General features: G+C 42.2%; 1 protein-coding gene across 1 annotated transcript; it reads left to right on the top strand.

Moving 5' to 3' along the window:
* Nucleotides 1–32163: 32163 nt before the first annotated feature.
* On the top strand, nucleotides 32164–64932 carry LOC117547181 (NLR family CARD domain-containing protein 3-like). The gene is given in 12 exon segments (XM_034217737.1): nucleotides 32164–32405; nucleotides 32866–32973; nucleotides 38415–38516; nucleotides 40385–40486; nucleotides 43439–43445; nucleotides 44559–44645; nucleotides 44790–45015; nucleotides 58534–60325; nucleotides 60433–60606; nucleotides 61578–61754; nucleotides 61864–61910; nucleotides 62533–64932. Coding segments are annotated over 12 exon segments (3585 nt in total). The 5' UTR covers nucleotides 32164–32178; the 3' UTR covers nucleotides 63069–64932.
* Nucleotides 64933–72089: the final 7157 nt, after the last annotated feature.

Genomic DNA, 72089 nt, shown 5'->3' with positions numbered 1-72089 from the left:
CAGTGGAATTGAAGTCCATGACGGCGGATTATGTGACCAAGGGGAAGCAGGTAAAGGATGAAGAGGAGGGGGCCGAGAACTGAACCTTGAGGACACCTTGGGGGGAGAGGAGCGGTGGGGGATTTGCAGTGTTATTGATGTAGATGAACTGGTTTCTGTCAGAGAGGTATGAAGTGAACCAAGAGAGGGCAGTGCCGGTGATGTTGAAGGTGGTTTCAAGACGGGTGAGGAGGATGGAGTGATTGATGGTGTCGAAGGCAGCGCTGAGGTCAAGGAGGATGAGGATGTTGAGGTTACCAGCATCGGAGGAGAGGAGAAGGTCATTTGTAATTTTGAGGAGTGCGTTTCGGTACTGTGGTTTGAGCGGAATCCGGATTGAAAAGTTTCATAGAGGTTATTAGCAGAAAGATGATGCTTGTTGTGACGCTACAGCGCGTTCCAGAACTTTTGACAGAAAGGGTAGGTTCGAGATTGGTCTGAAGTTATTAGGGTTGTCAGGGTTTAGTCCGGGTTTTTTCAGAATAGGGGTGATAGCAGCTATTTTGAGACGGTGCCAGAAGAGTTGATTGCTGTAGTGATGAGTGAAGAGAGTAGGAAGGCAGGCCTTAACAAAGCTGGAGGGAATGGGGTCCAGGGTGCAGGTGGCAGTTTTCATTCCTGTGAGGAGATCAGAGAGGTCAGTAGGGGAGACAGGGGAGAACTGGGACAGGGGTTGGCAGGATAAGGGGGGGCAGGTGGCTTGAGGGAGAGCTGGTGTGGTAGTGGTTAAGCTGCTGTAAATGTTGTCTATTTTGCTTTGAAAAAATGTGAGAAAAGAGCTGCATTTGTCTACTGTGAATGACTGAGTGGTCGTGTCCAGGGGGCTGAGGAGTTTGTTTATTGTGGAGAAGAGTGTTTTGGGGTTGCCGGAGCCAGAGTGGATTAACTGAGAGTAGTAGGTGGTGCGGGCATGGGAGAGGGCATCTTTATATTGCTGTAGGTGGTCTTTGTAGGTTTGAGAATGAATTGTGAGACCTGTTTTATTGCGGAGTCTTTCAAGTTGCCGGGCTCGGGTTTTCATCAGACGGAGTTTAGGGGTGAACCAGGGAGCAGAGTGGGTGAAGGAAACTGTTTTGGTTTTTATGGGTGCAAGTTGGTCAAGGCAGGAGGACAGAATGTTGTTGTAGTAGTCAGTGAGATCAGAGGGGCTATGGAGGTCCACAAAGGGAGTGGTGGATATTTTTTCAGAGAGGGAGGATGAGAGCGAGGTAGCTGAAACACAGCTTAATTTACGGAAGTTGATTTTGCGTTTTTGCTTTGGTGGTGGGGTGGGAATGTTGATGGTCATGGTGATGGCTAAGTGGTCGGAGAGGAAGAGGTCTGAGCCAGACAGATGGTGAAGGTTTAGTCCAGTCGAGCAAACAAGATCCAGAATGTGGCCACGGTTATGGGTCGGAAAGTTGACATGTTGAATGAGGTTGAAGCAGTTAAGCATGTCCGTGAAGTCTGTAGTTATTGTAGAGTCAGTGGAGTCCATGTGGATGTTGAAATCACCAAGTAGGAGGACTGAGGTGGAGAAAGTACAGAGCTGGGTCAGAAATTCAGAGAAATCAGAGAGGAATGATGGGTTTTGTTTTGGAGGGCGGTAGACAACTGCCAGGACTGACTGTGTGTGACCAGAGAGTTTAAAAGCCAGGTGTTCAAATGAAGGAGCAGATGAGATGGGGATGAAGCTGGTGTTAATGTCCTGTCGGTGTATTACGGCAATTCCACCACCTCGGCCCTCCGAGCGTGGCTTATTTATGTATGAGTATCCATTGGGTGTAGTGAGGTTGAGTGAGAGATAATCCAGAGGTTGTTGCCAGGTTTCTGTCAGACAGAGAAAGTCCAGTTTATTGTCCAGAATGAATTCGTTGAGAATGTGGCTTTTATTGTTGAGGGACCGGGTATTGAACAGAGTGAGCTTCATATTGCTTTGTGTGGTGAGGATTGACTCAGGTGTCATTGCCAGGGCTTGCAGACAGGGGGCGCGCCGTCTGTATTGTTGTGATGACTAGTCGAAAGGTGGGTGTGCGCTCAGCTGACCAGAGTACGGGGATGGAGTGACCTGTGTGAAAGTAAACAAACTTGCGACCGGAGCCTCTATGGATGTATCTGGTTCGTTTTAGAAGTCCGTGGTTTTTGATGACAGAGATGCATAACGGTGTGGAATGGTTGTTGAGTTGTAGAAGTCTCGCAGCGGAGTACCTCAATGCCATGCCAGGCAGGAGAGACGGAGCGTTGAGTGGACAGGTGAGCCGGGCAGCCGCTAGCATTAGCAGCTAGCGGGTATCCTGCAGCTTGATGACTGCAGAGATGCAGGCAGCTAGCTCCAGGTAGTCCACGGAAGAGGGGTCCAGCCAGCCAAAGGCAGGACACGTTTTGAAAGTCCGGGAATGGGGTGGAGGCAGCGTTGGAGGAGCTAGGCAGGTGAAGCCGGGAGGATCAGAAGGAGAGCAGAAGGAGAGCAGTGGGGCGGCGAAATGGAGCCGGTGTTGCAGTATAACGTGTGTCATGACAACTGGCGACATTCTATTATTTTCGTCATAGGAATCCGGGGCGTGTACATTGAGGACCCATTGTTGAATTACCATGTCGATCGCCTCGTTTGTCGTTTACGTTCATCTTTTGCTATATATGCCTTCCTAAGATCACTTTGATGCACTTCAGTACTCGTATGTGAGGTTGTGGGTGAGAGGTGTGACGCTTACAGGGAGGTATCGAACATTACAAAGTAGGTGACTGTGTGGATGCCCAACCCAGTCTCACGGCATTTCTTGTTCACCAACACGATTTTTAATCTATTGATTCGTGTTCACCAACACGATTTGCCACTTTTTTTTGTGTTGCACAGCACGAATTTAAAAGCAATGTATTTCTACTGCTGCCTGCAGCACGTCTTTTTTCTCCGGTCGGGTCGTGGGAGACCGGAAGCTGTGTGGTTCATAAAAACATGTTCTTACTCAATATCAAGCCACAGTTATTGCTTTTTATTTTAAATCGTATAATTTCGGACTTTTGTTGCCGTCTGTGAGGAAAATAATGGGGCTCAGAGCCTCAGGATACTGAAATCTGTATTTTTAAATCTTTTTTTTCCTTCTAATTTGTTATTCTTTTCAAAAGTAACACACTGTTATTTACTCACCAATAACCAGTGTTGGGACTAACGCGCTACAAGTAACGCGTTACTGTAACGCCGTTTTTTTGGCAGTAACTAGTACTCTAACGCACTACTTTTTTAATTCAGTAACTCAGTTACCGTTACTACATGGTGCGTTACTCCGTTAGTTTTTTTTATATAGTCAACAGCCAGAAGAACAGAGATGAGAACTGTACTTAAGTACTTGAGTAAATGTACTTAGATACTTCCTGTGTCACATGCGGAGACGGGCTGTGGGCGTGTTTGTGTTGTTTACTAACAAGACTATCATGGCGGCGGCGGAGCTCAAGTCTAGTTTCTCCACCTGGAGATATTCTCCCTATTTCACTTTTGTCGAGCACAAAGAAAAGAACGTTTTAGTTAAATGTAAGTTGTGTCCTGGCGGGTCAAAGATCCTATCTACTGCCCAAACCAGTAATTCAAATCTCTTAGAACATCTGCAAAAACAACATGCTGGGACGAAGCTAGTAGCTAAGACCACAGAGACTCAGCCGACGCCACTCCACCTCCACCTAAGCAACAGCGGCTGGATTTTAACCAAGGGACTGCTGGCCAGGGAAAAGTGGATAAAGCCATTGCACGGTATGTTGTAGAACACATGCAGGCTATTGCTACAGTGGAGTCACCCGCTTTCAGGGAGCTAGTTAGCATGATAGCATGTCCGGGCGGCACACGGCATATGGGACGGAAATCTTTTTCCAACTACCTGGAGAAAGAATATACAAAAATGGAAAGCCAGCTAATATCGATGCAATCCAGATTGCATATAATGCATGTCAAGTTGATCAACAGATTGTATTATTCTCCAATGCAATAACAGTACTGAAATGAAGGCTATAAGGGCATTAATGGGAGCCCTTTTTTCAAGTAACAAAAACGTTACTTTTCACAGTAACGCATTACTTTTGGGTTTAAGTAACTAGTAAAGTAACTGAGTTACTTTTGAAATGAAGTAACTAGTAATGGTAACTAGTTACTGGTTTTCAGTAACTAGCACAACACTGCCAATAACACACAATTATCCTTGCTTTTATTTATTGGTTTAATTCCATAATCTCGGCTTTTTTGGTGTCCGTCAGGAACTGAATTTCAAAATAAAAATAACCGGAAACAGACGTAGGCATTTCGAGCGATTACCCAAGATCCTAAACTATGGTTTTAAGCTCGTTTATTGGATGTTTTAGCCGTATTGCATGCTGGGATTTGGTGTTTATATGATATGAAATCCGGAAAACATTTTAAAAGAATAAAATAATACTTAATTCCGAGCGCTCTTGCTTTTCTCTTTGAAAGTCATCACATAACGGCATTGTAATACACGGTTCGGCTGCATTGTATATTACAGATCTGCCGTAGTTCTTTATTTATAGAGCCCAGACCTTTGGAAAAACTGAGAAAATGCCGCCGAAACTGAATACTTGACGTGGATCATAAATATATTCAACAATTAAACAACATCTTCAATTTATCTTCACACAATACGTCTCCTTGCAGTATCAACACTAATTCGGCTGACTTTTACATTTGATCTAATTCACAGAGGTTATATTTACACCATAACGGTGCACAGCTGATATAAAAGGACTGTAGTTTTTAAAGATATTACTGATTTTCTTTGAATGTAAGAATGTAAATACTGAGTCTGAAATAGTATAGCAATATGCTGTCAAATTATGTGAAAGCATGCATAAAACTACACCTCTTCAGTGTGTACATTTTTAATACAAAGTTATTATGGCTGTGTGTACCTTGTGTGCACCTCCTAGTGGTTAAAGCACGTTATTGAATTATTTTTATATTTGATTAAAAAAATATTAAGAGTACATACTTTTATAGGGGGAAAGTATAAATATAGAATGTAAAAAATCAAGAAGATACTCTAAGTGATCTCTACAATAAAACAGTTTAGTGCCGGATGTATAAAGATATTAATAGGAGGAGGTGCAAACAGAAAACGAATTAACCTTTATTTAAACATTACATAATACTTTAGATTAAGGTCTTCTTTTAAATAAGAAAAAAACGTTGGGGGTATCTATCTACAGATAAATATTAAGCCTAACAAAGTACTTAACGTCTAATATATTGCTTTCCTGCAATGTTAACTATGTTGAAGCACTTATTTTAACTGATATTATACATATGAATTATACTCTTATGTATGTAGATAGAATAAGAAATGTGCAGAATATGACAGTTTGATGGTGGAGGTACACACTATTGATAGATGTCTTGTTGAGGAACCTGTGACCCAAGTGTTTTCATTCATTGCATACACTACACCGTAGTTGTGTATATGATATATCAATACACCTTTGGATATCTTGAAAGGGATGTGCAAATAGCCATAATATACAGTCTTTAATTAACTATTAGTAGAGAATAACGAGTAATGAATATACTTTATTACTCGTTTCCATTCATGTCAATTGCAGATAAATGTTTAGTCTTCTCAAGCACCAACTAGCAAATATCTCTCCTGATTGTTGGCACTTGACAATCACCTTCCCTGAATTTTACACAGGTGTAACTAAAGTCTGATTTAAGGGTTGTTTATATTTCACATCATTAATCAGAATCTGCAAAGTAACTCAAATAAATGCAGTGGAGTAAAAATACCAGGTTAACCTCTGAATTGTAGTGGAGTAGAATTACAAAGTAACAATGAGCTGTCATGTGGGTATTAATGCTGCGCATTATGGACACAAGCAATTTTCACCCATTTATTAATGATATGTTTTACATTTGATAACACCAATGTGTTTAATACTGGCAACTTCTAATTGTGGGAAAAACGAAAACGTTCAGTAGAGACGTCCCATAGAACATTTTGCGAAACACAATAGCCAGCATGTGTAGTTCTGGGGGGGCGTTCGATTCCAGTTTTGGATAGTCTGGCGTGGTTTCGTTCCATTTCACACAGCTGTTTGACGCTCTGCGTAACCTTACGGGGACTGTAGTCCTAAACGATAGCTGGGGATTATGGGTAGTGTAGTGTCTTCGGCCATCCTAAACTCAGAAATGTTGACAATCGCAATGATGCTCGAAATGTCCCTTATAGGCCTACGTCTGTTTCCGGTTATTTTTATTTTGAAATTCAGTTCCTGACGGATGCCAAAAAGCCCGAGATTATGGAATTAAACCAATAAATAAAAGCAAGGATAATTGTGTGTTATTGGTGAGTAAATAACAGTGTGTTATTTTGAAAAGAATATCGAATTAGAAGGAAAAAAATATTTAAAAATACAGATTTCAGTATCCTGAGGCTCTGAGCCATTTATTTTCCTCACAGACGGAAACAAAAGTCCGAAATTATACGATTTAAAATAAAAGCAATAATTGTGGCTTGATATTGAGTAAGAACATGTTTTTATGAACCACACAGCTTCCGGTCTCCCTCGACCCGACCGGAGAAAAAGACGTGCTGCAGGCAGTAGAAATACATTGCTTTTAAAATCGTGCTGTGCAACACAAAAAAAAGGGGCAAATCGTGTTGGTGAACACGAATCAATAGATTAAAAATTGTGTTGGTGAACACGAAATGCCGTGAGACTGGGTTGGGATGCCTGTTCAAAATATTGCAAACTTGAATAAATCATTTAAATTATATATTTGTGTCCGACTTTCATTTGTACATCGTTCTTAATGTGATGTATAGTAGCTCTGATAGCTGTCCATACCTTCAGACAGCCTAAAAGTAAAACACAAGTTGTTTAGTCACAGCCTGAACGCTCGTCGAGATGACTGGATCACTCATGACAAGTTGTGATCAGCTCCGATTAAATTGTGATATAAATGCTGTACCTATTTTCCAGGGAGCACGTTTTTTTAATGAAATACCTGTATCCCTCTCATCACAACAAGACTCTACACTGTGCAGGAAAAACAATTACATACATGAAAATAACCTTGATGCATAGGAATGAAACACACAAACTATCTTCCGTGGCTATACTGATATGTCACAGTATATGTCACGTTGAATACATATAATACAGTAGTTCTATTATGCCTTTAAGCCTATACGTTTAACCCATAAGAACCCGGACCCATTTCTACTTTTGGGGAAATTAAGGGAAACGTAATTTAGACTAAATAGACCACCTTGAACACATTTCTGACAAGTAACCCCCCCTAGTGTCAAATATCTGAAATGTGACATATGTGTCACATTGGGCTTTAATGGTAAAGTAACTCTTATTTATAACTTCATGAATGAGGATGATTTTTTGGTTTACATTTGTTTTACATACTTTAGATTGAATAATAAAGAATATGTTCTAAATATAATTGAATCAGCTAAATTAACTGAGAAGATCATAATCATATTTGTAATTGTGCATAATGTCCCTCCGGTTCTGTGAATGTTTAGGGTTAATGTCCCGATGTGACATCAGTGTTACAGCAATATTTATGGCATTTGTTTCATATCAATTCCATCAATAAATGTTTCTACAGCAGTTATATGTAATCAGAATCAGAAAAGAGCCGAAGACAGCTTAATGTTTAACAAATGACATGTCATGTAAGCATTTTATTCTTAAATGGCTTGAATGTTATCTTTAGCACCAAAAAACCTTTCCAAATGTAGCTAGTTCTGTCACATGTGTTAGCCTGGCACATGGACATCTTGGACATGTTGTTATGGGAACACAAAAGCAAATGACAAGGACCATAACCCACCAGGCTGTTCAGTGTGTGTCACTTAGGGACTTCATGAGATAAAAAAGGCTAAAGCTGTATAAGGAACTTTCCAGAACATTTAAAGTTCATGTGACACCTGTGTCTAAGCACACTGTCTGCCTTCCGTGTTGCACCATTAGGACCCACTGATATAAAATGTTTAACTGTCTAAGTTGCAACCATGCACTTTTTGGAGGGCTAAGCGCCAGCTTGACATATTTTTGGCTTCATTTATAGAAGGAAAGACAACAGTGATAGTTATGTTTCACAATAACATTTATTGGAAATTGTTAGAACAATCTCACTGGTCACCGGCTTGAGCTTCAATCTCAGGATCCATGTATTTGTGATCAAAAGTAGGCTAATATAAAAGTAGTGTAGATCATTAAATTTCAGAGACAAAATATTGTAATGTAACGTAACCTATTACTTAAAAAAGACAGTAATAAGTAATGTACTGTATTACATTTTGGAAGTAACTTGCCCAACACTGCAGATGATCCAGTCATCTCGATGCTGCTTTCGGCTGTGAATAAACAACTTGTGTTTTACTTTTAGGCTGTCTGAAGGTATGGACAGCTATCAAAGCTACTATACATCACATTAAGAACGATGTACACATGTTTTATATGTATTCAACTTGTGCCCCGCTGGACTTACGTTTCTGTGGTTGACCGTTACTGTGACATCAGTATAGCCACGGAAGATAGTTTGTGTGTTTCATTCCCATGCATCAAGGTTATTTTCATGTAGCCTATGTAATTGTTTTTCCTGCACAATGTAGAGTCTTGTTGTGATGAGAGGGATACAGGCATTTCATAAAAAAAACGTGCTCCCTGGAGAATAGCTACAGCATTTATATCACAATTTAATCGGAGCTGATCACAACTTGTCATGAGTGATCCAGTCATGTCGATGAGCGTTCGGGCTCTGAATAAACAACTTGTGTTTTACTTTTAGGCTGTCTGAAGGTATGGACAGCTATCAGAGCTACTATACATCCCATTAAGAACGATGTACAAATGAAAGTCGGACACAAATATATAATTTAAATGATTTATTCAAGTTTGCAATATTTTGAACAGGCATCCACACAGTCACCTACTTTGTAATGTTCGATACCTCCCTGTAAGCGTCACGATATCCACCTCTCACCCACAACCTCACATACGAGTACTGAATGTGCATCAAAGTGATCTTAGGAAGGCAGATATAGCAAAAGATGAACGTAAATGACAAACGAGGCGATCGACATGGTAAGTCAACAATGGGTCCTCAATGTACACGCCCCGGATTCCTATGACGAAAATAATAGAATGTCGCCAGTTGTCATGACTCACGTTATACTGCAACACCGGTGTTTGCAGGTGGGAAAACACGGACACTTTCACACATCTCAGTGATCCAGGCAGCGGTAGATTGACATAGAGCTTAACCGGACTGGTCGGCCAAAAAGCTGCTATGAAATGTTGAGGAAAGAGTAGAAAAGAGTAGAAAAATCCAGACAGAGAAGCGGCGAGCAAACGACGCCAGCGTCCTCTCACATCCGGTAAAGTTGTGTCAAGTCCAGTCATTGATTTGTTCAATGCACTTACTCAGTGTCTGAATTGGAGCAGTCTCCTGGTGAAATGGTTACGTAAATGTGTGTGTCATCTGCATAGCTATGGTAAGTTATTTTGTTGTTCTTCATTATCTGAGCCAGTGGTAGCATGTAGATGTTAAAGAGAAGAGGCCCCAAGATGGAGCCTTGAGGAACCCCACATGTCATATTTGTCAACTCAGATGTGTATTTACCTATAGAAACAAAGTTGTTTCTGTCCTTTAAGTAGGATTCAAACCAATTTAGAACTGTTTCCGAAAGTCCCACCCAGTTTTCCAGTCGGTCTAGTAATATGCTGTGGTCAACAGTGTCAAACGCAGCACTGAGATCTAATAATACTAACACTGAAGTTCTGCCACTGTCTGTGTTTAAGTGGATGTCATTGAAGACCTTTACAAGAGCAGTCTCAGTGCTGTGGTTTGGACGGAAGCCTGACTGGAACACATCGAAACAGTTATTTAAATGCAAGAAATTACTCAACTGTTGAAAAACTACTTTTTCAATGATCTTACCTAGAAATGGGAGGTTTGATATGGGCCTGTAATTGTTCATTACTGAAGCATCTAGATTATTATTTTTTAAGAGCGGTTTAATGACTGCAGTTTTCAGGGCCTGTGGAAAAATACCTGAGTGAAGAGATTTGTTTACTATATGAAGTAGATCTGAGGCCATGCAACAAAAAACAATCTTTGAAAAAATCCTGTTGGAAATAATATCAAGGCAGCAAGAGGAGGATTTCAGAAGTTGTATAATGTCCTAAAGATACAACAGTAAGAGATGGGCCCCTTGCCTCGTTTATTACAAGTTTTGAAAGTCAATGGATGGAGGATAAAACTGTACACCTTTATGATGCAGATGATAATGTTTTTTCCGTCTGTTAATGTTTGACTTGAGATGCTCCAGGTTGTTGGTTCCAGAGTCCAGATGAGCGCTGTGATCGTATTTCAGCTGAAGATGAATTCACTAGAGGTAGACTGTATGTGAATCAGTAGAGCTGTGAAACCTCCTGCCTGGATTTAAACATGTGTTCTGTCTCTGCTTGGTTTCTGTTGGAGCTGCTGATTCATCTCAACCTTCACCTACTCTGCTTGATGTAGATTATCTTTATCATCAGAAGGTAACGTAAGAATAGTTTTCATCATGTGTGTCGGCTGCTGTTGAATAGAACATAGATATGCTGCTGTACTGATGTTTGTGTTCACTGCATTGGTGGAATCAACAAAACTCACTAAGTGTGAGGCAGATAATAGATACAGCTTGATGAGATTAATACAACAGAGCTGCGGGAAATGTTGACACTAGTTCTGATGACTTTAGGGTTACAGTTTTAGGTAGATTATGATGACTTTTAGGTATAGGGGTTTAGCTAGTTCTGATGACTTTAGCAGTTTTCACCACCTCATTCTGTGGTTCATTTTGTGCTGCTGTTGTTGTTATCTGTCTAATATTTTGTCTCCATTATCTACATTTGCTATGGAGGAGCAGATATATTAGAAACAGCTGCACAATACATGTAATCCTGTACTTCACCACCATGAAACACAAGAGCACAGATTGTAGAACTCTCCTGACAAACACAGTTTTCACACAGGTTGGATTTACTGCAGGACTGTTGGTATTTTTCTGTCTCTCTATACGTTGTCAGTCGAAGCCAAACTTATTGTTGTTTCCAGGAATTGTGTGTCATTAGTTTTATTGTTAGAGGTTGTGTTGCAGTACCAAGGGACAAGCCCACTTAGTCTCTTTGAAACAGACCAACTGTGGCGTTTGGATACTACTTGGACCCCAAAGCAGAGACGGGACACAAAATTAAGTTCAATGTGTTTAATGAAGAAAACAAGTCCAAGGCAGGTACCGAAGACAGGGAGCTGGCTGGCTGCAGTAGGGTCCAAAACTAAGCAGAGGGAAAAACGTCTCCGACAAAAACTCAAGAGTTCCTCAAAAACTGCAAAGAAACAAAACTAGACTCCAGGCTGCAGAAAAGGCAGCATTTACGAACAGCAGTTAATTCTCTGGCAGAGAAGTGAGGTGAGGGCCAGGCTCTTAAAGAGCAGGTTGATTATGTGAATAGGAACAGGGTGTGCCTCATCTGCAGCCAGGAGATACCAGCCACGCCCCCCTGTCACACCAGCCCTGCAGAGAAGGAGAGACAGAGTAGTGAGGGGTAAAAGGAGCAAGCAACAAGAAAACACAATAACAAAAACCCCATGCATAAACATAACACCAACATTTGTACAGCCAGTGTCTCTCAGATAATGAGGGGAGTTCAGAGTCTGAAGCTGTTTACAGGCGGTCTGGTTACTGATTAACAGCTAATAACAACTGCTTCAATATCATAAAGTATGACATCTCAGAAAAACATTTTTAATTCATGACATTCCTTTATTGTAGAATAGTAAATAAGCATAATTATATCAGCGGAGACCATGTTAACTGCAGACGGTATTTGGATATTTATCTTCATCGGTCTGCATGTTGTGTCTATTCAGATTTTACTCTACACTCCTCTCAGTTATTATTGTTGATGAATATATCATTTTATTAATTTGCAGGCTCTACTAATTTATCCCTAAACTCACTCAAAGCTCTCTACCAACATCTTTAATACCCAACCCTGGTTAGAGGGCAACATTCAGGTGGAGGTTATCAAGATAACATCAAATACGCCACGACTGCAACTATAAAAGAAGAATAAACACATGAGGCATATATATTATCCAAGACTCATATTCCTAGCTAAATGTTATGGTCATGTGTAATAAATCGTTGTCCTCAGTGCCCTCTGCCTTAGACAAGGAACAAACACCCTCAGACAATAAACAGTACATGCAATATCCCTTCTGCAGCTGGTGTGGCTCCAGAGCAGGTTAGCCGTTCAGCATCAGTTACCATGGAGATCTAGCCCGCTAAGAAGTGAACCAGCGTCGTAGGACCGGAAATCCAGAGTTTTCCCTGAAGTTAGCCGGCTAAGCGAAAATCCTGCTTCGTAGTACAGACCTCTGGTCCTGAGCAGGTTTAGTTGCAGGCAAGTCAGTGAAAGCATCGCCTGCTGACCAATCAGAGCTCAGTGTGCGGAGTTTAAAGCGATCAAGTCATATTACAGGAGAAAGGAAATACAGAAAAGCTGCCGTCGCAGGAAAGACGGCCGGCAACAATCACCGACTGTGTGAACGTGAACATGAATAGAATATCAGCTCCATCTTCAGAGCAATCTGACTATTAGAACATTAGCGTTAAGAAAGCTTACTTAAATATCTGCCACAACATCAGTAACCGGATCAGAGTCACATTAAGTACAGTCCATATCACTTCATAATGTATCATCTCCTGATCTGAGTCAGCTGAGCCGTATCTGGCCGTGCAACACTCACAGCGTCACAGACTGGATGCAGAAGGATTATTTGAAGCAACACATTAAGTTGAGGAAACACTCGAGTCAAATGTAATGAAGGTCAGATCCACTCGTGTCTTAGACGGGGCAGTGATATCATAAAAATGTTAATGTATGCATTCAAACACTTGTACTTTGTGTGATATCATAAACAGGGCTGCATAACTGGTGCGCAGGTGCGCATGCCAAAAAAAGAGCACCGGATCATTTGAAAAAAAGTGCATTTGCGCACCAACATTGAGAGAGAGAGAATCAGAATACCTTTATTAGTCCCACAGAGGGGACATTTGCATCGTTACAGCTGGAAAGAGCCACAGACAGCTTAATGTTACATATGTTAACAAAAAAAGTTATGATATAATAAAAAAATATAATAATAAAAATAAAAGTAAAAGTAAAAAAAAATACAAAATACAAATCCTGTAACAGTTCTTAAGATTTAGCAGCCAGGTATATATTACACAGTTATTAATTGCATATGTTTATAATGTTTATAATGTATATATTGCACATATAGCACATATAGCACATCGTTTGATGGTATTTAACAGCAGCAAGTTACACAATTTACAAAATACAAAAAAACACACCTTGTAACGGTTCTAAGGATTTAGCAGCCAGGTATAAATTACACAGTTATTAACGGCATATATTGCACATAGTTGATTGGTATTTAGCAGCAAGGGGTGATATAGTCTGTGTGTAGGGGAGGGGGGTCTTCTAGGGGCTGTGCTGGTTGTACAGTCTGACCGCTGCAGGAAGGAAGGACCTGCGGTATCTCTCCGTGAGACAGCGGGGGTGCAGCAGCCTGTCGCTGAAGGAGCTGCACAGTGAGGACAGGGTGTCCTGGAGGGGGTGGGACACATTGTCCAGCAGGGAGGACAGCTTGGCTGCCATTCTCCTGTCTCCCACCTCCTCCACAGTGTCCAGAGGACTCCTGTCTCCCACCTCCTCCACAGTGTCCAGAGGACTCCTGTCTCCCACCTCCTCCACAGTGTCCAGAGGACTCCCCAGGACAGAGCTTCCTTACCAGTCTGTTCAGTCTCTTCCTGTCAGCAGCCGAGATGCTGCTGCCCCAGCAGGACACACCATACAAAATGGCTGATGCCACAACAGAGTCGTAAAAAGTCTGAAGGAGTGCCCCCTGCACCCCGAAAGACCTCAGTCTCCTCAGCAGAAAGAGTCTGCTCTGTCCCTTCTTGTACAGAGCAGCAGAATTATCAGTCCCAGTCCAGTTTATTGTTCAGATGAACGCCAGGTATTTGTAGGATTTCACGATCTCAATGTCCGCTCCCTGGATGTTCACTGGTGTCGGGGGGGAGTGTTGGCGCCGTCTGAAACCCACCACCAGCTCCTTGGTCTTCGCTGCGTTGAGCTGGAGGAGGTTCCTCTGGAGGTGGTTCCTCTGGCACCAGAGAGTGAAGTCCTGCGTCAGCTCCCTGTACTCCCTGTCGTCCTCGTTGGAGATGAGGCCAATGATGGCGGAGTCGTTAGAGAACTTCTGCAGGTGACAGGTTGCAGTGTTGTGGGTGAAGTCTGCAGGGAGGGTGAAGAGAAACGGTGCCAGCACCGTCCCCTGGGGGGTCCCCGTACTGCTGATGATGGTGTCTGATTGACACTCCCGGGTTCTCAAGTACTGTGGACTGTTGGTGAGGTAGTCCAGGATCCAGGAGGTGAGGTGGTGATCCACCCCCCGAGAGCTGCAGCTTGTCCCCCAGGAGCGGGGGCTGGATGGTGTTGAAGGCACTGGAGAAATCAAAGAACATGATCCTCACAGTGCCCCCAGCCTTCTCCAGGTGGGAGAGGGACCTCTGCAGCAGGTAGATGACGGCGTCATCCACCCCGATGGCAAGCTGGTAGGCGAACTGCAGCGGGTCCATTGATGGTCTCACAAGGGGCCGGAGGTGTCCAAGGACCAGCCTCTCAAGGGTCTTCATCAGCTGTGATGTCAGCACCACTAGCCGGTAGCTGTTGAATTCCTTGGGGTGAGTGGTCTTTGGCACAGGTACCACACAGGACGTCTTCCACAGTTGTGGTACCCTCCCTTGCTTCAGGCTCAGGTTGAACAGAAGCTCCACAATCCCACACAGCTGATCCGCACAGGATTTGAGGAGCCTCGAGCTGATGCCATCTGGACACGCCGCTTTCCTCGCCTTACACTTCTGCAGCTCCCTCCTCATCTGGTTGGTTGTGAAGGACAAGGTGTCGTCAGCGGTGGAGAAGAACCAGGGGCTGATGTGAGAGGTGTCTGTGAGCTGATGACCGGGGGCTGAGTAGAGGTGGGGGGGGGGGGGGGGGGGGGCGCATGACTGATCAAATCTATTGAAGATGTTATTCAAGTAATTTGCCCACTGGTGGTTCCCCCGGACCTGGGAGTCTGGCTCTTTGTAGCCAGAGATGGTTTTCAGGCCTCTCCAGACCCCGCTGACGTTCCTCTGCAGCAGCTGTTCCTCCATCCTCTCCCTGTAGCTGTTTTTCCCCTCAGCTCCCTCTGTACAGTCTTCAGCTCCTCTCTGTTGACAGATCTGAAGGCTCTCTTTTGTCCTTCAGGAGGGCCGTTATTTCAGGGGTAATCCAGGCTTTGTTGTTGGGAAAACACCGTACAGTGCTGGTGGGTACAACGTTTTCCTCACAGAAGTTCATATAATCTGTGATGCAGTCTGTAAGGCCGTTGATGTCCTCCTCGTGAGAGTCAGTGAACACATCCCACGCAGTAGTGTAAAAACAGTCTTTCAGGGCCCCCTCAGACTCCACAGACCACTTCTTGTTTGTATTTATTTATAGAAGGACCATGCATACAAAAACATTAATCTCAGCAAAGAGAAGAGATGCAATATGCCAGATTATAGCTAATAACTAATTTCCACTCTGGTCCTCTTCACGGTGCGTGTGGGCACCGGCTGTATATGGACCAGAGGTTGGTGCACAGGCTCGAGGTGAACCAGGTTGTGATCAGAATTGCTGTATGCATTCTTGGTGTTGGCATACAGTAAATCCAGTGCTTTATTGCCTCTGGTGGTGCAGGTAACATATTGTTTGAAAGTGGGCAGAGTTTTTGAGAGAGATTCCTGATTGAAGTCTCCAGAGATCAGGAGAAGAGCATTTGGGTGCTGTTAGGATTTTGTTTTAAACAGGACCCAGGCGCAGGCAATGACTTAAGATGTTCAAATTATTTATTATTCGGAGACTCAGGGAGGTTTGGAGACTATGGAGGTCCGGAGTGGAGGTATGCAATTCAGGCTGGACTGAGAACAAGGCAGGCAGGTATGGTGAAGGGAGAAGCAGGCAGGTTGGCTGGAAGCTCTGGTGGTCGATGGCTGAGGGATCGCACTGGAAGCACAAGGAGAAACTAATTACAAAAAGTACAGAAAAACACTCAGACAAGATATCTGAACTGAGCAGCCAGGAGGATGTAATACCACTGGTGTAGAAAACAATCTGGCGGTGAGTTGCTGGGAGACTGTAGATATGCTTGTGTCATGATTGGATTGACGAGGGACAGCTGACTCGGTCGGCCAGGTGAGTGCAAGGTGAGTGACTCCAGGCAAACCACCAGGCTTGTCTGGGTGGTCTCTGTGAAAGTCCCGAATGAGAGAGGGACCTAGAATGAGCTTGCGGGACACCCAGCTCCTCTCCTCAGGACCATAACTCTCCCAATCGACCAGATACTGGTACCCACGGCCCCGGCGGCGAATGTCCAACAGCCGTCCGACCGTGTGGGCAGGGTGGTCATCAATAACAAGGGTGGGTGGAGGGGAGATGGCTGGAGGGCACAAAGGGCTGGAAAACACTGGTTTCAACTGGGACACATGAAAGGTGGGGTGAATTCTCATGAAGGAAGGCAGCTTGAGTCTAACAGCAGATGGATTGATTATGCGCTCGATCACATAGGGACCAATGAAGCGTGGTTTCAACTTCTTAGACTCAGCTTGTAAAGAAATATCTTTAGAAGAAAGCTAAACTTTCTGACCTGGTTGGAACTGGGGAGCTGCAGTCCGGTAGCGGTTTGGGATATGCCGATTGCATTCAGCGGAGCGGGGAAGGGCAGAGCGGGCATCCTTCCAGATCATCCGACAACGACGGAGATGGGCTTGGACAGAAGAGTAGACTTCTTGGAAGTTCTGTTAGTACATTCAAGCGCACAGCACGACATTTTAATTGTCTGGTATTTGTAACAATATTCCCTAAAAGGCACAATCACCACGAACACGGCTAAAGGGTCAAGTACAGTAACTACAACTAACTAACGATGTAGCCTAGCAGAGTGGACAAGTTGCTGTTAGCTGACAATGAGGCACGTACCTGTCAATCAAAGTGACCACGCCCTAATTTATGCAAAAACGTTAAGACCTAATATAAATAAAAGGGTCGCGTTAGAAAACAATTCACTCACAGATTCATAATCATGAAGGTCGAATCTAACTATATCCATAATAATATTTATTGCAGCCAGGGGTAGAAACATGTTTTTTTCTGCTGTAAAGTTGGGCATGTTGGGGTCTATGGAAATTGCTCCTTCCTGCAGCCATCGCCTTTCGGCCAATAGATGATCCGTATCCGTACTTCCGTATTGGTGTCCCGGCTCTTCCCCAGAGTTTGCTGCTTGGTTGGGACATGATGCGCTGTCGGGTGCTGACCATTCACGAAGCGTCATTTCTTGACTGGCAGCAAAAACAACCAATCAAAGGAATACCCTTTCCGTCCAATGTGAAATGCTGTAGTGTTTTCTGAAATGCTGTGGTGTTTTCTGAAATGCTGTAGTGTTTTCTGAAATGCTGTGGTGTCTTGCACTTCAGGGCCACCGTAATAGGTATAAGTGGGTGTTCCCAAAATAAATTAGTGTAATCTTAATCTCGATGTAGTGCTAAATGCTGTCGGAGTGCATCGGAACGAACAAAACTATCATAATATCTTCTGAAAACAAATGCCAGTGTCACACACACACACGCGCACACACACACACACACACACACACACACACGCACACACACACACACACACACACACACACACACACACACACACACACACACACACACACACACACACACACACACACACAGGCGACCGGACATCTCCTTCATAATGCGCCTTCTCCTCGTTTTCCCAGCATTCACTGGATTATCCGTAAATCATACAAACAAAACCAAAACGTTGATTTACTGAATAACGTCGTTTTTTTGGTTTTCCGTTTTTCCGAAAAACAAAAAAACCACCGGCTCTTTTTTTTTTAAACGTTGTTAATATGTTTTGGATGCATATTGTTATAATATTTGTTCAGGATGTTACATACAATTAGCCTCGGTTGCTACCTGCAGGTGAGTAAATATTAAAATCAGTTCAAATTGACAAACGGTCCGCGATTTTTTTTTAATGTATCTGCCGGTCCTTGGCACAATAAAGGTTGGGATCCCCTGAGGTAAAGGACTCTGATGGTTTAGATCAGGGGTGCCCAACCAGTCGATCGCGATCGACCGGTCGATCGCGGGGAGATTCCCAGTCGATCGCGATATGTGTCTAAAAATAGAACAACAATATTCTGTTTTATCGTTAATGTCCTATAACATAATCTTCCTGTGCCAGAATAATGCACTTGAACGCATCAAAGCTTTGTGATTGGCCGGCGTGACCCCATGTGTCGGGGCGTGGCTGGTGGGCAGTGGGCACTATTTCGCTGACATTGTCCGTGTCAACAAGAGTGTCAGTCCGCAGTCCGCACACACACACAAGACCGCAATTATGGCAGAAGCAAAAAAGCCCAACATATATAATTTTCACTCCGAGTGAGAGGATGATTATTTTTGTATCTATTCCAATTCAAAGTCCATTTGTCTCATCTGCAATGCGAGCGTGGCTTTATCGAAGAAGAGTAATTTAGGAGCGGCATTTCAAAACAGTGCACAAACGCTACGAGACGGAACTCCCTCCTAATTCTGCCCTACGCTCCAAAAGGGGAGGGGCCTGAAAGGACAGCTAAATGCACAGCAGTCCATTTTCACCAGGCCCAACAACAAGAGCAAGGCTGCTACCATAGCATCTTATCGTGTCAGTCACGTTCTTGCGAAACACATGAAGTCTTTCCAGGCTGAAATGACTGAGGGGGCTGTTCAAAAATCCTAGGGGGCGACTTTTTTTTCACAACAACGAAAAATACTGGCAATGTAATGAATTGACACACCAAGTTTTTTTCATTCTCACTGCTCTACAATCTCTTTGCTTCTTTATTTGTATTCCGGATTGACCCCTCTCATTCTGTTCTTTTCCTCTGATCTTTAATAATAGATAGTACATTATTAGATGCCTGCACTTTGTTAGTCACGTTAACAGACTAACATTGATTTCCTCAATTTATAAATGGACAGGCTCTGTAATTATACCATAACCTTTTCTCCTCTATCCCTTAACTCGTCTTCCTATACAGATTTATTTACTTACTATCTACTCTAGTCATGTCAGGATTAAAGACAAATTAATCTGGTTGATTTTTTATTTTCAGGATTGAATGTTCAAACCAAGACCTAAAACCTGGCATTCCATAAGAAAGTGACTAATATATAAACCAAATGTAATATTGGATCAAATACTGCACCAAATGGACAGACACAGATTAAAAATCCGTCACTAGATGTCGCTCATTGTACCAATACGGTTTATATAATAATAACATATTATTATTATAGTAAAAGGGCTCGCTTTGGCAAAAACCTGATCCATACAGGCAGCCCTAAATAATAACAGGTAAGCATCATGTGTGGTGCTATCTGTAGTTGTCTTATTTTTTGTCGATTTCATCTCGTTTTCACAGAGCTGTGGAAATGAATTTCTCCCTGGGGGCAATAAATCTAATTTAATATTCAATCCCACACTTGGCGATTGAGAACATACATTCGTAATTTACCTCGTTTAAATCACTTTTGTTCTAATACTATGGATTTAGTTGACACTACTAGCCGACTTTCTTTTGTCCAATATTTTGCGGGAAGGTACATTGAATTAGAAGCTTCTTATTATACATCCATGGGTAGAAGAAGAAGAAGTAGAGGTAGAAGAAGAAGAAGAAGTAGAGGTAGAAGAAGAAGAAGTAGAGGTAGAAGAAGAAGAAGTAGAGGTAGAAGAAGAAGAAGTAGAGGTAGAAGAAGAAGAAGTAGAGGTAGAAGAAGAAGAAGTAGAAGAAGTATTAGAAAAAGAAATACACTAACGCTACAAACAGGCACAACACTGTTACTCTGTTTTTACTGACATGTAACATTTTATTTCACCTTGCTCTATGTTTTTTAACGCACATTCCGAAAATGGGGACTTTGCCCGGAAAACAGGGACGTTTTGGTCCCCCATCCGACTGTGTTTACAGCTAAGCACACATGCTAACATTAATTAAGACTACAAGCTCACTTGGGGTTGAGGCTTGTTTACACGTTGCTTGACTGCCTGCCCACGTATCTGATCTAAACATAGTAACGTGTGTTGGGGAAAATAATTATTTAAAGTTATTTAATAATTGTGACATTTATTTAACTTTTCGATGGCTGAATGATGCTCAAAGTGAGGGGGCAAATAAAACAACTTCGGGGCAATGCCCCCTTTTGCCCCCTCGTGGCGCCAGGCCCGAGTCTTTCAAAGACGGCGAAGTTGTGAAAGAAGCTTTCCTGGAGGCTGCCGACGCGCTTTTTGGGGACAGTAAAAATAACAGTAGCATTTCAACAGGTTTTTGATATAATAAAAACTCAAGTTAGATACCGTTATTAATCAGCTGTAAGTTTTTGTTTGTTTGAACTTATTCATTATAATTATTGTACAAAATGGTATAAGATAAAGATAAAGGTTATAGTCTATTATCAATTCAGGTTAAGTTAAGAAACTAGTGTTGCTTGCATCCTATTTTAAAAGGCATTTATTTTTATACTCTACTAAATGCAACAAAAAAAGGGTTTGATTCTATTAATTTTGTCTTTTTTATTGCACTTTGGCAGCAGATTCCTGTAGCTTCAGATCTGAGTTGTCTTATTAGTAAGCCTAATTTATACTTTTGTAGCAACACTACTCAGTTTTACACAAGTAGAAGTGTGTATTTACCTGGTAGTAGGCTGTCAGTAATGGCTACGCCTGGACGCTTGGACTGGTAGATCTCGGCAGACTGGCAACTTTAAAAGTAGCTCTCGGTTCAAAAAAGGTTGGGCACCCCTGGTTTAGATAGTTCACTTTAGTCTAAATTATCCCAGTGGGTTATGTAAACAAATATTTCCAAGGCACTCCTTTGTAATTATTGGGATAAATAAAAAAACAGTTTTGAAATCATTTCAATGTATATGTAGCCGGCGCTACTGTTTTCTGAGGATTAGCTGTCAGATCATTTCTTCACCTGGCTGGGCCGCCACTGGCCCTTTAAGACACACCCCCCCTTCTTTAGTCAGCTGGCCCTTCCATATAAGGAAAACGCGCAGCTGTACGTAGTTCAGCATCTCCCGCTACACTTTAAATGCCCACTCACTCCTCACCCAAATCAGCTGTGACTATTACGAGTGTTCTTCTTCCAGTTATCGTTGTCTGGCTGATAGGCGTGTATTCCCCCTATACGAGGCTTCTTGACAGCCCCAGCAGAGACTGTGCAGAAAATCACCGTTGCGGAGGTGATCATTGAGTGAATGCGTTTGCATCAGAGGATTATTTTGCTATCGTTTTGCCTACCTTCTATGTTTTGCTTATTGACTAGTTTGTTGTATTGTGTACAAACTAGTGATTTAAATCTTTAAAGCGACAGCACCCTCATTGTAACGACCCACTCTGTCCCACAAGGTCTAATACTGTCTCTGTGCTTATACTTCTTCAGTGACGATCCTGGCCATACTGTGGAGTGGAGCATGTGGTTTGCTGGGCACTTTTTGCATGCAGATATGGTTGATTTGTAGTGAGTGTTTGATTGAATACAGCTACACGTGGTGATATTGTGGTTTTGGGGAAACCCTCAGCAGTTGGCCAGAAGAATCACTTTTTAACTATCATTATGTGTGATATTGTAATTATTATAGTTATTCTCTCCTTGTCATAGCCAGCCTTCAATCGTGGGACTTAGGTGTGTCGACTGGGAAAGCTGAATAAGTTTTCATCTGCATTTTGTACTACTGAACTTTTACTTGATTATTTATATAATAAACGTTTGCAAACATTTGAACTTGAGGCCGCGTCCCTGCCCATCCTTTTATTCTTATCTGCGTGACTTGTCCTAAGGGCTCGTATTGGGGAACCCAGGTTAGCGTTAAGTATCCTAACCCCCTTTTATTATCGCAGCCCCCCCCCCTCCCCGGTGTGGCAGGTCACATACTATAGGACAGTAAACCAAAAATATTGTTTAAAACTGGAGATATTAAAAAAAAATGCATAAATAAATAAATGTTGACTAAGATATGAATGAACAACAAAAAGAAAAACAAGTTACATGTATTTTTTATTGGCTGTGGGTTATTGGTTATGTTCCCATACTTATTTGATTATTAAAATGTAAACCGATCTTCTTCATATGGATGTTTAGAGTTAGACATAGTCTCTTGTAATTCTGCTCAAAGTGCACCAGATTGAAGCATTTTACTTTAAAACATTTCTTCCCGGGGGGTCATAGATTATTTCAATCTGAACCTTGATTTGTTGTTATTGTTGTTTAAACATAACCAAATACTTCAGAGGGGGTGCTGAGCTCTTCTCCCCCTTTATTTGCAGCGAAGCTCTGCAAATATAGCGATTTCTGATTATAAAAAAGTATTGGTATCATAGAGAAAAAACATTTATAACACAGATCAGAGAAAGTGTATTTTAAAGGTGACCTATAATGCAAAATGCACTTTTTGATGTATTTTATACATATGTATATGTCCCCGGTGTGTCAGGGAACTCACACAGCATCAGAAAATAAAACCCTCTCTCTTTTCCTCCGTACCCAAATCTCTAAAAACGGGGAACAACGAGCTGATCCAGATTTGCCGCCGATATTACGTCAAATCGGCGGCGGACCCACAACACTATCAGAAACGTTGCAATCAGAAACAATGCACAACTGTTTTGGACGTAATATGGTTGGTGTTCACATTAGCATCGCTAACACTCAGAGCTAACCTGTACTGGAGAGCATGTGTGTGAAGAAGCAGGAAGTAAAAAGGAACTCACCTTGTGGTATAACCGGCAAGAGAGAAAGCCTTTGAGCTCCAAACTGTTTCAGAGATAATCCTTGATCTAATAATCCTTGTGTTTCATCACCGCAGCATTTTAGACAGTATCTGCCTGGTCCCGCATAAGCCGTGATAAGCTCCGCCCCCTCTTACTTATTTTATTTTCAGTTTAAACAAAAAAAGCTTTATTGTTATTATTTTTATTTAGCCTTTATTTATACAGGTGAACATCTCATTGAGCAACACATCCTCACTCCCAGGTCGGCCTATGTTGACGTTATGTCAAGTCCCCTGTCGGCTTTTTCCAACGCAAGGGGGGGGGCCTTAGCGTCCATTTTCAACGCAAGGGGGGGGCCCTTAGCGTCCAATTTCAGCTTTCCGGGATGTCCATATGCTTCTATGGACGCTCATGGAAGCACGGCATTCGTTTGTGTCGGCTGCCCTTAAAGGCAATGTGAGCGTCCATTCTCATTGGATAACGGAGAATTGTACACCCGGAAGGAAGTATTCCCCTTACTGTCGATTGATTTTACAGTGATATCTGCACTACTCATCGACTAAAAAACACCAGATTATCCTTGTTAATTACACAACATTGATTGGTTTAAATTGTGTGCAATGCTTTTGTATTTTTCCCCTTCGATACGGAGAAACAAATATGTTTTCGGAGTAAAGGATGGCAGAAGACACTACACTACCCAGAATCCCCAGCTATCGTTTGGACTACACCATGTGCTCTGTTTGACGTCACGTGATCTTCAAATTTCTCCCTGCAGAAAAAAAAAACATGGCCGAACTTCGTTTTATTCTCGGTGGAAAATGCCTGTTTTAAAGTTAGTTTGGTCATTAAAATGCGTTTTGATGTCATTTGATGCAAGAAATATGAGTTGTTATTTCAGATTATGTGTGCAGTGGATGTACATGATCTTTAGTTTGTTAGTTATTACGAAGATTACTTCAGGAAATTGCGTCCATAAGGTTTTCATTGTTACCAAGGTGGTTGCTAGGGACGCTGCTATCGATATTATTTCTGTTATGTTGTGTAACTGTTTAATGGTGTTATATTTATTGCTACCCCCTTCCCCGTTAATGTATAGTGTTGGTCCACAGCGAAAACATATTAGTTTAACAAAATCCACATCTGAAGATAGCCTACGTTATTTCCCCCTGTGCAATTCCAGTCTCACATCTCACAGCACATCGTCATTAACAAATACCGGAAACAGACCGAAAACATAAAAAAAACTTTATTCCGAGTGTGCTTGCTTTTCTCTTTGGAAGTCATCACATAACGGCATTGTAATACACGGTTCGGCTGCATTAAATATTACATATCTGCCGTAGTTCTGTATTTATAGAGCCCTGATGAGAAGACTTCTAGACAAACATGAGGAACTGAAAACGTGACGTGGATCATAAATATATCAGCCATTAAACAACATCTTACATTTCTTTTCACACAATACGTCTCCTTGCAGTATCAACACTAATTCGGCTGACTTTTATATTTGATCCAATTGGTAGATAGGCTGTATTTACACCATAAAGGTGCACAGCTGATATAAAGGGACACCTAGTGGTTAAAGCATGTTATTGAATTTCATTATTTTTATTATTAGATATTAATAGGATCCCTATAAAGTATATTAATTACTCGTTATTCTCTACTAATAGTTAATTAAAGACTGTATATAATGACTATTTTGCACATCCCTTTCAAGATTTCATGATTTTCTAAGGTTTATTGACATATCATATAGGCCCACACAACTACGGTGTAGTTCTGCATTGAATGAAAAATTTGGGTCGCAGGTTCCTCAATAGTGCATTACAAGACATCTATCAATATTTGTGCATACCTCCAGCAATGTTAACTATGTTGAAGCACTTATTTTAACTGATATTATACATAATGTATTATACTCTTATAAGATGTATGTAGATATTTCATCTCCGGCCTTGTCAGGTATTGAAGAATCAATAAATAAAGAACACAGAATTGTTGAATATAAAACACAGAATTTGTGTGATTATACTAAATGATTTACAAATAAACACCACTGCATATTTAACTGTTACACATGTTGATGTAACGCAAATGTTCCAACTTGGGATCAATAAAGTATATCTTATCTTAAGCTGATCGATGGCTACTGCCATATTTGCAAAATGTGGCTCTGAACCTTGACAAGTGCATGTTTCAGGCTTTTCAATTAATGTAATGTAATGTTATCAATTAACAACAGGGGTCACAAACATAAGACCAGCTGTTAAATAAAGCTCTTCTGACCTTAGCTGGCATGTGTGTATATATATATATATATTAATGCTGCCCATTATGGGCACAAGCAATTTTCACCCATTTATTAATTATATGTTTTAAATGTGAGTGTTTCCTATCCCCTAAACCTCCAGGGATGTACACAGTTTAATACTGGCAACTTCTTATTATGGGAAATACGAAAACGTCTTTTAAAACTACAACTCCCAGTAGAGACGTGCCATAGATAGAGAACATGTTGCGAAACAGAATAGCCAGCATGTGTAGTTCTGGGGACGGGGTGGGGGAGGGGGGGACGCGGTGGACCCGTTCAAATCCAGTTTTGGACAGTCTGCCGTGGTTCCATCCCATTTCAAGGGCTGTTCGAGGCTCGGTGTAACCCTCGGAGCACACTCTCCAATCACAGAGCTTGAGGACTATCACGGGGTTTGTCAAACAGAGCACATGGTGTAGTCCAAACAATAGCTGGGGATTCTGGGTAGTGTAGTGTCTTCTGCCATCCTTTACTCCGAAAAAATATTTGTTTCTCCGAATCGAAGGGGAAAAATACAAAAGCATTGCACACAATTTAAACCAATCAATGTTGTGTAATTAACAAGGATAATCTGGTGTTTTTTAGTCGATGAGTAGTGCAGATATCACTGTAAAATCAATCGACAGTAAGGGGAATACTTACTTCCGGGTGTACAATTCTCCGTTATCCAATGAGAATGGACGCTCACATTGCCTTTAAGGGCAGCCGACACAAACGAATGCCGTGCTTCCATGAGCGTCCATAGAAGCATATGGACATCCCGGAAAGCTGAAAATGGACGCTAAGGGCCCCCCCTTGCGTTGAAAATGGACGCTAAGGCCCCCCCCCTTGCGTTGGAAAAAGCCGACAGGGGACTTGACATAACGTCAACATAGGCCGACCTGGGAGTGAGGATGTGTTGCAACGAGACACAGGGTCTCATTCTCAAGAGAGACCTGTTTGTACCCAGAATCAGCACTTTTGTAACAGGAAGTGAAATAGAGGGATATGAGGCATGGCTAGAACGGTGATCTGTTTGGGTTTTTGACCAAAACACTTCAGAGACATGTTTTTAATATATTTTTACATATCTGAGACCTGTGCTATTGCCTAAAAATAGCATGATAGGTGACCTTTAAAGGTTCTTACTTTTGGTTACTCTTATAAAGTCTTAGGCTGTTTTGGCTATATTCAGCAGTTTTCATCGGAGTATGACAGGTGTTGCTCTTCGTCCTCTGACGGCTCGTCCCTGTTACACCGGCTCTCACGTGACGCTGATGTGTGTTTATGAGGGTGTGACGGCGTCCTCAGATCAGATGTATGCAGACACAGGACAGACGAGGAAGAGCTGAGTTTCCTCCACACACGAAGAGAGTCTGTGAGTGGACCTGGAGAGAGTCTGTGAGTGGACCTGGAGAGAGTCTGTGAGTGGACCCGAAGAGAGTCTGTGAGTGGACCTGGAGAGAGTCTGTGAGAGGACCTGGAGAGAGTCTGTGAGAGGACCTGAAGAGAGTCTGTGAGTGGACCTGGAGAGAGTCTGTGAGAGGACCTGGAGAGAGTCTGTGAGTGGACCTGGAGAGAGTCTGTGAGAGGACCTGGAGAGAGTCTGTGAGAGGACCTGGAGAGAGTCTGTGAGTGGACCTGGAGAGAGTCTGTGAGAGGACCTGGAGAGAGTCTGTGAGAGGACCTGGAGAGAGTCTGTGAGTGGACCTGGAGAGAGTCTGTGAGAGGACCTGGAGAGAGTCTGTGAGAGGACCTGGAGAGAGTCTGTGAGTGGACCTGGAGAGAGTCTGTGAGTGGACCTGGAGAGAGTCTGTGAGAGGACCTGGAGAGAGTCTGTGAGAGGACCTGGAGAGAGTTCAGCAGGTGAGAATCCTCCCAGAGGAATCTGTCTCATCATCAGGATCACTCTGATCACATTGTGCTGTGTCTCTGTTTACCTGGACACGTTTCTTCATGCTGATTCTAAATATCTGTTTGAAATATTGTGTTTCTCTCTGAGTTAAAGCAGAATGCATTTAGAAAGAGTTCCATGTTCTGTTGTCAGTGTTTCTCAGGTAGAATGAGCAGCAGTCTGATTGTTATCATAGATCACTAACATGGAGAACACACATCATCAGTGGAAATGCAGGGTGTGTCAGAACCGGTCTAAGAACTGAGATGTATATATGAGATTAAAGCTCACCTATTATGCTATATGTGAACAATATATTATAGGGCTAGGAAAAGAAGGGGGGGTTGTTTTTTCGGACACTTTTTGAATCTCCTACACACCGGGCCGGGGACACATATTTATTCATAAAAGACACAAAAAAGTGTATTTTGCATAATAGGAGACCTTTAATATGCACTGACAGTGGTTTTGATACCATGAGCTGCCACAGGATGGAGCTGATGTATTCACATCAACTTCTCTCCCTTCCTGTTCTCTGTGGGGACTTCCGGTGTCAGAAGTTACTTTCACTTTGTTCTCGTTGTGACGCAGAAGTTTCCCTCCTCGTTAAACTCTTGGTAAGTGACCGTTTTCCTAGTGAAATGACTCTCAGCTGATCTCTGCTCTCACCTTAGACTCATCTCTCTAATGTGTTTATTGCTAACAGTTATTTATATTATTGATGACAACAGTTGCAGCTGCTCTAACTGCATGCTAACAACATGCTAACAGTTTAAGATGCTATTAGCGAGACTGTTAGACACCAACAGCTGCTTTAACAACATGCTAACAGTTATAGATAGTATTGATGAGACAGTTAGCCAACATCAGCTGCTTTAACAGCATGCTAACAACATGCTAACAGTTATAGATAGTATTGATGAGACAGTTAGCCAACATCATCTGCTTTAACAGCATGCTAACAACATGCTAACAGTTATAGATAGTATTGATGAGACAGTTAGCCAACATCAGCTGCTTTAACAGCATGCTAACAACATGCTAACAGTTATAGATAGTATTGATAAGACAGTTAGCCAACATCAGCTGCTTTAACAGCATGCTAACAACATGCTAACAGTTATAGATAGTATTGATAAGACAGTTAGCCAACATCAGCTGCTTTAACAGCATGCTAACAACATGCTAACAGTTATAGATAGTATTGATGAGACAGTTAGCCAACATCAGCTGCTTTAACAGCATGCTAACAACATGCTAACAGTTATAGATAGTATTGATAAGACAGTTAGCCAACATCATCTGCTTTAACAGCATGCTAACAACATGCTAACAGTTATAGATAGTATTGATAAGACAGTTAGCCAACATCAGCTGCTTTAACAGCATGCTAACAACATGCTAACAGTTATAGATAGTATTGATAAGACAGTTAGCCAACATCAGCTGCTTTAACAGCATGCTAACAACATGCTAACAGTTATAGATAGTATTGATGAGACAGTTAGCCAACATCAGCTGCTTTAACAGCATGCTAACAACATGCTAACAGTTATAGATAGTATTGATGAGACAGTTAGCCAACATCAGCTGCTTTAACAGCATGCTAACAACATGCTAAAAGTTATAGATAGTATTGATGAGACAGTTAGCCAACATCAGCTGCTTTAACAGCATGCTAACAACATGCTAACAGTTATAGATAGTATTGATGAGACAGTTAGCCAACATCAGCTGCTTTAACAGCATGCTAACAACATGCTAACAGTTATAGATAGTATTGATGAGACAGTTAGCCAACATCAGCTGCTTTAACAGCATGCTAACAACATGCTAACAGTTATAGATAGTATTGATGAGACAGTTAGCCAACATCATCTGCTTTAACAGCATGCTAACAACATGCTACCATGCTAACTAAAGTCAATACTTAAGAAATTAGATGAGACAGGCCCAATTCCAAACCACGCCCTACACCCTCCCCCTACACACTCCCCCTACACACTCCCCCTCCGTGACGGAGTGAACTCCGTGGAGTGACACACGAGGCTCCCTCCTGTCAGATGGAGGGAGTAAATACAGCGGCAAGCTTTGGGACGGCCTCCCCTCTCTCCGGCAGAAACAGGAAGTGCCGTAACTGTATGTAACAACGGTTTCAAATCAGCATCTCTTAGACAAAACATTAACATTAATAACTCAAATAAAACTCCAAACATCTTTAATTGTGTTACTTTTTTGTAAAGCTTTTTTAGTTTTAAACCTGATGTTTATAAGCTTCTTAGTTTTTGCAACAGTCTGTAAATATACACAACTTTATAATAAAATGCACACATTTATGGGGGTTATTCCCTATCTTTATTCAAGAGCGTGGTCTTTAAATTTGAGGGCATAATTTATTGATTTCAGGTTCAGAATATGTATTTCTTTCCCTCAAACCCTGTCCTCACACTCAAATAGTGCCTGCTTGCACTTAGATCTGCTCTGCTTCTGCTCAAACTGTACGCTTGCACTCAGATATATTGCTGCTTACAGATTTCCTGTGTTCCAGTTTAAAACCTTCTTCTATTGTAGTAACTTTTCACAAGTCAGTATCCCTCCGCGTCTGAGAAAAGCTAGAACCGTACAACTGTTACATTACGTTCGTTACTAAACTAACTAGCTTAACAAAGCTTAAGGCGAGACACAGCAGGCAAAAACATCGTTTTTCATGCACTGGTCAATTTTGAGATTTTGTGCTATTTTGATTCTATAACATGTTTTCTTTCAGGCTTTTGGATGGAAAATGTACAAAATACACATTTAAGTGTTTATTTTACTATAGTTTGTCTATTTGCGTCTGTAGATTTCTCCTAAATTCACCAAAAGTTAGCATTCTAACGTAACATAAAGTACCGCGACCGTTCTTTTGCCATTTTGTGATTTAAATTTCTAGCGTAAAGCTAACCAGGAAGTGCTTTAGCACACCACGTGACGCATCTGAACGAATCACGTTGTCAGAAATTGACACCAGCCAATGAGATTTCGTTTCTTGGTTTAAGACCCCTTTGTGCTTTCACGATTGGTTGCTGATACAAAGGAAATGACCATATTTGGATCCGATGAGATTGTGCAGGAGAGACACAGCTTTCCAACGATATCTCTGTTGACATGACACAGCTGGAACTACTTGTTAAGAGCTTGTTTCCTGACGGACACACACAGCGTGACTCCGGTCAGGTAGAGACCGGTCTCAAGTCAGCACCGCTGCAGACTCGCTGTTTGAGGGCTTGATAGCCCACTCCCCCTCCACACCGCTCCACACTCGTTGGTTTGGAACAGCACTTTATGTGGCGGACCCTCGGTGCGAACACGCAAACGGAGGGGTAGTGTGTAGGGCGTGGTTTGGGATTGGGCCGCTGTCTGTCAGTGTGAGGACAAATGAAATATCAAAAGCAGCATTAAGAGGTTAAGTACCAACAAGACTGTACGTCTTAATTTCCTTTCTTTTTATATCAACACATTTTTTTCCTTAAATCTATACAAATAATACACGATGTATTTTCATCCATAAAACACATCGTTTTTGTAAAGATAATATATACATTTGATCAATGAAAATGGAAAATAAATCAATACAATCCTTAAAGGTGGGTTAATATTTTGAATTTAAACGTTAATTTATTAATGGGTAATTTGGAGAAACCAGCTCGAGTGCGCTAGAATTTGAAAATACACAGCCGGAACAAATCTGCCACTTCCTTACAGAGCCCCTCCTCCAACAAACACGAACGCGCACATGACCAATGAGGGCACGGGATAAGTTTGTGCACTGATGGAAGGCTGACAGGCAGGTAGGCCATCCAGTTACTTTAGCCGGCTCAGGGGCCTCATTTATAAAGGGATATACGCTCAAAAAATGGCGTACGCCAGTTTCTACGCAATGTTTGCGATTTATAAAATACTAACTTGACGGGAAAACGTGCGGTCCTCCACGCAAACTCTGACCCATGCGTACGCACTAAGCACAACAACGGGGGAGACGAGAAACTGCGACACTGTTGGCAGAAGGAAGAATGGAGAGAAATATGTGGAAATAATACCATAAATAAAATGTTACCTCTCATTTATCATATGAAGAATTCATTTTCAAACATTGATTAAAGCCAATCTTTAAATATTAATAGCATTTTATTTTTTAACGTCTTTAAATCAATTAAAACCTTTAAAATAAATATATGTTTTTTTTCATCAATAAAAAAACCCAATAAAATCAGTTTCCCTAAATCAACACCATAATTTACAATTTATTATTTATTAATATTCTTTTCAAATCATTTATATAATGAATACAATACTTTTAAGTAACAAACACAATATTTTAGAATCAATTAAATTAGTTTTTAATATAAGGTTTTCAAATCAACATTTTGACATAGATGACTCATCCGGGTACTTTACACTTTATGCAAGACCACGCCCCTTTTGGGTCAAAACACTCGCTGTCATGTGACTGCCGGTAAACACAGATTCTGACATTTTCGGCCATCACAACAAAACATTAAGAAAACCCCATTCTTTTTTATCTACAAGAAGCCCAATTATGATGGTCAGACAGGAAAACTATAAAGAAATGTCACTGGACATCGATGATTGGCGTCAATTTAAAGTTGAATTTAAATCAATATTGAAATGATGTCCGGTCAGTCTGCCAGAGGACGAGTGGCAGGCAGCAGGCTGACACTGAAACTGAGAGTTTATTTTACTTTCCTTTTTTCTGTAGAGGAAGTAAAGAAACCGTAACACAGGATTTATTTGTTGTTTTAGGTGCAATATATGACTGAGCAGCTGCTCTCATCATTGTTTTTAAAATCAGCATTCTAACGTGGTAAAAAACATGTATTAATGAATGAACTCATTTTAGTCGGGTTTAGGAGTCATTTTGCTGACTCGTGTTAACTGAGAGGAGACGCCATCTCTATCTTTGTCTGATATCAGTATCAGGATGCAGCAGCAGAGTTCTGGATCTGAATCTGAAGATGGACCTGGACCTGGACCTGGACCTGGACCTGGACCTGGACCTGGACCTGGACCTGGACCTGGACCTGGACCTGGACCAGGACCTGGACCTGGACCTGGACCTGGACCTGGATCCAGCTGTGTGTCCATGAAGAGTGGCTGGTTTATGGATCCCCCTCTTGTCTTTAAATCTGGACGTCCTGCAGAGGGAAGGTGAGAATGTAAAGTGTGTCACGTGATCAGCTTCTTTCTGAGGAGTTCAGAGTTTATTCTCCCGGACGCTGAGACATTGTTCTGTAGCTCTTTGGTTCTTCTACCTTCCTACATCCTTTCAGAGAGGTTTCTTTGATTCTTGTGTTGTTGTGTATTTCCTGTTGTTGTTTTTTCTCTGCATTAAGTCAGATGTCCTCTAGAGGGACGAAAGGAGAAGAACTGGACATCTGAAACTGACGTGAAGCTAAAGAAAGAGCAAACTGATCCATGAACTGGAACCAGAGAGAATCTGCTCACTTTGTTCACTTTGACTTGTTTGTATCAGGAAGCAGCGGAAGAAACTTAAACCTAAACTTAGACCAGAACCTGGACCTGAAGATGGACCAGGACCATCTAGCTGTTAATGACATGAAGTGCGGTGTGAGGTGTCTGGTGTTTTTATTACTCTGTTCTTTATCAGTATCAGGATGCAGCACCAGAGACCTGGACCCAGCTGTGTGTCCATGAAGAGTGACTTTTCTATGGACAAACCTATATACTTTAAATCTGGACAAAGTGCTGATGAAAGGTAAGAATTTAAAACCGGACATCGTTTCTATCTGTTCCTATTTGGAGTAAGTCCTGCTCCAGGCTCCGATTATCCTCTCTGGAGTTGTTTCAAATGATTTTAAAGCTCTCCTCTCATGCAAAATGCATTTTTTTATGTCTCTTATACATCAATGTGTCCCCGGTGTGTCCCCGGTGTTTCAGGGGACTCACAAAGTGTCAGAAATAAACCCCTCTCTCTTTTCCTCCGTACCCACATCTCCAAAAACGGGGAAAAACGGAGCTGATCCAGATTTGCTGCGTCAGATGTCATGACGACATTACTAAAATGTGGGCGGGCTTTACTCCCACGGGCCAATCAGAAACGTTGCTGTCAGAAACAATGAAACGTGTTCTGGAAGTAATAGAGAGGCGAAGTCACTAGTGCTGGGTGGAAACGATTATTTTGAAAACGATTAATCGGGCGATTATTTGATCGATTAGTCGACTAATCTAACGATTATTTTTCTGTTATTCAATTCATAAAAAACGTAATGTAAAAAAAACGTAATGTAAAACATTTTTTTTTCACGATACTGTGTCTCAGGGGATCTTAATATTTAAGAACCTATCAGGGCTCGACATTATAAATGGCCCGCTGGCCCGGAAGCACTATTTAGACACCCCGGGCCAGCATAACGTACTTTCCACTTGCCCGCTCGGGCCACTAAAAATATTGTTTAAAAAAAAATGTTTCCTGTGGTATTGGTATTTTGACTAGCAATTTTGTTAAATTGTTTCGTTTATTAACGCTACAACATAGCGTTCCGTGAGTCGCTTGTCGTTGTTGGGTGAAAAGAAAACAGCTGTTTGCTGAGGAGCGCAGCGCGAGCAGGCTCCCGTGAGCGCGCTCCCAGACTATCGCGCCACCTAACCATTCGCCAACATGTTTTTAATACCAGCGGTAACCGGCCAAGCGCCGGGCAAAAAAACAATCTTCAAATAAAAGAAAGTCACCGGAGGAGTTAAAGGAGAGTGACAGGGAGCATGAGAAGAAGAGGGAGAGAAAGTTTCAGCTTGATCGATGGAGTTGGCTTCTAGTGGTGCAGTGACGCGTCCTAAAACCCTTTTATAATCTATCGATTAGATTTATGATTCGAAAATTATAAAAGTAGGGTAGACATGTGGAGATTATCCGGCTGAACAAAACGTGCATTTATCAAACAGGTTTGTTTTCCACAGACCTTATTTCCCGCTATTTTCCAAAACCCTGTGGAGAAATCCCATTGCTTTTTGTCGAGGGAACCAGCAGCTTACTTCCTGGTTTTAGGACGCGTCACTGGCTGCACCTCTCAATATGATGCCAATATAAACAAGGTCTTCTGTCGGCTCTGTACATCAATGCCGACCTATGCTGACAAGTAAGTGAAGAGTAGACAATATAAAGGTATTGGCTAGAGGGAAATGTCCCAGACGTTTAGGATAATGAAGGTTCTAATCTAATCTAATCTATAGCCATTACATTTCTAACTCCTAATGACAGGAAGGCAGAAAGTGCATTATACAAATAATAATACTCATAATAGCAGACATTTTTTAACAATGACCACAATATCATTATTTTAATAAACCAAATATGAACAATTGAGGAAAATGAGGAAGAACTGATTGTTCAAATGTTGTAGTACAAGTAGTAATGTAGTTTGTGCAGACATTACTATTGCAACAAATGTGTTAATTTTCTTCATTATTAGTCGATTTTTTTCGGACGAATGCTCCGGGCCAGTGGTTACAATGGTGGGACCAGTGACAATACAATTCCACCGTCCCGGAGGGCCAGTGGCTTTTTACCCTTAATGTCTACCCCTGGCCTATTAATGTGTTCTACCAGATTAACGGAAATAATCTCAGCTAATTGACGATACAAACCATGTTTACCAAAACAAAACACAAGTCTCACAAGAAGCATCTAAATGACCCCTGAGCGAAAAATGCTAACGGACATTGGCACAGAACTCAAGATAAAAGTACCCTTATTACTTATCGTAGCTGCACATACAAGATATCCGATTAAAGCTGAGACTCCATAGATTATGTAGGTATATAGCAGGCCTATTCAAATGGCGGCCCGCGGGCCAGATGCGGCCCAGAACCAACTCCCGAGTGGCCCAGCCTCCCGTAGCCAAATCCCTACACTAGTACAGACCATGAACGCAACACTCCGCGTTGCATAGAAACCACTAAACCACAAGGCAGCACGTTTTTTGAAAGTGCATCTAGTGGTGCTAGTAACGGTGGTCCTATGATAGCAACTCTAAAACATGTCTCTCTCAACTCTGAAGCGTAAACAGAGACAAAACGGTCATTGATCTTGTGGAGCAGATGCGCGCATTCCAAGTCAAGCTGGACCTTTTCGCGACCGACTTGAGTACGGGTCGGATGCTGCATTTTCCGACGCTCCACAAACACATCACATCCCCGGCACAAATCACGGATGTGATGACATTTCATTGTGAGGTTGAAAGAGAACTTTGCCGGTCGATTGGATGGACTTGCTCTGCTCACAGAGGTGATGGGCTTTGCCAGAGACCCCTTCACTGTTGCAATAGAGGGGGACGTATCAACCAGAGCAAAGGAAGTGGTCCCCTCCATCGACGAGGGGACATTTACACTGGAACTTATTGACATGCATTCATCCGTAACCATGGCACAAGAGCAGCGCACTAACGGGCCAGCGAAGTTTTGGAGTGATGTCAAAAAACAGCAGTTCCCTAACGTTCAGAAAGTAGCGATCTGTGTGCTCAGTATGTTTGGATCAACATACACATGTGAGTCAAGCTTTTCACATGAACTAAAAGAAAAGTAGCACTCGCTGCTCCCTGACTGACAGCACTCTTCACCAATGTCTTAGGATTGCATTGACATCCTATGAGCCAAACATCACTGCTCTTGTTCAAAACAAAAAATGTCACTTCTCCCATTGAGAAAGTCAGCGATGACAAATCACAAATGAGGTGATAGTAAGCACCTAGTTTACTATAGTAGACGTGTAGTGTAGTATTCATTCATGTTATTTACCCTTATCCCTTGTTATGGGTTTGTGCACTGAAGGGTTTGACAGTTCTTTTTGTATTCATTTAAATGAACTTTGTAATGTGTCAGGTCAAATGTGACCAAAACGTATACTTTTTTTTTTGTTATTACTTGAAAAGTGAAAAAATAGTATTGCTATAGTACTACCTCTTTGTTACATTGGAGCTCTTTAACGGTTTGTTAATGCACTTTTTTTTTTTGAAAAAAAGTTTTACGACACATTTTTATTTTTTTGACTTGCAAAATTATCTTTTCAATTGACAAACATCATATGTGTAATTCGTGTAATTCGTGGCACAATTCAAACGGGATCGAGAGATAATCTTTCTCTCTCCATTGACTTCAATACATACTTTTTCTGAAATAAGGTCCCATGGAGCTCAACCGAAAGGGGAGGGACTTCAGCTCTCTATATGGTCTGTGTTACCATTAGCATGCTAACACTCAGAGCTAATCTGTACTAGAGAGAGTGTGTGAAGAAGCAGGAAATAAAAAGGAAGTCACCTTGTAGTAAACCTGAGAGTGAGAAAGAGTTTGAGCTCCATCCTGTTTCAGAGAGAATCCTTGATGTGGTTTGGAACATGATATGGAGTTTCATCACGGCAGCATTTAGCTGAGTTTCTGCTGGGAGAAACCTCTCTCTTCACAGAGCTCACTGCTTGCATGTGGATGCTCCAAAGGGGGCGTGGCCAGCAGCAGCTCGGTTACATTTAAAAGGGCCGGACCCAGAATCAGCACTTTAGTAACAGGCTGAAATAGAGGGGTTTGAGGCTACAATGGGTGTACTGTTTGGTATTTTGAGCAAAACAGGTCAGAGACATGTTTTGTATAGAAATGGCTCTATAATCAGGGCTGCACATAACTGGTGCGCAGGTGCGCATGCGCACCTCCGCCAAAAAAAGAGCACCGGGTCATTTGAAACAAAGCGCATTTGCGTACCAACATTGAGAGAGGGAGAGAGGGAGAGAGAGAAGGGAAAAGAGAAAATAGAGAGAGAGAAGAGAGAGAGAAAGAAAGATATTTGCGAGTTGCATACATGTATGAACCATGATATGAACTCAGGGTCGGCCCGTAGCACTAGCTAGATGTTCGCCTAGGGCGCCAGATCTGTGGAGGCGCTGCGCTGGCAGTTCTGGGAGGGAAAAAACCATTTTGACCGTTGGGGCTCATCCTAATTCTTGGCCTTGATGTAACAATATTCACAATTAAGTAAATGTAACACCCTTTTCACCCCGGTTACACGTTTCATTTGCCCTGTATGATGGGCACTGTAAGTGATGAAAATGGGGGATGTTGGCTTATCTGGCGCCCGCAGCTCACAGCCAAAATGCGAGTGAGCGAGGGAGGGTGCACCGGTACCAGGCCAGCGCTGTTGTTATTAGAATCTGGTGCCGTGCTAGCTGCTCTAACGGATATAAGAAGAAGATGTTTCTACAATAATGTGGAGGGAGAGTCCTCTCCATTCAGACTGATAACTACAGCTCAGTGAGGTAAAGTCTAAGTTCAAACGGTTTGGTCGCAATTTATGTAAACACATATTTCCAAGGCACTCCTTTATAATTATTGGGATAAACAGGTTTTAAATCATTCCAATGTATACTATAGGACAGTAACCAAAAATATCCTTTAAAACTGGAGAGATACAAAAAAATGCATAAATAAATAAATGTTAAGGTAAAATAAGATATGAATGAACAACACAAATAAAATAAGTTCCATTAATTTGTTATTGGCTATGGTAGGTTATTGGTTATGTTCACATACTTATTTGATTACATCCACTTGTCTAAGATGACAACAGAGACTTTCGACCCAAACCCAGCTGTTGACTTGTGGATGCAAGCAGCTAATCGCAGACTCAACCAGAGAGAAAGAAGTAGGCCTACATCATCAGCTACCATGTCTGACAGAGAGGAAGACAGTGAGGAGAACAGTCAGGAGGGTAGTGATGACAGCTTGTAGGATTACTGGTCGTGCTAATATTGTCTTGTGTTCACCTCTGCATGTGTGTTCTGTGTTCACCTCTGCATGTGTGTTCAGTGCCGTGTGTCTGGCAAATAAAGTCAAGACCCCTCAAAAGTTACGGTTTATTTCATTTTAAGGATGAGCACCAAGCAACATCTCCAGGTGCTCCTTTGAGAACCAGGGCAAACAAGTTATGTGCACCCCTGTCTATAATATATTGTTCATATATAGACTAATAGGAGAGCTTTCAAATCTATTTCTAATATGAATTATATAATTGGCAAAGAAAGAAAACTCTACCAAATGAAGGCATTAAACATAAATTGTATTAGACTTATCTTTCATCTGTCTGATGGCAGCGAGCTGTTAATGACATGAAGGGCGGCGTGAGGTGTCTGGTGTTTTTATTACTCTGTTCTTTATCAGGATGCAGCACCAGAGACCTGGACCCAGCTGTGAGTCCATGAAGAGTGACTGGTCTATGGACAAACCTACATACTTTCAATCTGGACAAAGTGCTGATGAAAGGTAAGAATGTAAACCCGGACTTCGTTTCTATCTGTTCCTATTTGGAGAAGAGTAAGTCCCGCTCCAGGCTCCAAGAAGGCGGAGAAGTAACGGGCCTTCCTTTTTACGCAGCGGTCCAGACATAGACATCAAACGGCGACACATATTCAGTAGTTCCTTTGGCATTAGGCAGGGATACCTAGATACTTTCCAAGGTTTGACATAATGAATTGTGCTACTTTTAAAGCAAGCAACGATGTTTTCAAATCTGTAATCAAAAAGCTCCTCAAAAATGCTATGGAAGCAGTTCCTGCCGTTGCTACGTTAGTTCAAACGGTAACAACGGACTATTTTTCTTAGCGGATGCATGTCAATTTAAATCAATACATACAACTATTTTCTAAATCCATAAAAGCATTTCAATTAATATTGGGAGTCTTATCGTTACTTTGTTGAGAATGTGGCCGTGTAATAAGCGGGATAATGTGCACGTTGCATAATGTGCCTTCATGCCGATCTAGATCCCTCCGCTTCGCGTCGGGTCCCATAATTTCCCCATAATGACCGCCTCGCTGCACATTATCCCTTACACATGTGTCCCCGATGTGTCCATGGTGTGTCCCTGGTGTGTCCCCGGTGTGTCCATGGTGTGTCCCTGGTGTGTCCCCGGTGTGTCCATGGTGTGTCCCCTGGTGTGTCCCCGGTGTGTCCATGGTGTGTCCCTGGTGTGTCCCCGGTGTGTCCATGGTGTGTCCCCCGGTGTGTCCATGGTGTGTCCCCGGTGTGTCCATGGTGTGTCCTTGGTGTGTCCCCGGTGTGTCCATGGTGTGTCCATGGTGTGTCCCTGGTGTGTCCCTGGTGTGTCCCCGGTGTGTCCATGGTGTGTCCCTGGTGTGTCCCCGGTGTGTCCATGGTGTGTCCCTGGTGTGTCCCCGGTGTGTCCATGGTGTGTCCCTGGTGTGTCCCCGGTGTGTCCATGGGTGTGTCCCTGGTGTGTCCCTGTGTGTCCCCTGGTGTGTCCCTGGTGTGTCCCCCGGTGTGTCCCCCGTGTGTCCCCGGTGTGTCCCATGTGCCATGGTGTGTCCCCGGTGTGTCCATGGTGTGTCCCCCGTCTGTGTGTCCGGTGTGTCCCCGTGTGTCCATGGTGTGTCCCCGGTGTGTCCCCGGTGTGTCCATGGTGTGTCCCTGGTGTGTCCCCGGTGTGTCCATGGTGTGTCCCCGGTGTGTCCATGGTGTGTCCCCGGTGTGTCCCCGGTGTGTCCCCGGTGTGTCCATGGTGTGTCCCCGGTGTGTCCCCGGTGTGTCCATGGTGTGTCCCCGGTGTGTCCATGGTGTGTCCCCGGTGTGTCCATGGTGTGTCCATGGTGTGTCCCTGGTGTGTCCCCGGTGTGTCCATGGTGTGTCCCCGGTGTGTCCCCGGTGTGTCTCCGGTGTGTCCCCGGTGTGTCCATGGTGTGTCCCTGGTGTGTCCCCGGTGTGTCCCCGGTGTGTCCCCGGTGTGTCCATGGTGTGTCCCTGGTGTGTCCCCGGTGTGTCCCCGGTGTGTCTCCGGTGTGTCCATGGTGTGTCCCCGGTGTGTCCCCGGTGTGTCAGGAGACTCACAAAGTGTCAGAAATAAACCCTCTCTCTTCTCCTCCATACCCACATCTCTAAAAACGGGGAACAACGGAGCTGATCAAGATTTGCTGCGTCATGACGACATTACTAAAATGTGGGCGGGCTTTACACCCACGGGCCAATCAGAAACGTTGCTGTCAGAACCAAGGAGACGTGTTCTGGAAGTAAATTGTATTAGACTTATCTTTCATCTGTCTGATGGCAGCGAGCTGTTAATGACATGAAGGGCGGCGTGAGGTGTCTGGTGTTTTTATTACTCTGTTCTTTATCAGGATGCAGCACCAGAGACCTGGACCCAGCTGTGTGTCCATGAAGAGTGACTTTTCTATGGACAAACCTATATACTTTAAATCTGGACAAAGTGCTGATGAAAGGTAAGAATTTATGAGTATGTACTTTTTTATTTTTATTATCTAAAACTCCCCAACGCTGCTTAAATCCTCTCCATTAATCCTCCCTAATAGTGCAGTATAAGGAAACTAACTATCTAATTTACGATGATGAGCTTGTTTTACAAATCTCACACAGAAGCCTTTTGTTGTACAGTGCTATCCCTCTTACGGCCCCTACACACGGCGGCGTGCGTTGACTCTTAAACGCTTCTGTCCATTCACTTTGAATGGGGTGACGTCACTCTTCGCCGAAATGCATTGTGGGAGCAAAGCGTAGCTTTTCTCGCGGTGCTCGCGGCAAAAGTAGAGCAATGTTCTACTTTTGAAGCCTCGACAGAGGCGTCAGCCAATCAAATCCCGCGTATGCAAATCTGCCAGTACAAGCGCTAGCCAATCAAACCGCGTGTATGCTGGGAGAGCCAGACCGCAGTTCATTTCCTCATATGCCAAAAAATGGAGTAGAAAATAATCGTAGCGGTTGTGAATCACCCGGTGCTTTATGATCAGTCCCTGTTCACCTACCGGGATACAAACCGGAGGAGCCAGGCATGGAGGGAGGTGGCAGAGACAGTGGGTGAAACTGGTAGGTTTTCGCCTGTTTGGGGAGTTTATATCCAGTGTACTTCGTTGGACAACTAGCAGATAGACAGTATTTAGCCAGCATGGAATGTTGCGTAAAATAGCACCATAGACATTAATGTCATAAATGTTCATCATATTAAGTGTGACATGTAAAACCTTTTATGCAATTGACAGGAGAGATTCATGTGATTGGTTGTTGGTCGCGTTGCTCGCGTAAACTCCCCAAGCTCAAGACACGCCCACTGCCAAGCGGCAACGCACGCCGCCGTGTGTAGGGGCTGTTACTGTTAAACAGTTATCTATTACATTTTTAACTTCGATGCTAACATTAGCATTGTTAGCACAAATGTAGCTACATCTCGCTCGAATGCTAACCCAAGGCTACGTTAGCTGAACAAAATCAACAGTAAGAAATAAAGTACTAGAATTTCACTTACCAACGAAACCGTATTCATGGACAGTATTTTTTAACCTTAGAGCGAGCCATAAGATAAGTCCAATATTTACATGAAGAGTAATCCACCAGACACAAGAAACATAGCCGAGTTCAAGTGCTTTTCTCCGGATCAGCTGAGCAGCCTGTAGCAGCCAGAAGCACGGAGTCGCTAGCAGAGAGTCAGAAAGCAGCAGCCGTCACTGTAGAGACCTGTCACTCAAGGTGACCATGCCCTACTTTATGCATAACTTTAAGGCTTAATTTAATAAATATGATTGAGTTATAAAAAAATCAGCACCCACACAGTTGTTTTGAAGGGACAAACAAACGTTTTTTGTACCAGGGTTTATTTCTGCTGTAAAGTTGGGCATTTTAAAATGGGGTCCATGGAGATTGCTCTCTTCTCAGTCAGCCTCATGCAGCCACTCGCAGAACTGCAGTTTTTGGCACTTCTTTGGCTCTACCCCTGAGTGTGCGGCTTCGTTCTTCCCAATCAGTTCAAACACCATCAGCTGCTGCTTTGAGGCTTCTGACACTAGGACGCTTTTAGGCCTTAGTGATAGGGCTGTGCGATTATGGCAAAAATCATAATGACGATTATTTGGGTCAATAATTGATATCACGATTATTTTGACGATTATTCATTGACCATTTATTGAACTTTAAAACAAATAATATTTTACCAATAAACAAGATCAACAAATATGTTGGAGCGCACTTCCAAAACCATACTAAACATATATTATTAATATGATAAATAAAAATAAATTAGACCAAAATAAATGAAATCAAATATGTTGCAGTGCAATGTCCCAACCTACTGAAAACTCCTTAACATATAGCCAACATTTTGGTAAAACATATTCAACATATTCCACTCAGTTAAACGTTGAAGGCTGGCCAACCGTCATGGTCCAGAAGTAACAGGAAATAAATGTTGAACTACAATTTTAAGACCAAATAAAAATGTCTAGGCCACCATGGCAAATGCTGGTAGGGCTGCTCGTGTCATCTCTTAAAGATTGTTCGCAAGAAACACCAGCCTGTTGACATGGTCTGGTTTCAGAGATGAGCGCAGGCAGGTGACAATATTGCCACCTGTACTGAAGACCCTCAGCCACGCCCCGACACAGGGGTGACGCCGGCCAATCACAAAGCTTTGATGCGTTCAAGTGCATTATTCTGGCACAGGAAGATTATGTTACAGGACATTAACGATAAAACAGAATATTGTTGTTCTATTTTTAGACACATCTCGCGATCGACTGGTTGGGCACCCCTGGGCTAGACCATAGGTCTGTTGTGGTCGCAAAGTAGTCAGCTGAAGCCACATCTCTCTCAACTTCCCCACGGCATTTGTCACATAGTGCAGGCAGCGCAGACCTGCTGAAATAATACCGAGACGGCATCGCGTAACGCTTGTCCAACGTGTTGACAAGTTGCTTAAAGCCCTGGTTGCTAACAGGGCTAACTGGGCACATATCTTTAGCGATGTGGAATGTAATGGCAAAGTACTTGCAAATAGTGGAAATAGTTTTACCCTTCTTTTTAACGAGTTGCTGCTCTTGTTCTGACATCTTCGCTCGCGCTGAACACTCACAACACATGTCACTCCCACGTGGCCGAGTGGGCTTTTAGGGAGGGGCGAAAGCGCACCCAGCAAAATAATCGTATTTTGTCAATTATGCTGTTTTCATAATCGTCGCAAACCATAATCGTAATAGCGATTAAAATACGATTAATTGCACAGCCCTACTTAGTGATGTTTCTGGTTTTATAGCGCCTCCTCCAGTAGGGATGGGAATTTGAAAGCAAATGTATATTCGAATATTCGACCCCCCAAAAAACGGTTAACCGAAATGTACATAACATGTAAGTTATTGGAAATAAATACATACATGTTCAAATAAGTGTAGAAACCAAGTTGAATTTGTCAAATGTATTGAACTGGTGATCACAGTTTGACAGCTATAGGCCTACAGCTTTCATGCTTAAAACATAAAAAACCTATAACAGGGCCTATGCACAGAATGCAGCTATTCAATAGGCTACTCATCCTTGTTTAAAAATATGAGCATGTCTACATGCTCAGGGGAGATGCGGGTGTGGAGGCGATTCACAATCAGGCCAGCTGTAGAGAAGACCCTCTCAGCTGGAACGGAGGTTGCGGGTATAGCATGTATATATAAGTTTAATTTGGCATAGTTTGACCTCTACACCGCACTCATTAACCTGGTCGAAATATTTCCACACATTACTCCTTTTTGACGCCATGTCTGTTGTGTAGGACTCTTCTTAGAGTGTAAATAATTACCGGACTATGACTGGTAAAATATGTTGAATACCGGCAAAACTAAATCTCTCCTGTCAAAATGTCTATGCACTTTGCCGCCACACACGGTTGCCAAGCAGCGCTTCTTGTTGCTTAGGCTGGCCACTCATGTGTCGCGAGTGTTGACAGGGGGCGGGGGAGCACGCTCATGAACTGTTAGCGCCGGAACCTCGCAACGGCTGCGGAGCGCATTTGCGCCGCATTTGGGCCTAAGATGAGGTTTGAGTCTGCGTGATCTGCGTGTAGGGAGGGGCAGCAGCCATATCATTGGCTAGAACTAGCTAGATCTGATGGATTTGGACATAAACGCGAGTGAAGTATAACCGGACGCAAGAGAGAGAGAGAGAGATCAGCACCTGCAGCTGTGACCGCTGTGAGGGACCGGAGAGCGGAGCAAAACACACCTTTAGACGTAACACATTTAGCTATGACACTTAGCCTTCACGTCGAAAGGAGCCAGTTGAGGTGGTTCGGGCACCTAGTAAGGATGCCACCTGGGCGCCTCCCTAGGGAGGTGTTCCAGGCACGTCCAGCTGGGAAGAGACCAAGGGGTAGACCTAGGACCAGGTGGAGGGATTATATCTCTTCGCTGGCCTGGGAGCGCCTTGGGATCCCCCAGTCAGAGCTGGTTGATGTCGCCAGGGAAAAGAAAGTTTGGGGCTCTCTGCTGGAACTGCTACCCCCGAGACCCGACCACGGATAAGCGGGAGAAGATGGAAGGATGGATGGATGGACTGTCGTATACATTGAATTATTCCATTTTATAATATGTAATCAACTCCATATTTATGGTGTGTACAAATATACATTTACTATGAACTACCATTCAGGTCCTGACTGTGTCCATGCTGCTCTGTTTAGACCAGCAGGCCTTCAGACGGACAGATGATCACATGTTGTCTTCTTTAAATTAACTGTTCATCAACCTGTTCCAGCTGCTGGAGGAGAACATCATCACTTTTGTGAAGAACGAGCTGAAGAAGATCCAGAGGGCTCTGAGTTCAGATTACCCAGAATTCATAGAGAGTCAGAGGGAGGATGAGGAGGTGTTGGACGGTGAGGATGAAGAGCAGAGGAGCAGCAGAGAGGCATTTCAGAACATCACCCTGCACTTCCTGAGGAGCATGAAGCAGGAGGAGCTGGCTGAGCGTCTGCAGAGCGGTAAGAGGGTTTAACGGAAAAAATGTTTAATATTTATTTTTATTTTTTTTGGATCACATTTCAACCTCAGTGTACATATACATATGTAGTTAAATAGTTTTACAGAGTGGTCCATATTTTTTCTTTTTCTTAACAAAACAACAACAATAAACACACAAGAACAAGGAGTGTTTTGTTTTCAATATAAAACATTGACAGTATAGATCAGGGGTGCCCAACCTTTTTTTAACCGAGAGCTACTTTTAAAGTTGCCAGTCTTCCGAGATCTACCAGTCCAAATAGAGAGACGTAGTTACTGACAGCCTACTACCAGGTGAATACACACTTCTACTTTTATAAAACTGACCTTTGTACGATGAATACTTCATAAAATACTGCAGATCCTTTATCTTACCTCTTTCTAATCTACACACATACAAGTATTTAACTGAAGTTACACAACAGTGTTGTTGATACAGAGTTGGAGTTTATTCACACATCACTACAGTGGGTAATGTTTTCAAGAAACATTGAACAGTGCTGCCACATATGACACAGGAAAAAAAGAAAAGACTCTGAACCCTTTCTTTGCCATTATATAAAAATAGTGTTGCTACAAAAGTATAAATTAGGCTTACTAATAAGACAACTGAGATCTGAAGCTACAGGAATCTGCTGCCAACGTGCAATAAAAAAGACAAAATTAATAGAATCGAACCCTTTTTTTATTGCATTTTAGTAGATTATAAAAAGAAATGCCTTTAAAATAGGATGCAAGCAACACTAGCTTCTTAACCTGAATTGATAATAGACTAAAATCAATTTAAACAGAACAGATCTTAATGTTTGCATTCTTATACCATTTTGTTCAATAATTGTAATGAATAAGTTCAAACAAACAAAAACTTACAGCTGATTAATAACGGTATCTAACTTGAGTTTTTATTATATCAAAAACCTGTTGAAATGCTTCTGTTATTTTTACTGTCCACCAAAAGCGTGTCGGCAGCCTCCAGGAAAGCTTCTTTCACAACTTCGCCGTCTTTGAAAGACTTCATGTGTTTCTCAAGAACGTGACTGACACGATAAGATGCTCTGGTAGCAGCCTTGCTCTTGTTGTTGGGCCTGGTGGAAATGGACTGCTGTGCATTTAGCTGTGCTCTCAGGCCCCTCCCCTTTTGGAGCGTAGGGCAGAGTTAGGAGGGAATTCCGTCTCGTAGCGTTTGTGCACTGTTTTGAAATGCCGCTCCTAAATTACCCTTCTTCGATAAAGCCACGCTCGCATTGCAGATGAGACAGATGGACTTTGAATTGGAATAGATACAAAAATAATCATCCTCCCACTCGGAGTGAAAATTATATATTTTGGGCTGTTTTGCTTCTGCCATAATTGCGGTCTTGTGTGTGTGCGGACTGTCACTCCTGTTGACACGGACAACGTCAGCGAAATAGTGCCCACTGCCCACCAGCCACGCCCCGACACATGGGGTCACGCCGGCCAATCACAAAGCTTTGATGCGTTCAAGTGCATTATTCTGGCACGGGAAGATTATGTTATAGGACATTAACGATAAAACAGAATGTTGTTGTTCTATTTTTAGACACATCTCGCGATCGACTGGGAATCTCCCCGCGATCGACCGGTCGATCGCGATCGACTGGTTGGGCACCCCTGGTATAGATCATTAAATAAAATATTAACAGTTAAACAAAAGAAGGGCGTATCGGGTAATATACACTTTCCATTTCTCCCAAATGGAGAAGGTTATTCTTTCCATTACAACGATTTCATAAATGATATCGTACCAATCATCTATAGATTTGTTTTGAGCCATTTCTTTGTGGTGCTTTCCTGGCAGCTACACTCAACATCCCAAATAAGTATTTTGTTTTAATATTTGTGGATCTTTAGTGCAGAAAACCGAAGAAGAGAACAAAATAAATGTTTGTTCCAAATATGATGACAATTTATTTATAAACCTTATGCCAGAAAGTGTTTACTAATGGGAAGTCCCAGAGCATGTGGTATTGGTTTGCTTCCTGCAAATTACTCCAGCAGCTGGAAGAACTAACAACTATTTAGATTCATCGATTCATCGGATAAGAAACGCGCCCAAAAAAAGTTTTCTATTTTATTCAGAAAACTGTGTTTCCAAATGGACAACATCATCACTCAAAAACAACCCAAATGTATGCTATAAAAAACATGCCAAAGCTATATAACAGCTTGTTTTGAAAAAAAAAAATGTCTCTTTAGGTTGCTCGAACAAAAACAATGGAAATAAAGATGTGAATCACAAACAAGTGTTAACAGGCTTTGCTGCAACAAATAGGTAGATTGCCTCTGCAGTTACACTTTCTTACACACACACAAACTCACTCTGAAATAGCTGAATTAATAAATTGGCATAGTTTAAATAAGTTAAAATAAGTCAAGTTAGTCGTTAGTTTGTTTAGTATAGAAGTATTTGTTTAACATAGACCCAACAAATCGGTAACTGAATTTGTTGCCAACTTTTTTCGCTATCGATTTTATCGATTCGTTGTTGCAGCCCTAATTGGGACTGCCCCAAACACCCTCTCTTCAATTTCTTTCCATCTTGCTTGGAAATCTGATTTACACCAACAAAACAAAATCCTCCTGATTCTGATGGAGAGTCTGAGGACAGCAGCTTCATCACACCTCTGTGTCGCTGTTAAACACTTCCACCGGAGGAGGAATACTTCAGTGGATAAATGCGACTTATATATGTTTTTTTTCTCTTAACGACACATTTAATTTTTTTCATTTCAAACCTTTATTTAACCAGATTGGTCCCATTGAGATCATAGATCTCTTTTTCAAGGGAGACCTGCAGCAAATAGGTTCCACATGAAACATAAAACAATAAAGGACATCATTATATTTACAGGATACATTTACATAGTTATAGACATTTACAAGTGCCCATAGTATCAACGAGCATTTCATTTAGCCTAGCTTTAAAAACATGCAGAGGAATGAGATCGCTCAGTTTCAATTCTTGCTGAAGATTGTTCCAAGCAAGTGGAGCTGCACATAAAAGCTGTCTTACCTAAGACAGTCCTTGCTCTTGGCACATCTAACAAGACTACATCATGCCATCTCAGACCATAGCTGCTTGCAACTCTCTGTGTTATCAGAGAGCAGATAGAATACGGGAGTTTACCCAACAAAGCTTTATAAATAAACGTGTACCAATGACTGAGGCTCTTTACAGTAAGTGAAGGCAGACCTGCCTTGGCATACAGGGTACAGTGATGAGTGAGTGCTTTACAATTAGTGACAAATCTCAGTGCGCTGTGATAGGCAGCATCTAACTTGTTCAGGCAATGGGCAGGTGCATTCATATACAACAAATCACCATAGTCCAGCACAGGTCAAAAGGTCACAGAGCCTTTTCCTGGCTTCAAGCAAGAAACAGGACTTGTTTCTGAAAAAGAAACCTAGTCTAACCCTCAGCTTTTTAAGCTTCAAGTACTTGTCCTTGCATAGTATCAATATATAAAACAGGCTCTGGTGTCTTTTTAGCTTTAGAAAATAGCATTACCTTGGTTGTATCAACATTTAAAAGAAGCTTTAGTTCAGAGAGCTGAGTCTGAATAATGTTAAAAACAGCCTGTAATTTAACACCAGCCTCCTGAATGGAGGGACCTGCACAGAACATCACGGTATCATCCGCATAAAAATGTAAAGTAGCTTCATCCACATTTTCACCTAAACTGTTGATATGGAGAATAAAAGCGGACCTAACACAGAACCTTGAGGAACACCATTAGCAATGTTTAACCACTCAGAAGACAGCCCATCAAAGTGAACACATTGGGACCTTTCAGAGAGGTAGTTCACAAACCACCCACTGCATGGCTGGATATGCCGATACTGAGTAGCCTCTGCTTTAAGATGCGATGATCGACGGTATCAAACGCTTTGGACAGGTCAATAAATAGAGCTGCACAACTCTGCTTATTATCTAAGATACTCGTAATGTCATTCAGCACTTTCATTGTGGCAGTGATGGTGCTGTGTTGCTTTCTGAAGCCTGACTGATGTTTAGACAGGATGTCATTTTACATAAAAACTCCTTTACCTGTTCACTCACTAGGCGTTCAAGAACCTTTGCCAGAACTGACAATTTAGAGATTGGCCTATAGTTATTTAAAATAGTTGCCTCCCCTCCTTTTAGTAAAGGCAGGACATACGCTGACTTCCATACTTTTGGAATTGCATTTGTGCTGAGGGAGAGGTTAAAAAGAGTAGTGAGAGGAAGAGCAATAACATCTGCAGCTATCTTTAAAAAGAAAGGTTCTACGTTGTCCGGACCAGCCGGTTTCTTAGGATCTAGCTTGGTTAAGGCTTCATGAACAACATTAACAGTAAAAGGAGTAAAACTGAAAGGGTTTTCCAACACACGTTTTTCAGAGTCAAGGATTGGGGTGTTCACAGAAGCAGAGTTAGTCACAGAATCAAACATAGAACCGCAGGACACAAAATGCTCATTAAAGCAATTTAGCATAGTAGCCCTGTCCGATATAGAGCCAGATGCTGTGGTGAGGCACGGAGGTAGCTCATTACGGATCTCACCGGTGGATATCGATTTTATGGCTTTCCAAAATGTCCTAGGATTATTTAGGTTTTCTGTAGAAACTGACAAATAGTACTTCGACTTTGCACTTTTGACATTTGAAGTGAAGCTATTCCTTAGCTGCCTAAAACGCAGCCACTCTACCTCTGAGCCTGATCTCCTAGCCTTTGCCCAGGCCTTGTTTCTCTCATGAAGGAGACTGGACAGTTCAGCAGAAAACCAAGGATTGTCTCGTCCCTTCACTCTAAATGTACGCAGGGGTGCATGTCTATCAATGATCTCCATAAAACCAAGATAAAAATAAGACCATGCAGTTTCTACATCAGCACACAGATCGATTTTTCCCCAATCAAACAGATCATGAACAAAACCCTGCTCCACAAAATGTTTTATGTCTCTCTGTGACGGGGTTCTAATTGTCCGTCCGAAAACACTGGCCTAGTCGGTTGGGTAAGCTCCAAAACTTTATTGTCAGCAGCAAAAAAAGAAATAGCGAATCAGCACAACTTAAACAAACAAAGAAAACGTCCAAATCAGACCGTCCATCACTCCCGGAGAGTAAACGTGTTCAGCTGTTGCCTTCTTTGCAACGATCTCTCGAACACGTCCCAGCTGTTGCCTTCTCTGCAACATTCCCCGAGTTCCCCTTTCAGGGCCAACCCCGTCCCTCATTAACCCGTAGCCCCTCCCACCAGGTTTACCGTCAACAGGTGACAACAATTACACTTCAAACCACATTTCAACAAAATAATCCGACCCAAACATAAAACAGGTTAACCACCTCTTCATAATCATTTAACAAATTAACAAACACACAATAAATAATAAATTGCATAGTTCATTTAACGGAAAATTTGGTGTGTGTGTGTGTGTGTGTGTGTGTGTGTGTGTGTGTGTGTGTGTGTGTGTGTGTGTCGGCTGTCAGTGTCACTCTGTGACCCGCTCCGTCACACACTCTTAATGATAATGCGAGGTTTAATAACACATGTTTTGATAAGAGCGACTTATACACAGGTGCGATTTAAAGTCTGGAAAATACGGTAGGTTTAAAGTGTGATATTGCCCTCTTAATCTCTTCATCCGTAATTTCGCGAATTAGAAGCTTATTTTGTTCTTCCCCGACTTTAGGACGTTTTTATCCTTTCAAAAAGGCTTCCATCTTTGTTTTTATCAATTTCAGGTTTCATTTTTTATAAAAGGTCTCAAATGATTGTTGTATATCCTTTATTTTGCAATGCATAGAGTAGCATAGAGAGAGGGTAAAGTCCCCTGCTGAGAACAAAATCAAGCCACTTCTGCTAAGTTTGATGAGGGAATTCTTTTTTATTGCCATTGGTCAGATTGATCCTGTTGGAGTTTGGACTAATAGTGAAACCCCCACAAGTACTATGAAGTACTTACTGTGTACTTTTCGAATAATCCTCTTGTCAATGTCCCCTCCTGAGTACAAGAATGCATGTTTCTCTGCTATTTTTAATAAGCGTTAAAAAACCTTTCTTCATGAGACTGACATTGTTGGACAGAGTATTTTAAGAGGATGGTAGACATGATATCAGCAATACTTCAGTCAGTACTCCAGCAGTAGCATGTTTACACCTTGAAAAGTCTTTAGAGTCTGGTCTGGATAGCTGGTCTATCCTTCAGCACACTGACACACTCTGTCACTCTTGTTGGCCTCTTATGATGCTGCTATATGTTTTCTAAATTGTAGATTTATACTGAAGACATCAAAACTATAAAACACTATAGAACACTCCAGAATATGATATTTATATTGTGCTGGCTGCAGAATGCTGTGGTATCCCTGCTGGTTAACCAGTTAAACCCCACGGCCCTGCGGGCGGGGACAAAACCCAACAACTTGCAAGAAACAGCGTCTGAGGGCTTCTTAATATTTAACAAACTATGAATGTGTCATACTCACTTAACGGTTAGAAACTCAGCTATCAGACAATATTAACAATTTTTAGCAAAACGAAACACAAGGCTAATAACAAAGGCTCTGAATTAGCCCTGAGCAAAAAAATGCTAACACTCTTAGCACAGAACTCACGCTAAAATACCCTTATTACTTATCAGAACTGCACAAACAAGATATCGATTAGCTGAGATTCCACAGATTCTATAGGTATCAGTATCATCACTGTAGGATCACAACTCTCGACATGAGAAACAAAAACAGACATCACAACACGTAGCATTACGGAGCATTCACGGGACATCGTCTCACCTTAGCTGTTGTTCTGATCAAAAGTTCTCTTCAATTGCATTAAAACGATAAAAACGCGGCTGAAGGTTAAACCATAGGTTAATCCAGGGGTCGGCAACCCGCGGCACACGGGCCGCATGCGGCCCTTTAAGCCCTCTGCTCTGGCTCCCTTGAGCTTAGACAAAAATAAGAAGGAAATCAAATAAAAGTATTTGTAGGACTATTTATATTTTGTTGCACGGTTGAATATGTTTCGTATCTTGTATTTTGAGGTGATACTGTGACACATAAATAAAAAACAAAACGGTTTTAATTAGGTCAACTAAAATATGCGTCACATCCTGCTACGGTCCCGCGCGAGTGCCTTTTCTTGGAGGCGAATAACCTGACCCCCGGCTCGATGAGCGAACTATGGATAAATCAAAGAAAAGTACTGGAGGAACACAGAGGGTTTAATTCTGTGTGGACAGAGTTATCTGCTTTCACAGAAAACGATGCTGGTTTACCGGTATGTTTGATATGTAGAGAGAAGTTGTCAACGGTGGTGCAGCCTTTACGTATCGAGGAACAACACGGGAGATGAAGACAGCTGACGATCTTCAGTCATAATTCAATGGGGTATGTCATTTATTTCAGAAAACACTTTCTGTTATATTCCATGGAATGCTCTTAACGTCCCGATAGCAATGAATATATTAAATGCTTTGACAATAAATACATACAAAAATTAATCTCTGGAAGCCGTAGCTCTGTAAAAAGCACGACCAATCATCTGAGCCGGCCCGGCTAAAATAACTGGATGGCCTACCTGCCTGTCAGCCTTTCATCTGTGCACAAACTTATCTCGTGCCCTCATTGGTCATGTGCGCGTTCGTGTGTGTTGGAGGAGGGACTCTAAGAAAGTCTGAAGGAAGAGGCAGATTTTTTCCGGTTGTGTATTTTCAAATTCTAGCGCACTCGAGCTGGTTTCTCCATTCTTACCTACCCTACCTTTAACTCTTTTTAGGGTGCAGCTATATGTTTTATTTATTTCAAAGTGGGCCCATTTTAATAATGGATAATGCACATTTTCCTTCAAATGTGCAGAGGACTCCCCAAGTGCTGTGTTTAATTTATTTTAAAGTAGGCCTGTGTATTATTTTTAATTCTCCTTATAAGAGTTATTTGTTTCTTATTAGAGGTTAACAGTTTTATATCATGTAATAAATAGCCTAATAAATGCAAAACAACTGTAGTTTTTGTCTGATATAACAATACAAAACTATGAAATATGTTTTGCGGCTCCAGACAAAAAAATGTTTTGGAAAAAGGAGCAAAATGGCTCTTTTGCTCAAAAAGGTTGCAGACCCCTGGGTTAATCCAATGTGTCTGTGTCACTTTGCCAGATTTTCAATTTCAGGTTTTAACCAGGAGATGGCGCTTCATTCACAAATACAGAAAGACAAGTTTCAGCACTTTCAGTTGTTTTGAAGAGCATTTGAACACATCACTATTTTAGATCAACTAAAGTATATCTAATCTTGTAATTCAATAATATATAGTCTTTATATATTAAATAATCATAATAATAATGTTAATGTTTACATTACACTTCTTTATTTGTTATGCTCATACTTTTACCTTTACAATCGTTTGCTTTAATATGCAGTATATTTTTTGTATATTTTTGTGTTTGCTTCCTCCTGCTCCCTTTCGGACACATACTGTATGATTTATTATTATTATTAATATGAAGATATTATTACGATTATTAGATGTTACTTTATTGATTGAACATTTTAGTTTAGAATGTGCTGTCCCACGGTAATTCAGAAGGCTCACAGGTCACATTCTGACCATTATTTAAAACAATAGGTGCTTTCCCACCATCTACAGTTTGATTTGTAGAGGGAGCTGCTGGAGAAGAAAGATCAGGGGGGGGGAGGGGGAGAGAGAGCTGTGATTGATGGGCCATTAGTTGTGTAAATACACATCTGAGAGCTGCCGTTTCATTTCAGACTAGGGCTGAACGATATACCGTGTCATGGCGATATGCGCATGCGCGATATTCACACCGCAGGGACGTGCGGTTTTATTCATTTAAAAAAAAAAAAATGCTAACACACTTTAGCACAGAATTCAAAATAAAGATACCCTTATTACTTATCGAAACTGCACATACAATATATCCAATTAAAGCTGAGACTCCACAGATTATTTAAATATAGTATCTAAGCGATCCGATCTCGCGACAGGGGAAGCAAACACAGACATCACAACACGTACCTTTACGGAGCGTTTACGGGAGATCGTCTCACCGTAGCTGTCAATCTGATCAAAAGACGTGTTCAATGGCATTAAAACGAGAAAAAACGCGGCTGAATCGGTTGATCCATAGGTTGATAATGTATCTGTGGCTTTGAAGCAATTGTTTATAATCCATAATTCCATTTTTATGTAAAAATCGGAGCACAAAAGTTAGCTGCTAATGGTAGCCACCAGAGTGTATGCAGCTTCCGGTTTTGGCTACGTGTCACTCTCACTCCTTATTTGGTAATGTGTGTGTATTAGACTGCCGCATAGCCAAGACCGGAAGTAGCAGCCACTCTGGTGGCTACCATTAGCAGCTAACTTTTGCTCTGCGATTTTTACATAAAAATGGAATTATGGATTATAAATGAAATAATTTGTTTATATAGAGACGTTAAAAACCTATGGATTAACCGATTCAGCCGAGTTTTTTCTCGTTTTAATGCCATTGAACACGTCTTTTGATCAGATTGACAGCTACGGTGAGACGATCTCCCGTAAACGCTCCGTAAAGGTACGTGTTGTGATGTCTGTGTTTGCTTCCCCTGTCGCGAGTTCGGATGACTCAGTGATGTAGGTAAAAAACGGTAACAACGGACTATTTTTCTTAGCGGATGCATGTCAATTTAAATCAATACATACAACTATTTTTTGAATCAATAAAAACATTTTCTAAATCCATACAAGCCTTTCAATTAATATTGGGAGTCATGTCGTTACTTTGTTGAGAATGTGGCCATGTAATAAGCGGGATAATTTGCAGCGACTTTTTCCTTATGGGGAAAATAACACCCTTCATGCAGATCAAGATCCCTCCGTTACGCGTCGGGATCCTGATCTGCCGACGAGGCTCCATTAAAATATAAATATTTTTTGTGAATTACTGAGTTTAGGCACGTTAATAACATTTTAATGAAGTTGAATACAGTATATTCATATTTGTCAGTGATTTCATGTCAATTCGGCGAACATAAATGATCGTAAATTAGGATTAAAAATCGAGAGCCTGGCTGCATTTCCTCCCGTTCGTTTTTTCCGACTAAACAACATTATTTTGTTAAATAACAACATGGTGATGTTTTGTAAATGATTACATGTCTCTTATTTAGCACAGAGTATGATATCCGTGACATATGGATCTTAACAAAGTTCCGCTGTACATCCAGCTTACTGTATCTGACTTTATTTCACATGAGCTCCAGTGTGGAACCCCACTGCAACCCCTGGTGGATCAATGATCCATTGCAGCTGGCTTCATAATAATTACATTTATTTATCACGGGGGAGGTCTCAAGTCAAGCTGGAGGTTTTCCCTTGAGCGAGGGCATATCACGTACCAATCACGGCCCTCGCGTTTCAAACGGTCTGAAATGAGGTGCTACATCTGTATGATAGCTACGATAGCTACGAGAGACAGCTTCCGGTATTGGGCAATCTGCTACGTGTTATGGAAATAATTATCATAAGACGCCAATTTGTAACATACAGGACAAACCTTGACGTCTGTTTACCTCCTTTAAGGACACAGGCGGCTTAGCCAATAATGTTATTGTTCCCATTCTGTGACCGGTCAATACTGGGATACAGATGGTCTGTGTTGTGGGTACACTGGGACACTTCCTTCTCTGTATTTGTGGACTCCAAGCCTTGGGTAAAATCTTCGAGGTCATAAGTGTCCGACGCAAGTAACTCAGTGTTCCCACACTGTTTAGGCTATCTTCTCAAATATGTTGTTTACTCTCTGCGAAACCAGTTAGATGGGCTGGCAAGAGAGAGGCTCTCCAGAATTGACGTGGCAACTCTACCGTGGAGTCAGAACCTCTGACTCTTGGATTTGTGGTGTGAATACTCTGGTACCAACTCCAAATAAATCACAGTGGTTTGACATCAAAGCTCCGACTCTTCCCGTGTCTCCTTCCTGAGTCGGTGACTCCACTGCATGCTACACAGAAGTTTCCTCTACACTACGCATCACTCTATTCACCAATGGGTAATGTTTAGATGGATTTTTAGGAACTTCCCCTCGATTATATTGGCTCTAACGGTTAAAAAGGGATGTCAATCATCAAAATCGACCGAGGGGTGCCAGAGATATGGAAAATGCACCCAAATGACCCCAGAAGAGGTTTCCTTTTGCTAAACCTCTACAAAGGTCAAATGTCACTTGTTTTGCATCAATCTTGATACAGGGTACTTATTATATGTTATCGTTTCGATTCCTAAAGCTTTTAGTCTACCTTATCCAAGGGTGGTTTTCACTATAAGTAATGTTTTTCTTTTCGACGGACACTATCATTTACATTTTTTTTACTATATTCAATCTGAATTTACTTTAAAATGTAAAAATTCTATATTGATTCTGACTTTTCTACATCCAACTCACAGGTTTATCATTGCTTTGAGAAAAAAGATTATTAAATTACCCCTTTTTAGAAGTGGAGATTATATATATATATATATATATATTAGGGCTGTCAAGTTAACGCGTTAATGCAAAAAATTAATTAACGCCACTAATTATTTTAACGCGATTAACGCATGTGTCTTTTTTTTCCTCGGCCGCCCCGTAGTTTCAGAGCGCATCGAGTTTAAAATACCATCTACAAGCTGATGCTGACAGCCCCGCTCCTGCCGCCCGCTTGTGGCAGACCACACTTCCACGCTCACCGGCAGGCACCGACTGGCTATTGGGAGGACCGGGAGGGTGTGTATGTGTGGCCCGAGCGAGAGAGAGACCTTACGTGCATTGTTGTTGTTAGCATCTGGTGTTAGCTAGCTGCGCTAACGGATACAAGGAGCTGTTTAAATGAAAACAGAGGAGCGACATTTCGCCACAACTGCGCCGAGCACTTGACTTTATGCAGGAAGCCAGACAGTGGGACATTGTACGAGAAGTCAGCACACTCGGCACGGATAGTGCGCAACATGATTGCAGCGTCCAGGCAGCTCCCGTTCGAGCATATGCCTTGAGTTGCACATAGCTCCAACGATCACACACACACACACACACACGCACACACACACACACACACACACACACACACACACACACACTGTACTGTACCCAATATACAAGCTGTTAATAAACTTTTCAATCAAAACACACACACACACACACACCATTTGTATTGTATTATTGTATGAGAGAGGTTCCAGGTTGACTTGAGGCGAATATCTGTAATGTTCAGAGGTTGTTGTGTTTAATATTCATGAGAATATTTGTCATTGTTCAAATGATAATAAACATTAGCATAAAGCATATTTGTCCACTCATATGTTGATAACAGTATTACAAACTTGAAAAATATTCCTCTAAGGTACATTTAGAACAGATCAAAAATGTGCGATTAATTTGCGATTAATCGCGATTAACTATTTTAATCGACTGACAGCCCTAATATATATATAATGTAATTTTCTAGCCTGAGACCTGAAAAACAGGCTCGGGGCTTAACAGGTTAAAGCCTTGGTTGGAGCGTGTAGTGTCCCGGTTTCCTCACTTTTCACTGGATCGCCAAGTCATCCGGCTGATCTGGTCCAAAAGGGAGGTTGTCTTTTTCACCACAGTCACCGGAATGACCCTCTTTGCCATGTCCGTTGTTGCCTCCTCCACCGAGCCGTAGAACACTGTACCTTCCTCGCAAAACACTCTTAATCGGCAGGGGATGGCGTCTGGAATCTTACATTTCTTTCCTTGAGCGCAGCTGTTGCTTCTGCATATTCCCTCCGGTTCCTCAGCACCTCCGGTGCATAGTCATGGTCAAGTTGTATCCTCTTCCCTTGTAAATTAAATCATTTTTTCTGCCCAGCTCTTTTCAGCACATCTTCCTTCATCTTGTAGCTTGAGAACTTAACCACGATTGATCTTGGAGGGGCTTCATTTGGGGGTTTCGGTGCCAGCGCCCGGTGTGCCCTCTTTATATTTAGCGCGGTGGAGGAGGGAAGCTCCAAACTTTTTGTCAGCAAATCTTCCAAGAAACAACTACTGATGTTGTGCCTTCTTCGGCCCTTCTTTTACCCCGTGTATTCTGACATTTTCGCGTCACGAATGCCCTTACACATCAGTCAGCTTTGCCTCTGTTTGCATCTGAAGCTTTACCAGCTCCGTCAGAACGTCCTCCGATGACTGGATTCTGGCCTCGGCAGCATTAATTCGCTCCTCTGCTTCTTCCACTCTTTTGTCGATTTTACCTGTCACTATATGCTGCAATCCCCATGCCTGCTAGACCGGAAACCGTATTTAACAAATTTAACATGACTGAGAGGAGATGGAGGAACATCAAGAAATGTACATTTAGAAACTATGTTGTTAATATGCTGCACACATCTGCGTCAGTGTGTCCTCTGAGGAGCTGATTCAAACCATACAGCCACACTTAAATGTTCAGAGTCTCAGTGTTTCTGCAGGATCCACTCACTTGTTGTTTGTTCATTCAGGAACTGCTGCTGCAGTGTGCAGTAAACTCAAATCCACCCTGAAGGAGAGGTTCCAGTGTGTGTTTGAGGGCATTGCTAAAGCAGGAAACCAAACCCTTCTGAACCAGATCTACACAGAGCTCTACATCACAGAGGGGGGGTCTGCAGAGGTCAATGATGAACATGAGGTCAGACAGATTGAAACAGCATCCAGAAAAGCAGACAGACCAGAAACAACCATCAGACAAGAAGACCTCTTTAAAGCCTCACCTGGAAGAGATGCACCAATCAGAGCAGTGCTGACAAAGGGCGTGGCTGGCATTGGGAAAACAGTCTTAACACAGAAGTTCACTCTGGACTGGGCTGAAGGCAAAGCCAACCAGGACATCCAGTTCATATTTCCATTCACCTTCAGAGAGCTGAACGTGGTGAGAGAGAACAAGTACAGCTTGGTGGAACTTGTTCATCACTTCTTCTCTGAAACCAGAGACGCAGGAATCTGCAGGTTCGATCAGTTCCCGGTCGTGTTCATCTTTGACGGTCTGGATGAGTGTCGACTTCCTCTGGACTTCCTCAACACTGAGATCCTGACTGATGTCACAGAGTCCACCTCAGTGGATGTGCTGCTGACAAACCTCATCAGGGGGAAGCTGCTTCCCTCTGCTCGCCTCTGGATAACCACACGACCTGCAGCAGCCAATCAGATCCCTCCTGAGTGTGTGGACATGGTGACAGAGGTCCGAGGGTTCACTGACCCACAGAAGGAGGTTTACTTCAGGAAGAGATTCAGAGATCAGGAGCAGGCCGGCACCATCATCTCCCACATCAAGACCTCACGAAGCCTCCACATCATGTGCCACATCCCAGTCTTCTGCTGGATCTCTGCTTCAGTTCTGGAGGAGGTGTTGAAAACCAGAGAGGGTGGAGAGCTGCCCAAGACCCTGACTGAGATGTACATCCACTTCCTGGTGGTTCAGTCCAAAGTCAAGAACATCAAGTATGATGGAGGAGCTGAGACAGATCCACACTGGAGTCCAAAGAGCAGGAAGATGATGGAGTCTCTGGGGAAACTGGCTTTTGAGCAGCTGCAGAAAGGCAACCTGATCTTCTATGAGTCCGACCTGACAGAGTGTGGCATCGATATCAGAGCAGCCTCAGTGTACTCAGGAGTGTTCACACAGGTCTTTAGAGAGGAGAGAGGACTGTACCAGGACAAGGTGTTCTGCTTCGTCCATCTGAGCGTTCAGGAGTTTCTGGCTGCTCTTCATGTCCATCTGACCTTCATCAACTCTGGAGTCAACCTGCTGGCAGAAGAACCAACAACCTCCAAGAAGACTAAAGTCAAATCTACACTAACAAATCTCTACCAGAGTGCTGTGGACCAGGCCTTACGGAGTCCAAACGGACACCTGGACTTGTTCCTCCGCTTCCTCCTGGGTCTTTCACTGCAGACCAATCAGAAACTCCTAAGAGGCCTGCTGACACAGACAGGAAGTAGCGCAGACATCAACAAAGAAACAGTCCAGTACATCAAGACTAAGGTGGATGAGGATCTGTCTCCAGAGAGAAGCATCAACCTGTTCCACTGTCTGAATGAACTGAATGATCGTTCTCTAGTGGAGCAGATCCAACGGTACCTGAGCTCAGGACAACTCTCAAGATATAATCTGTCTCCTGCTCTGTGGTCAGCTCTGGTCTTCATCTTACTGTCATCAGAAGAAGATCTGGACGTGTTTGACCTGAATAAATACTCTGCTTCGGAGGAAGCTCTTCTGAGGCTGCTGCCAGTGGTCAAAGCCTCCAACAAAGCTCTGTACGTGCACACATAACTATCCAGGTTAAATGTAGTAGACAATTATTCAGAAATAGATAAATAACTGTTTGCAATTGATTTCTACTGTGTTACTGATTCCTCTCCAGACTGAGTGGCTGTAAGCTGTCAGAGAGAAGCTGTGCAGCTCTGTCCTCAGTCCTCAGCTCCCAGTCCTCTAGTCTGAGAGAGCTGGACCTGAGAAACAACGACCTGCAGGATTCAGGAGTGAAGCTGCTGTCTGCTGGACTGGAGAGTCCACATTGTGAACTGGAGACCCTCAGGTTGGTGTAAAGCTGTTTGACATTGACGGCCCTCTGAACTATTTGTTCTTCATATATGAACTATTGAAAGGATTTTACATGATTTTCTTTATTCAACTGTGATTCTATATCTGTCACCCAGTCTTCTATGCCAGTGGTTCCCAACCTTTTTTGTCTCGTGTCCCCCTATAAGTACCCCCTCACTCATCTGTGATGATTCGCCTAAACCTAAACGTAATTAACACAACTGCTCCTTAGATGAAAAGCACTTGTATAACCCCCCCCTTAATACAAATGCATTTAAACTTAACATTTACACCATTTGTCAGTGAAAATAAATTATGTAAAGACTCACTCCTAGCAGTTTCAACATATTTTGTAAAGCTTCGAGCTTTCAACGAGACACTTGAGCTTGCTTTTGTTTTATAAGCTTTGATAGTTCAGGCGGCGGGACACTAGCCTTATGCAAATTGATTTAAAAATATTTCTTTGTGTGGAAATAAATTGAAATTCCTAATCTTTCTACATACCGCCTGCAATCCCCTCAAGTACCCCTAGGAGTCCCCGAACCCCCAGTTGGGAACCACTGTTCGAGGATGAAGAGCTCGACCCGTAGTTTCGTTTGAAGCTCATAGAGTCCTGTTGAGAACCCCAAAGTTTTATGTTAGAAATGTATAGTACGGGTCTCCAGCACATAGAAACTGCCGGATGCTAACGTGTGTGTGTGTGTGTGTGTGTGTGTGTGTGTGTGTGTGTGTGTGTGTGTGTGTGTGTGTGTGTGTGTGTGTGTGTGTGTGTGTGTGTGTGTGTGTGTGTGTGTGTGTGTGTGTGTGTGTGTGTGTGTGTGTGTGTGTGTGTGTGTGTGTGTGTGTGTGTGTGTGTGTGTGTGTGTGTGTGTGTGTGTGTGTGTGTGTGTGTGTGTGTGTGTGTGTGTGTGTGTGTGTGTGTGTGTGTGTGTGTGTGTGTGTGTGTGTGTGTGTGTGTGTGTGCAGTCTGTCAGGCTGTCTGGTCACAGAAGAAGGCTGTGTTTCTCTGGCTTCAGCTCTGAGCTCCAACCCCTCCTCCCATCTGAGAGAGCCGGACCTGAGCTACAATCATCCAGGAGACTCAGGGGAGAAGCTGCTGTCTGCTGGACGTGAAGATCCACTCTGGAGACTGGAGACACTCAGGTACAGACAGAGAGACTGAGTCTCTGTCACTGACTGAGGGGCTTCCTGTTTAATGGTGGATTGGAGTGAAGGTGTATGAAGATGGTCCTGACTGTGTTTCTTCCTGCAGGATGGACCATGGTGGACTGCAGTGGTTGAAACCTGGTCTGAGGAAGTGTGAGTGTGTTTTCAGTTTGATTCCTCAGAGCTGCTCAGGTTACACTGATAAACACATTTCATAACAGACGCACCGACAGAAAGCTCACCTCTTCTCTTCATTGTCTTTAAAGATATATTCTGATATTCAGGGTGGGGAGGGTTACCTTAAGATGTATTCAGTTACAGTTACTTATTACCTTCTAAGAAATGTAATCAGTAACCTAATCTAAGTATCACAATATCAACGTAACTTCACTTGATTACTTTTTGTTACTTTTATATCAAATAAACAACACAATCAAGTAACAAACATCTTATTGTTTTTTATTTTCTGTTGTAAGTGAGAAAACCGAACAATGAAACCAAGATACCAACAATGGAAGTTCACAACACAAGCACATCTTTGGATAGTGACAGGAGATCAACAGCTGAGCGCTGATGCTGGTTCCCTTTCCTTATCTCTTATTTTACAATAATAAGCATTAGGTCTGAGATCATTGATGGATCACCTGCTGATGAAGATCAGGCTGTTAGACATCATTCTCAGTGAATATGAGACGTCAGTCTGAATGGTTTCTGTCAGTCAGTAAAGTAGTTCATAAATGAACAGATGATAACCTGCAGCTGTTCTCTCCATCAGATGCCTGTGAACTGGAGCTGGACTCAAACACAGCTCACAGAGGACTCAAACTGTCTGAAGACAACAGGAAGGTGACACATGTGAGAGGGGAGCAGCCATATCCTGATCATCCAGAGAGGTTTGAGAAAGAGCCTCAGCTGATGTGTAGAGAAGCTCTGACTGGTCGCTGCTACTGGGAGGTCGAGTGGAGAGGAGAGGTTCATATATCACTGACCTACAGAGGAATCAGCAGGAGAGGAGACGATAAGGACTGTAGGTTTGGAGAGAATGATCAGTCCTGGAGTCTGAACTGCTCCAATGTTTGTTACTATGTCTGGCACAATAACACGGAAACATACATCTCCTCCCCCTCCCCCTCTGGTAGAGTAGCAGTGTATCTGGATCATCCTGCTGGCTCTCTCTCCTTCTACAGAGTCTCCTCTGACAAACTGATCCACCTCCACACCTTCAGAACCACATTCACTGAACCTCTCTATGCTGGGTTTGGTTTCAGGTTCAGGTCTGGTTCGGTGTCTCTGTATCCTCTGAAGGGCTGAGAGTCAACATTTTCAGACTTATATATAGATATACTGATATACAAAGCAGGGCTCAACATTATAAATGGCCCGCTGGCCCGGGAGCACTATTTAGCCCCCCGGGCCAGCATAACGTACTTTCCACTTGCCCGCTCGGGCCGCTAAAAATATTGCTTTAAAAAAAAAAAAATGGTCCTGTGGTATAGGTATTTTGACGAACAATTTTTTTCATTTGTTTAGTTTATTAATGCTACAACATAGAGTTTCGTGAGGCGGTTGTCGTTTTTGGGTGAAAAGCAAACAGCTGTTTGCTGCAGAGCGTGTTCCTTCATATAAATAAAAAAATAAACTTGCCTTCACTACAGAGTTTAGCGCCACCTAACCATTCGCCAAAATGTTTTTAATACCAGCGGTAACCGGCCATGCGCCGGGCAAAAAACTATCTTCAAATAAAAAAAAATCACCAGAGGAGTTAAAGAAGAGTGACGGGGAGCATGAGAAGAAGAGGGAGAGATAGTTTCAGCCACACTGGCTTGATTGATTGAGTTGGCTGCAATACGATGATATAAACAAGGTCTTCTGTCGGCTCTGTACATCAATGCTGACAAGTAAGTGAAGAGTAGAAAATATAAAGATATTGGCTTTAGGGAAATGTCCCAGACGTTTAGGATAATGAAGGTTCTAATCTATTACAGAGCCATTACATTTCTAACTCCTAATGACAGGAAGGCAGAAAGCGCATTATACAAATAATAATACTCATAATAATAGCAGACATTTTTTAACAATGACTACAATATCGTTATTTTAATAAACCAAATATGAACAATTGAGGAAAATGAGGAAGAACTGATGATTCAAATGTTGTAGTACAAGTAGTATTGTAGTTTGTGCATAAATTACTATGGCAACAAATGTGTTCATTTTCTTCATTATTAGTTGATTTTTGGACGAATGCTCCGGGCCGGAGGTTCCAATGGTGGGGCCAGTGGAATTTTACCCTTAATGTCTACCCTTGCTATGTAACATTTCTACATGAAATTGTGTGAAACGAGATGCTGACTGCAATTATCCATAGAATCTGTTTTTTTCCTTGTTTTGACTGAGAAAATCATATTTTGTAAGTGAAAATGATAAGCATCATTTGAAAAAAACATGTTTGGTAATTTCTATGACATTTTAGTTATTCTGGAATGTAATGAGATTTGTACTGTCCTATATTCTTTATGCTTCCAAAGACTTCTAATCAAATAATTTCTTCTTATCTTTATGGCGATCTTTTGTTTATTTGATTACTTTTAAGTAACCTAATGTAAGTTTAATAATGAATCGCATTTTAAAACAGCACATTTTAACTTAAATGATTTACAAAGAGATCAAATAAAAACACAGTCATTGAAAAGAGAAATAACAGTAGATGAATACAAACATAGAGTATATCTTAATAAACACTTACTATTAAACACCTTAGCGTGTACAGGCCTGCCTTCATGTTGACAATTCAGTGGGTAACAAAAAGAGATGGGCCTTTAGACGGGTTTAAAGGAATCAATGGAGGGGGAATATCTTACTGTTAATAACAAACTATTTCACTGTTTAGGGCCAACACAGGGGCAGTGGCGCAGTTTGTAGGGACTTAGTCTTTGAATGGAGGTTCAAGTCCCCGGTCGGACTGGAGAGGTGCCAGTTCACCTCCTGGTCACTGCCAAGGTGCCCTTGAGCGAGGCAACGGACCCCCCCCCCTCACCACCACTCCCTGGGCGCTGTACAATAGCTGCCCAATGCTTCTAGTACTAGGATGGGTTAAATGCAGAGGTGACATTGTGTGTGTTTGCTATACCGTGTACTGTACATATATGACAAATAAATAACGTTTAAAAGGCTACTGTGGTGTCTTTGCTTTTGTTATTAGAACATGTGTTATTGCATTTATCCAGCAGGGAGCAAACTGACTCTTTGTAATAAAAGAGCCTGATGTAGATGTGCTGAAGAAGAAGAAGTTACTTGGCACAATGGAAAGATTCCTGCACAAAATGTCAGAAACTGTTGCACGGAAGTTCTTCCGTCAGCACGGTCTGGACTTGGCTGAAGCTGCTGTCTGCAGGTCGACAATTTGATGGTCTTTGTGGTCATGTGACCCTAAAGAGTCCTGATGTTGTTTGTGTGCAATAAGGAGGGCAACGCAGGGCCTGTGGAGGAGAACTTTAGGCCCAGATGCTTTGGCACAAGCTGTCAAAACATGACAAGATCAATGTAGAGATAACATGGGGGGTGGAACTCTTTCTATAAAGTGAGGAAACAGACTCACTGTCTACAGTTCAATTCTGTTTTTTTAGAATAACAATGCATCAAACTCTGATTGTCTACAGTTACTTCTTTTTTTTAACCTGAGGAGACTCTAATATCCTGCAGTAATCTCACAAGTGTTAGATCTCACAGGATTGGTGTAGTGGGTCTTGTAGTTTCAAAGATATAAACTAATACTTCCGTCATTTACAACAGGTGCCTGAGCGAGGGCCAGGGTCCACTTGGAAAAATTGTTAATTTATTCATATAACTTGTTGAGCCCTGAGCCTGTTTTTTCAGGTCTCAGGCTCGAAAATGACATTCCCAGAACAAATGACCATATCTTCTAAAAGGGTTAAATTAATAATCTTTTTTCTCAAAGCAATGATAAACCTGTGAGTTGGATGTAGAAAAGTCAGATTCAATATAGATTTTTTTTTTGTTTTAAAGTAAATTCAGATTGAACATAGTAAAAAAATGTAAATGATAATGTCCGTCCAAAAGAAAAACATTACTTATAGTGAAAACCAGCCTTGAATGATGGGATAGTAGACTAAAAGCTTTAGGAATCCAAACTACAACATATAATAAGTACCCTGTATCAAGATTGATGCAAACCAAGTGACATTTGACCTTTTTAGAGAGATTTAGAAAAAACCCCACTACTGGGGTCATTTGGGTGGATTTTCCATATCTTCGGCCCCCCTCGATCGATTTTGATGATTGACACCTATTTTTAACCGTTAGAGCCAATATAATCGAGGGGAGGTTCCTAAATCCATCTAAACATTACCCATTGGTGAATGAGTGATTCCTAGCCAGAATGCCCTAAACCGGAAGCTGGGTTACACTCTGGTAGCAGCTAATATGAAATCTCCGTTATTGACATAAATATGAAAATGGATTATCAGTAATCATTTCAAAGTGACAGACACATTGGATTAACCTTCAGCAGCGTTTTCATCGTTGTAATGCTATTGAACACAACTTTTGATCAGAACAACAGCAAAAGGCAAGACATATTTCCCATTTTTGCTCCGTAAAGCTACGTCGTGTGATGTCTGAGTTTGTTTTCCATGCAGCGAGTTGTGATCGCTCAGTGGTGAAACTTATATTTCTGGAATCTGTGAAATCTCAGCTTGCTAATCGATATCTTGTTTGTGCAGTTCTGATAAGTAATAAGGGTATTTTACCGTGATTTCTCTGCTAAGTGTGTTAGCATTTTTTTCGCTCAGGGCTAATTCAGAGCCTTTGTTATTACCTGTTTGTTTCGTTTAGCTAAAAATTGATAATATTTTCTGATAGCTGAGTTTCTTCCCGTTAAGTGGGTATGACACATTCATAGTTTTTTAAATGTTAAGAAGCCCTCATACACTGTTTCTTGCAAGATGTTGCGTTTTGCCGCGGGCGTAACTAGTTAACACAGAAGTTCACTCTGGACTGGGCTGAAGGCAAAGCCAACCAGGACATCCAGTTCATATTTCCATTCACCTTCAGAGAGCTGAACGTGGTGAGAGAGAACAAGTACAGCTTGGTGGAACTTGTTCATCACTTCTTCCCTGAAACTAGAGACGCAGGAATCTGCAGGTTCGATCAGTTCCCGGTCGTATTCATCTTTGACGGTCTGGATGAGTGTCGACTTCCTCTGGACTTCCTCAACACTCAGATCCTGACTGATGTCACAGAGTCCACCTCAGTGGATGTGCTGCTGACAAACCTCATCAGGGAGAAGCTGCATCCCTCTGCTCGCCTCTGGATAACCACACGACCTGCAGCAGCCAATCAGATCCCTCCTGAGTGTGTGGACATGGTGACAGAGGTCCGAGGGTTCACTGACCCACAGAAGAAGGAGTACTTCAGGAAGAGATTCAGAGATCAGGAGCAGGCCGGCACCATCATCTCCCACATCAAGACCTCACGAAGCCTCCACATCATGTGCCACATCCCAGTCTTCTGCTGGATCTCTGCTTCAGTTCTGGAGGAGGTGTTGAAAACCAGAGAGGGAGGAGAGCTGCCCAAGACCCTGACTGAGATGTACATCCACTTCCTGGTGATCCAGTCCAAAGTGAAGAACATCAAGTATGATGGAGGAGCTGAGACGGATCCACACTGGAGTCCAAAGAGCAGGAAGATGATGGAGTCTCTGGGGAAACTGGCTTTTGAGCAGCTGCAGAAAGGCAACCTGATCTTCTATGAGTCCGACCTGACAGAGTGTGGCATCGATATCAGAGCAGCCTCAGTGTACTCAGGAGTGTTCACACAGGTCTTTAGAGAGGAGAGAGGACTGTACCAGGACAAGGTGTTCTGCTTCGTCCATCTGAGCGTTCAGGAGTTTCTGGCTGCTCTTCATGTCCATCTGACCTTCATCAACTCTGGGGTCAACCTGCTGTCAGAAGAACCAACAACCTCCCAGCAGTATGAGTTCAAACCTAAACTAACACATCTCTACCAGAGTGCTGTGGACCAGGCCTTACAGAGTCCAAACGGACACCTGAACTTGTTCCTCCGCTTCCTCCTGGGTCTTTCACTGCAGACCAATCAGACTCTCTTACGAGGCCTGCTGACACAGACAGGAAGTAGCGCAGACATCAACAAAGAAACAGTCCAGTACATCAAGACTAAGATGGATGAGGATCTGTCTCCAGAGAGAAGCATCAACCTGTTCCACTGTCTGAATGAACTGAATGATCGTTCTCTAGTGAAGGAGATCCAACAGTCCTTGAGTTCAGGAAGTCTCTCCACAGAGAATCTCTCTCCTGCTCAGTGGTCAGCTCTGGTCTTCATCTTACTGTCATCAGAAGAAGATCTGGACGTGTTTGACCTGAATAAATACTCTGCTTCGGAGGAAGCTCTTCTGAGGCTGCTGCCAGTGGTCAAAGCCTCAAACAAAGCTCTGTACGTGCACACATAACTATCCAGATTACATTTATTTATTATTTAATCAGAAACAAATACAAGTTTGTTATTTATTTCTTCTGTATTACTGATTCCTCCTCAGACTGAGTGTCTGTAACCTCTCAGAGAGAAGCTGTGCAGCTCTGTCCTCAGTCCTCAGCTCCCAGTCCTCTAGTCTGAGAGAGCTGGACCTGAGAAACAACGACCTGCAGGATTCAGGAGTGAAGCTGCTGTCTGCTGGACTGGAGAGTCCACATTGTGAACTGGAGACCCTCAGGTTGGTGTAAAGCTGTTTAACATTGACGGCCCTCTGAACTATTTGTTCTTCATATATGAACTATTGAAAGGATTTTACATGATTTTCTTTATTCAACTGTGATTCTATATCTGTCACCCAGTCTTCTATGCCAGTGGTTCCCAACCTTTTTTGTCTCGTGTCCCCCTATAAGTACCCCCTCACTCATCTGTGATGATTCGCCTAAACCTAAACGTAATTAACACAACTGCTCCTTAGATGAAAAGCACTTGTATAACTCACCCTATAATTAAAATTGAAATTCCTAATCTTTCTACATACAGCCTGCAATCCCCTCAAGTACCCCTAGGGGTCCCTGTACCCCCAGTTGGGAACCACTGTTCTAGGCTGAAGAGCTCGACCCGTAGTTTAGTTTGAAACTCATAGAGTCCTGTTGTGAACCCGGAAATGTTGAGAACCCCAACGTTTTACCTTAGAAATGTATAGTACGGGTCTCCAGCACATAGAAACTGCCGGATGCTAACTTGCATATGTTGGGCAATTTGCACAATTAGCATAAATGCTGTTAATTTGTGTGTGTGTGTGTGTGTGTGTGTGTGTGTGTGTGTGTGTGTGTGTGTGTGTGTGTGTGTGTGTATATGTGTGTGGTGTGTGTGTGTGTGTGTGTGTGTGTGTGTGTAGTCTGTCAGGCTGTCTGGTTACAGAGGAAGGCTGTGAAGCTGCTGTCTGTGAAGCTGCTGAAGCTCAGGAGTGAAGCTGCTGTCTCCTGGACTGGAGGGTTCCCACTGTGAACTGGAAACTCTCAGGTTGGTGTCAAGCTGTTTAACATTGACGGCCCTCTGAACTATTTGTTCTTCATATATGAACTATTGAAAGGATTTTACATGATTTTCTTTATTCAACTGTGATTCTATATCTGTCACCCAGTCTTCTTTGCCAGTTGTTCCCAACCTTTTTTGTCTCGTGTCCCCCTTGAGCTTGTGTCCATTCTATAATTACCCCCTGTTGAGATCTTCATAGTATGTTGAATACTTAAAACGAAAGTTAATTATAATCAGGGGGTGGCATTGGGATATATATATATTTTTTTTAATCCTCCAGGGAGGAGCTGTGGATTATTGTTATTGATTAATGCATCAGTGTTTCTTAGTGTCAAAAACACTAAACTCACAACTTGAAATTAAAGTGTTTAGTTTATTTAATAAAAGAGCACATGTTCAATGTGAAAAGTGACAGTAGATATAGATTAGTTGCAATTTGGTGCTATATATATTAGGGATGTAACGATATATCGAATATCGCGGTAAACAAATGTCTCAATACCGTCGTGAGACTGACAAAATCTTTTTAAACCTTTATTTAACCAGATGGTTCCATTGAGATCATCGATCTCTTTTTCAACGGAGACCTGTCCAACATGGCAGCAAGTAGGTTACAACATGAACATAAAACAACAGATAACACAAAAGGACATGGTATTTACAGGGCTACATGTACACACCTAGAGACATTGACAAGTACCAACAGGATATTTATATCTCTGTCAATAAGCCTCACCTTCTTGGCAACAACTGTATTATGTTTGAAGTGGTGGAGAGACAATGCACAGTTTGACCCACTGCTGTCACCCATGGCCAAAGCATATCTCTCTGTCCCAGCAACATCAGTACCAAGCAAGAGAGTTGTTTCCACAGCCCAAACATCCCAGCTTCTACCTGGAAATGTGGACATGCTCATATTCCTAAAAGATAACCTTGATGACGCTGAGTGAGTGAGTTAGAGTTGAGTTACTTGAAAAACTAAAGTGAAACTTGATTTATTCTATTGTAGGGTCTGATTATTATATTGTTGACACTTTAAAATACTACTATCTACTAAAATGCTGCACGAATCAGATTTATTATTTAATAAAAAAAAAAAAATTGAAGTAAAAAAAAAAGAAGAAAATTCACATGTTTTTCTTTATTTTTCAATATCGCGATAAATATCTTACCGTGGACTTTTTATCGCGATATCATTGTACCGTGAGCTTTTGGTATCGTTACATCCCTAATATATATATAATAATATAATAATATAATATATAATATAAAAAACAAAAAATGATAAAACAAAACAATTTTTATTTATTTTTTTAAACACCATACATTTCAGGGGGGGCGCGGGGCTCCGTTGGCGGTGTGAATTGATTTGCTGAATGAAAGTTTGAATGTGCTTTTTATTATCACCGGTCATTTATGAGGAAATGCCACTAAATTATATCGGGAGATTTTAAATGTCACAACAGAATTGGGCAGTTGAAGTTACAAATTATAGTAATAAATGTAAAACTGTGAATTAAAGTTTCATATTAGAACATGATCACAGCATGATATGTTTAGTATGATTGTAATGTTGTAAAGAGAGAAGGTAAAAACCCTGTATTAGTTTGGACCTATTTTTGTCCACCAAAAAGTACCGTTTAAAAAAGCTGAAATACAATCTGAGCAAACTGAAAACGCTCAGTTTTAGTTTAATACATACAGTTAAGTTCACACCATACTTGTGATGGAAACTTCTGTGCAGCAATGCAGAGCCAAGGTTCAGGAAAGGATGGAAGCTGGAGCGGCTTTAGTCAAACACTGATATTTATTGAGAGTAGAATACGGCCAGAGAGTTCACAAAGTATATCACACTTCCATGTGAGCCACCTAGCAACACTCTGAAGACAAAGAGTAGAAACATGGATCTGTATATCCATAAAAGGAGGGATCTAAAAAGCCAGCCTTTCCTCCCTTAATCGTTACCAGACATTGGAACAAAGACCCGTTGTATTACAAACTCACATGAGCCAAACTTCTCCCCCACAGGAAGGCAGAGGACCTCTTGACCTGTGTCCTCCTCAAGTTACAGGCAGGAGCATATGCGACTTAACGAAAAGCATATCTTTGTAATTTAACAGGTTCTCAGAAAAGCTGAGAACCTCTAGACACAAAGAGATCGGATTAAAATATTCTCTGACAATACTAACTGTTTTAAAGGGGACCTATCATGCAAAATGCACTTTTGTACGTCTTTATACATGAATATGTGTCAGGGAACTCACCAAGTGTCAGAAAACACAACCCTCTCTCTTTTCCTCCATACCCAAATCTCTAAAAACGGGGCTGCAACGGATCTGATACAGACTGATACAGATTTGAAATATCTCTGACGTCAGAAACGGGGAGCTCCGCCTATATGGCCAACTCTCCACTTATCAGGAGGAGACAGCCACGGCCATTGCCGTTCGAAAGCGTTGGAGACGCTGTAGTACATATGTCAGGCCTGTAGGTGGCGCTGTAGTCTGCCACAAAAGCAGCAAAGAAGACTTCTCAGAATCAGCCCCTGCAAAAACAGGGCTAAAAAAGAGCAAGTAGAGCGAAATGAGGCATGGCTAAAATGCAGGATCTGTTTGGTATTTTGAAAAAAAAACTTCGCAGACATGTTTTGTATAGGAATGGCCCTACAATATATTATTCAAGTATAGCATGCTAGGTCCACTTTAACGTAGAGAAACATACATTTCATTTAAAGGGACACATTTTGATAGTAAATACATTTCTTCTTTGATATTGAGGTAATCC

The sequence above is a fragment of the Gymnodraco acuticeps genome, unplaced genomic scaffold, assembly GCF_902827175.1.
Source record: "Gymnodraco acuticeps unplaced genomic scaffold, fGymAcu1.1, whole genome shotgun sequence".
NCBI lineage: Eukaryota > Metazoa > Chordata > Actinopteri > Perciformes > Bathydraconidae > Gymnodraco > Gymnodraco acuticeps.
The sequence above is the reverse complement of the archived record's forward strand: the minus strand, read 5'-3'. Positions and strand labels throughout refer to the sequence as shown.